General features: G+C 40.1%; 3 protein-coding genes across 3 annotated transcripts in view; 2 read left to right on the top strand and 1 right to left on the bottom strand.

Annotated features, from left to right (window-relative positions):
• Positions 1-25,423: 25,423 nt before the first annotated feature.
• On the top strand, positions 25,424-57,229 carry LOC128353998 (collagen alpha-1(XVIII) chain-like). Its single transcript, XM_053314250.1, has 41 exons — positions 25,424-26,447; positions 38,898-39,439; positions 41,262-41,342; positions 41,428-41,487; positions 42,178-42,241; positions 43,312-43,371; positions 45,264-45,400; positions 45,505-45,522; positions 46,430-46,636; positions 46,715-46,741; positions 46,834-46,896; positions 47,015-47,098; positions 47,180-47,221; positions 47,311-47,451; positions 47,581-47,634; positions 47,741-47,785; positions 47,925-47,987; positions 48,377-48,508; positions 48,789-48,854; positions 48,942-48,968; positions 49,096-49,194; positions 49,378-49,413; positions 49,530-49,616; positions 49,948-49,983; positions 50,076-50,135; positions 51,052-51,129; positions 51,264-51,299; positions 51,396-51,449; positions 52,049-52,117; positions 52,268-52,333; positions 52,591-52,675; positions 52,781-52,815; positions 52,932-53,048; positions 53,180-53,318; positions 53,406-53,461; positions 54,654-54,782; positions 54,881-54,913; positions 55,006-55,707; positions 55,805-56,002; positions 56,289-56,398; positions 56,488-57,229. The coding sequence occupies exons 1-41, from the start codon at positions 25,424-25,426 to the stop codon at positions 56,696-56,698; spliced, it is 5,373 nt and encodes a 1,790-aa protein (XP_053170225.1). The 3' UTR covers positions 56,699-57,229.
• Positions 57,230-63,577: 6,348 nt separating this feature from the next.
• Positions 63,578-71,265, top strand: LOC128354427 (NACHT, LRR and PYD domains-containing protein 12-like). The gene is made up of 16 exons (XM_053314668.1): positions 63,578-63,726; positions 63,832-63,951; positions 64,057-64,170; positions 64,262-64,372; positions 64,479-64,592; positions 64,732-64,804; positions 64,958-65,206; positions 65,263-67,037; positions 67,243-67,410; positions 67,585-67,758; positions 67,879-68,049; positions 68,935-69,108; positions 69,718-69,891; positions 70,136-70,309; positions 70,402-70,448; positions 70,549-71,265. The coding sequence occupies exons 1-16, from the start codon at positions 63,638-63,640 to the stop codon at positions 71,076-71,078; spliced, it is 4,257 nt and encodes a 1,418-aa protein (XP_053170643.1). The 5' UTR covers positions 63,578-63,637; the 3' UTR covers positions 71,079-71,265.
• Positions 71,266-71,757: 492 nt separating this feature from the next.
• LOC128354454 (PI-PLC X domain-containing protein 1-like) overlaps positions 71,758-71,829 on the bottom strand; it is a 3,999-nt gene continuing 3,927 nt past the window's right edge. The window contains exon 7 of the mRNA XM_053314697.1: positions 71,758-71,829. This exon is cut by the window's right edge and continues 684 nt beyond it. The gene's annotated coding sequence lies outside the window, so the exon portion shown is untranslated.

The following is a 71,829-nucleotide window of genomic DNA, read 5'->3' as shown; positions in this document are numbered from 1 at the left end:
AGTTACCCCCGATAGAATTTGTATCCCCTGGCCGCGGGAGCGCGCATACACACTTCGCTTCGGTTTATCAACAATGATTTTATTCCGCTGTATGCTACTACGTGTTAACTTAGTTAAATAGTAATTTATACTATTCAGTGTTCTACATTCACAATGGTGTATCTTTTTCCTCCTATAATCTGACAGTGGTATTTAACCACGTAGGCTAGACGATTACTTAAACTGTGAAGTCAAGATCACATTGACTCGAAATGTAGGCTACATTAAACCACAAAGGTAATAAAAGGCTGGTCTTTTGTCTTTTATTTTGTGAATATTTCAGGTCATGACTAGTGAATATGGAGAAGATACCTCAAGTTACAGGGGGGATACTTATTATTTCAGACGTCATTTCCAGCCTGAAATAATAAGTACCCCCCCTGTAAGTTGGGCTGTGATAGAGTAATCTTCTCCATATTCACCAGTGTTACTAGACATGACCTGAAATACTCACAAAATAAAACACAAGATGATAGTACCTCATCTTCCTAGTGTGGAGGGGGGGGGTACTTATTATTTCAGGCTGGAAATGACGTCTGAAATAATAAGTATCCCCCCTGTAACTTGAGCTGGGATAGAGTTATCTTCTCCATATTCACCAGTGTTACTAGACATGACCTGAAATACTCACAAAATAAAACACAAGATGATAGTGCCTCATCTTCCTAGTGTGGAGGGGGGGGGTACTTATTATTTCAGGCTGGAAATCCGTCCTGAAATAATAAGTATCCCCCCTGTAAGTTGGGCTGTGATAGAGTAATCTTCTCCATATTCACCAGTGTTACTAGACATGACCTGAAATACTCACAAAATAAAACACAAGATGATAGTGCCTCATCTTCCTAGTGTGGAGGGGGGGGTACTTATTATTTCAGGCTGGAAATGACGTCTGAAATAATAAGTATCCCCCCTGTAACTTGAGGTATCTTCTCCATATTCACTAGTCATGACCTGAAATATTCACAAAATAAAAGACAAAAGACCAGCCTTTTATTACCTTTGTGGTTTAATGTAGCCTACATTTCGAGTCAATGTGATCTTGACTTCACAGTTTAAGTAATCGTCTAGCCTACGTGGTTAAATACCACTGTCAGATTATACGAGGAAAAAGATACAACATTGTGAATGTAGAACACTGAATAGTATAAATTTAAGTTAACACGTAGTAGCATACAGCAGAATAAAAACATCGTTGATAAACCGAAGCGAAGAGTGTATGCGCGCTCCCGCGGCCAGGGGATACAAATTCTATCGGGGGTAACTATCTTGGCACGACACCGTCACATGCTTCCATGCCTCCTTTACGTTGGCATGGATGTTAACCAGTACATCCACCAGGGGGCAGCACTGAGTCAAAAGTTTATGACGACAACAAACTCAACAAACAAACATGGCGACTGTGGAGGAGATATTGATAATGTTCCTCTTGCATAAAAGACAAAAACGATATGCTAAAAGTTTCTAACCAACTCGCAAAACCTTTCCTTAAAAAGTTCCTCCAGTTATTTCTTCTTCGTGTCTCACGAGAGCTACGTATCGAGTAGTGACAGCAACACTGCCACCCCGTGGTTTCCGGTGGTACTGCACCGTTTGGTCCGTATTCCTTAAGCTTTATGGAAACGTGCGGAAATACGGACGGACAAAAGGCAAAGAATGAACAGATGCCCAAGTTAGGTTCTTACAGTGTTAAAAATGCATAAGATACAATGCCATAAAATAAAATGCACTTTAAAAGTTTTATATTTTATTTTTTAAGTGGTGATTTTAGTGGAAGTAAAGCATATTCAGTATTTTTAGCAGCCAATATATTAATTTAGACTTTATTACTGAAGAGAATGCTGATTAGTGGAGCTTTTACGCTGAAAATCATACACAGGAAGTTGTTAGGCTACGTGATTTATTGTCTCAGGCTTGAACTGAGCTCGCTTTGGCACACTGCTGTACGTCAAGGTGCACACCCAGCCTGCACAGGTAGACAAGAGGTCGATGTAAACTTCCCTCGCAGTGATTTATTTTTCTCCAAGCTGCTGAAGATGAGCACAACTCCTCCTCCGAGCTTCTGAAAGGGATTTTATTTTATTTTTCCCCCTTTTTTCTTCGTCTCCAAAATATAAATAACCACTTCGAGGATGAGTCGGCGCGACAGGTGGTCGATGCTGGGCTTGCAGACCTGCATCCTCCTGCTGTTGGTGGTCAAACAGATACAATCACAGCGAAGAGGTAAATGCTGCAGAATAACACTAATTTTACACGTTTAACATATCTGTGTTTAATTAGTAGGCTGTTTAAAGGGACATTACACCGCAAAACCGTTAATTGCAATATATTAAATGTTTAGAAAACTGGTGATACTGTTATGAAAATACTTGGTTTGTGCTAATAACTTAACACATGATCTAACCAAACTTTGGTTATAATTTAATAATGCTGCCATTATCAGCTAATTGTGTCTGAGTAATGAGCTGGCATGCTGCTGCTCATGAACTCATGAAAGGTTTTGTTTTTTTTTACAGACTTGGAATGAGGTTGTGTGGTTGATGTGAATGTCTGAACTTGTCTATTTGGGGAAAATTATGAATAGCTGGTAGCATCTCTTCTACTGTCTGTAGGCTACTATACTGTCTGACTGAGCCTTTTTTATTTGGTTTGTAAAAGTTGGTTTAAAACAGCAGGATTTTGTATTTTCAGCTGTTTTCTGCAGTTTTTTAGCAACTTAACTTCACGTTTCCTCACTGAAACCTTTCACTTTTGTCCTATTGTGTTCATGAGAGTGTTTTATTAGCTTTCTTTAGTCTAACATTACAGTCTTTAGGGTTAATATTGAGGTTTAGAGTCAAGATTAGATGTAGGTGTAAGGGTTAAGATTGCTCGCAGGTGATGGATGTATAAGAGTGAGTCAAGGTGTTGCTATTGTGTGTGTGTGTGTGTGTGTGTGTGTGTGTGTGTGTGTATGTGTGTAGGGGGCGGGGGGGGTGATAGGTGGTGATTTTGCGGTTTGCTCAGATTTTCCCTTCTTCAGGGCTCGTCGATTCCTCACAGAGGAAACAGACACACTTCACCTGCATTGTTAAGTTGCTCCTCTCTCTCTCTCTCTCCTGCGCGCACACACACACACACACACACACACACACACACACACACACACACACACACACAGACACACACACACACTCTGCACAAAACACACAAGCATTAAGCTGACATTCAGGCATGCACACAATCATGTACAGACACAGTGAACCTAGAAACTCTGCCTTATACATCGTGTGTGTTTTAATCTTGTTGTTTTTTTAAAAATCAGCTGTTTTAAATGCAGCTTTACAGCGCTCTACAGCGAAGGAGAAGACACCCAGCTAGATATTTAACACCCACAGTAAGAGATTCAGAAGCTCACAATGCAAAGCAGCAACACAATAATATACAGTATGTGACATTTTGAGTCAACTCAGGACACGAAATCCTTTGTTAGTCTCGTCTCTGTCGTCTTCATTCAATCTCTAAACTGACTCAGTTCTTCCATTATGAACAGAAAATGCTTTGTGAGGATGAAAAAGATTAGATCACTCAATCACTTCATCACCATTGTAACAGATTGTAACTCTAAGTTTTATTTAGTTATCTACAGTATAAATTGGAGGTTTACTTTCAGCACACAAGCAGCTATTAATTCATCATTTTGAGACGTTTTTAAAGAAGAAATACCCCAAATTCTCAAGTTTTAGCTTCTTAAAAGTCTATTATTATGTGTATTCTGGTTCTTTTAGTCCTCTATTACTGTAAATTGAAATTTTTAGGCTGCTCCGGGATTAAATAAAACATTTTAAGTAATTGATTACTTTGTGTTTTGTTTTCACTTTGACCCAAACTAGAGGTGTTGTGATATACAGTACCAGTATTGATGATAACTGCAGTATTTCATTTGTATTTTATGCTTTATTATGGACAGTCAAACCAAATCGGGTCAATTTTGACCCAGTAGGACAACAGGTGTTATTATGTGCTAGCATTAAAATATTTCCTTGGACATATATCAGTCTGTGAGAATCCATCAACATGTTTTCCTCTGGTCTTAAATTTAATTCAATAATTCATAATTTTCTGCTTTTTTAACCTTCCTGTTGTCCTACCGGGTCAAATTGACCCTGTCTGTTTTTACTCTTCCTTCCTTCCTTCCTTCTTTCCTCCCTCATTTCCTTCCTTCTTCTTTTCCTTTCCTTCTTCCTTCCTTCCTTCCTTCCCTTCCTTCCTTCCTTGACTCGAGGACAACAGGAGCGTTAAATCAAGCTTTATTTTATCTTAAATCTCAAGAATACACTAAGTTTACAGTGTTTTTGAGTAATTACAATCATCAAAAATCACAATATTATAATAAATAAATAATTTAAATCTGCTGTCAGTCATTCTTTTCACCCATTTTGATTAATTTATGATGTTTTTTGGGATATATGTACACCAATCTTAACATTTGCCACCTTAAAAACAATACATACATGCACCTTATGAGATAAATTAGCACCAAATGAAGTGACTTTATGAATAAAATGGCATATTAGCTGCTATTACAATATATATAAGTACTCTACGTATACACAAACACACAGGAATTTTCCATACTGTAACAAACTATAAAAGCTTATAATGGGCTTCGTGTTCGGACAGGCTGAACCAGTTGTGCAACCAGGAATTAAACTGTAAAAATGATGAGAAATAAAGTGTGAGAGTCTCCTCCTGCTCTTATTATCTCTGTGTTATATTTCCTTTTGCATCCTGAATGAACACTGCCCATGTTACGTGCACAGCTTCTCATTTAATGGCCACGACTGTTTGTCTGCTTTGGTAAAATATAGCATCATATATCATGAAACTGGGTCTGTTTGGCCACCCAAGGGAGAAACGTGTGGTGCTTGAGTTACAGCATACTTGTGTATAATTTAAACACAACTACAGTAAATGTGAGATGTTAAATATAAATCTTGAGGAGTCCAAACTCAGTAAATCACAGCTTTATGAGGCTCGTTGTGAGAAAGTTTCCTTATTTGGTCGACTCACTTTCACTTTAATTTATTTAATCTTCTCCTCTGCTGCCATTACTGTGCTCCTACATTTCCCAGAATGCATTTAAAACCTGCTGCGTTTACAGTGTCATTAATGAATTTAACTATTTCATAAATGCCAAAAGATAAACTTAAACTTGAACTATTTATTATTTATATGGAAGTTTACAGACTGAACTATCACAGATAAATTAACGTGAATATAATCGTTAGTTTTAACCTCTTACAAAAACAAACCAGCTGTTATCACAAGCAGGATCAAAGTTAAATCTCTATTTAATTAGATCAACGTGAAGATATAAAGAGACATTTATTTATATAAAAACATAAAGAAGCTGCTGTGGTGAAAACATCCTGAACCGCTAATTATCTGGATAATGACGTTAAGCCGCAGTGAAGATTGAGTTTAGGAGGAGAGCTCTGTCGGTATGATCAAACATGACATTTAAACAACTTGAACCTCAGCATATATTATATATTAAATCATATAAAGTGACACTGATTACATTCCTCTTCTGGAGATCATTAACATCTCATCTAAACTTATCTTGCCTTTTATTGACTTCTCATCATGGTTTTTTAGCTTAATGTATTTTTAATTATCTTATTTATTTACATTGACTTATCTTATCTTGACTTGTTTTGACACCTCTTGACTTATCATATTGTGACTTATCTTGATTTTATATAGACTTTTTTTAGACTCATCGGCATTTAAGTTGACTTATCTTAACTCATTTAGACTTTAAACTCATTGTATTGTCGATTATCTTGGCTAAATTTAACTTATCTTAATCTATCTTGGCCTATCGACTAATTTAGACTTCTTAACTCATTGTATTGTCACTTATCTTAATTTATCTTGACTTATAGTTGCTTATTTAGATGATTTATCTTGACTTATAGTTGCTTATTTAGATGATTTATCTTGACTTATAGTTGCTTATTTAGATGATCTAGCTTGACTTAGTATTAAAATAATGACAGAAACTACTATAAAAACAGTCAAATGTAACAGAGACACGTGATTTTTACCTTTGACATAAAATCTGACACCTGAGTCAGACCGACTCCCCTCCCTTCCCTTTGTCCCTCGTTAAGATAAAAAGCTTCTTAATTGTATGTCTCGAGCAGCATGATTGGGTGAAATTAATGGGAACGGGACTCTGGACACTTCAGTCACCACCGAAGCATCAAACAGCTTTTTAGTGGACGGGGCGTCGTAGGCGTTAGCTCGCTTTGTTCACAGCCTTGTTGTCAGTCAGTGCTTCCTTTTTACTGAACAACTGCTTCCTGATTGTTGACATTTAATACAATAGTAAGCGAAATGACACCCTGGAACAGGCGGAGACCTTATTTTTAGATGCTTTTAGATGATAAAAACACCTCCTTTATTAAATTTTTCGGTTTCCATGTGTAGAAAAACTACTTAAACTGGCCTCTAAAGTGGGTTTAATGACATTTTTCTATTATATTACACACTATTATTCACATTTGACCCAGTTTAGGCCAATAAAGCATCAAAAAAGCCAGTTTTAGTGTATTTTTTCCAACTTAAGCTCATTATAATCCTCTACTCTTTTTAAACTTGCATTTCATGGCTTGTTAATGATTGTTAATAACTTATGTATCTTTTAAATGTCATATGCACATTGTTTTGTACAAGAAAAACTACATTTTGTCAGGTTTGTCAGACCCCAAACTATAAAATCTTTCACTTATTTACATTGTTGTCTCAGTTTTCATAATCTCCTAATTTCTCTTAAGAAATATTAACAACTTATAACAAAAAACAGGAAAATTGGATCACAAAAACAAGAAAATGAAGGAAAACTCATTTTTTTTAAAGAAGCACACAGAGTTTAAGGTCAGGATTAGTTTCTCTGCTGTTATAATAAAGTTTTGGTTTGTTTTTAATGCACACACAGCTCTTCTTTGTCGTATCATGTAAGATATGTCAGGTATGTACTTCTTGAAAGAACTGAACCTGAACATGTACTACAGTATATACTGCTGAGAATAAAGTCTCATAGCTTAAATAAACAGTAACAATCTCCTTTCCACAAATCTTCTTAAAACAAACTCAACACTCGGCACTCCTTTTTTATTTATTTTCTTTTTTCTCCTCTCCGTATAGCCTCCAGTTATGTTTCTCCACTGTGATTAACTCTTTCTGCTTTTAACCTTTTGTGTTTCTCTGGTTCACTTAAGCCAAGCCCTGTTTGCACTGATTAGACCTGCAGACAGAAACAAATGAAACATCAAAGCCCCTTTTTTTTAACCCTCCTGTCATCCTCGAGTCAAGGAAGAAAGTTAGGAAGAAAAAGGAGGGAGGAAGGGAGGAAGAAGGAAGGAAGGAGGTAGGAGGGAGGGAGGAAAGAAGGAATGAGGGAGGGAAGAAGGAAGGAGGGAGGGAAGGAAGGAGGGAAGGAAAGAAGAACAGAAGGAAAGGAGGGAGGAAGGAGGGTGGGAGGGAGGAAAGAAAGAAGGAAAGAGAGAAGGAGGGAGGGAGGAAAGAAGGACAGAAAAAAGGAAGGAGGGAAGGAAAGAAGAACAGAAGGAAGGAAGGAAGGAAGGAAGGAAGGAAGGGAAGAAAGAAGGAACAGTCAAAACAGACGGGGTCAATTTGACCCGGGAGGACGACACATGGGTTAAACTAAATAATGATGCCTTCCCTATTGAGGACTTTAAAGGCTCCATAAAAGCAGCTGTGGGTGTTTTCTACCTGCTGACAGTCAAACCGCGGAGAGGCGAGAGGATGTTTTTGCTTTCCATCTTCCATCTTTTTCTTTTTTTTCGTCTGCAGCATATCTCTCGTGCAATCTATCTAAACTGGGAAAATGGGGAATGTTTTTGTTTTCCAGGTGCAGAGCCTTGTTGATAACGGCAGCTGTGGGTTTTGCTGCTCACACCTGCTCGGTTCTTTAAGATCCAATCAGCACTTATCCACAAATAGTTTTTTCTTCAGTTTGAAATGTAGGAGCTAAAATTAGACTTCTGCATTGATGTGTTGTCCTGATTGCCTTAGATTTTTTAATTATTTGGGAATAATTGAGTTTACAGAGATGTTTTTCAGCATGAAAATAGTTTTTAACTGCTCTAGAGTGGACTGCCCTTTACATACTGTTCATATTCTGAGTTTCTATCTATCTTATTGAATACTGCCCTCCAGCTGTATGGTACATTGGTAGGTACAGGTCTAAATACATCCTCTATTTCTGTTTTTTTTACTTCATTGAGTCATCCTCAAAGGATTCGATTTCAATGCTGCCGTTAAGTAAATACATTTAAAACTATTTTGAAGCTTTGCCAAACTAAGCTTGATACAAAAGAGCGCAGGTTTGTGCAGGACTAAACTTCAGTCAAAGCCTGGAGGTGTTTCATATAGAAGGGTTTAACGTGTCCTTTTGTGCACTCGAACGCACCAACACAGACCCTCGTACCTCTCGATGTGCCCTCAGAAACATCAGAGATCTGTTTTTGTTCAGTCCAGACATTAACCAGTAGCTTTATTTACTGCTTCACTAATTTCTATAACAGTTTAATGGGTGTGAAGCTGCTTTACAGTGAGATCTCCTTCCTTCTTTCCATTGCTGCATGCAAGACTCGAGCCTGAACTGCCCTCAACCCGACTCTCACGGAGATCCATTATCATCTTTTCCATTTGGGGTAACAACAGTGTTTTGTATGGCACATGGAACCAGGAAACTCCTTTAATCATTTCCACCATGGTGGCCACACACTCCATGCCCCCCCACCCCCCAACCCACCCGACCTGCCCTGTATCATCCAGAGGCGCTGGCTGACCGCCAAAGACGTGGAGGCCATGAACCTCTCGAGACAGATTCACGCTGCTATTAATCAGCCGAGAAGCGGCTTGGACAAAGAGGAAACTCACAGGCTGGTTCTCACAATGTTGAGTTTTACTGTGTGAGGAGATTGACGATCGAATTCCACAAGTGCATGAAGTGAGGTGTTTGTCGCCCCTACGAACCAGATTAGAGTTATGTCTTTATGTGCATGATGAGCATTATTTAGCAAATTAAAGGCTTTATGAGAAGAGGTAGATGATGTGTAATCTTATCATTTTTAACCTTTTGAGACCCAAGCTTTTATTTGGGCTCTGATAAATCCAAAAACTAAACAGTCTTTGAACAGGATGTAGTGTTTTAAAGGCATAATGTCCTCATATGGGGGAAAATTAGTTGATTTCACTATACCTGTGTATAAAACTATTTATTTCCCTACATTTACACCAATGATAAGTCCCAATGTCCTCAAACGTCTTGATTAGCAGTGTCATAGCTTGTTTTCACTAAATTTAGTCAAATTTGTATCAAACTACAAACGTTATTAAGCATAAATAAACTAAATTTTGCCTGCCATCTCATTTTTACACTGATTTTTACACTGTACTGTGCTTTTGTGACCACTAGGTGGCACAAAAACGTGTGTACGAATGAGAACAACAGGTCAAAGTTCAGCAGAATTAAATATAAGATCCAGCAAACCCAACATTTTATGTCCCAATTTGAGGATGTAGGGTCTCAGGAGGTTAAAGAAAGAAGAAAAAAGCCTGTTTCAAGCCACAGATGCAAGGACACATACTGTAGGTAGGATTTGCATCACTTTTCTTTAGGTAAAAGTGTCCATCAAAAGGCACAAAATTAGATAACAAACATTCATATAAGTGGCATTTAAAACACCTTTTAAAAGTAGCTTTTCAAGGAATAATAGACAAGCTGGTATTTTTTAAAGTTATGGCCATGCATTGCAGTCAGGTTGTAAAGAAAACAAATATAATCTTTATTTTTACTACATAACTGGAATTCAACACATATTTTCCTACTCACTCTACTCCACAGTATTTAGCGCCTAATCCTGGGATTTGCTCGCGGCAGTGACGTGTGACATCATGCATGTCATGTCACTCTCCTCCTTTTTAAGCACAGGTGTCAAAACTTGCATGTGGGGAATGTGGGAGGTCAAGCATCCGAAATGTTCAAGAGCTCAGAGGGGCTTGGAGGTCCTGACACCTTTTTTTATGCAAATAACACAAGAGGAAAGTGTTCTCAGGTGAGGCGGCAGGTGTTTTCTGTGACGCTTCTTTTTTTTTCTCATTTATGCCAATTATTGAATAGTTTCAATTCAGACAAGCGGCAACTTAAACACGGCTTAAGGCTGAAGTAAAGGTAGAAGAACCTTTTAAAGTGCACAAAGGATCGACTCATGTTCAAAAAGCCTCAACTTCTGTCTTGATTTCAATATTTTAGAGTTATTCACTAAGTTCAAGCCCTGTAGTGTGCTTGTGGTCATTTTACCAATTATTGCTCCATTTATAAAATTGGAAGACTACGAAGAGGTTTGATGTCTTTTGATTGTTGGCTCACCTTCTGCTCGTAGCTCTTGGACTGAGTTGGACTAATGTTTGTATATTTTGGGATGTTTGATGTTACTTGATTATAACATCTGCCCACAATTTAGCTAAAATAACTTAAGTTTGCATAGTGTTTTCTACACTCCTTATTTGACTCGTTATGCCTCCTACTTTGTATACAGGTTATGATTTCACGTTAAAGGACCAGTGTGCAGGATTTAGTGGCATCTAGTGGTGAAGATGCAGATTGCAACCAATTTAAAACCCAATAGTGTCGGCAAAACTCATGAAAAATCTAAAAAAGGTTCTCTCTAGAGTCAGTGTAGAGTCAAAAAACCTCAACTTCTATCTAAATTTTTAATATTTTTGTTGGGTCAGTCTCTAAATTCAGGCCCTCTAACATTTGTGAATCATTGCTCCGTTAAGATTTGAAGACTACGAAGAGGTTTGATGTCTTTCATTGACAGTTGGCTCACCTTCTGCTTGTGGCTCCTGGACTGAATTGGACTAATGTTTGTATATTTTGGGAAGTTTGATGTTACTTGATTATAAAACCTGCCCATTCCATAGTAGCAGAACATGTTTCTACATCAGTGTGCAGGATTTAGTGACATCTAGTGATAAAGATGCAGATTGCAACCAATTTATTAAAACCCTTCCCTCCCCCTTGTGTGTGCAGGAGAACTTATAGTGACTGCGAAACTCATGAAAAACATGGAAGGTCCTCTCTAGAGCTGTATTTGGTTTGTCCATTGGAAGCAGGCGGGGAGTTTCGGTCCTCTGAAATGAGGCCAACATGGAAGTAACTTAGAGCTGCATTCTATCAAAAGGCCACCAGGGGGCGACCGTCTCAATACAAGCCAATGGAGAATTCACCAACTTCTCACTTGATTTCTAACCTCAGTAAACGTTTTCAAAATGTGTTTATGGTCTCAATCGCTAGTTTAAAGCCTTCTTCAATGCAGTATGATGTTCATTTGTGAAATTTTGGCCTCCCTGATTTTATTTTTGACGATAAAGCAGGGTATGCATTAGGGCGTGGCTACGTCGTGATTGACAGGTTAAATGCAAAGATCCTTATTTTTAATTGGATTATATACTAATTAAAACATACAATTTATCCTGTAGATGCCACTAAACTCCGCACACTGCACCTCTTTGTAATTTAAAAGGGTGTCATCAGAGTTTTTAGCTTTAAAGCATTGGTCCATGGAGACATTCATCTTCCTTTTAAATGGGAAGAAAAGGGTTAACAATCCCACCGAGTTCAGCTTCAGTTTCTTTGTTGGAGTCATGGTTTTATTGATAAAAGTCGAGCCATTGTTCACAGATACAGTAGCAGCTCCGGATGAGGCTCCGCTCTGCGGTTTGGGTCAGAGAGTGCACGGTTTGCCCCCTTTTTTTTTATGACTCACTATGAGTATTAGTCATGCATTTGCCCTCGAGTACAGTATCTCGACTGTAGGAATTTAAAACCTGCAGCACCAAAGGCCTCGAGTTATCAAGTTACAACACCTTTTTTTTTTTCTTCTTCTTCTTCTTGCAGTCGATTTGAATGTCACTCTCATTCAGTATCATGCTGCAAAAATGCACCTTCTGACAGGTGAGGGCAGAAGAAGACACACACGGGGGGGGGGGGGGGGGCACTTATGTTAAACCCACCACTTAAAAAGCTCCAATAATTGCTTTTAATTTTCTTTCTGTCAGTCTCTTTTGTATCATCTCTCCATGGGACACAAAACTTTACTTTTTCTTTTACGACCCCCCACTCTCTCCAACAAATCTCCTCATTCAAGAAGGATCAGGATCAAGGATCGGGATTCTTCGGACAAGGAGTCGACTGTCTTGTCTTCGAGCTCCCGTGTTGCTTTTAATGAATCGTGCATTCAGGGCTCGACACCGCGAACCCATCTCTCACACCCGCTCGTCTGAAAATGCCCAGGCTTTTGTCTGTGCCAAAAAAATCCCACTTCGACATACCACAATGAAGGAGGAGGAGGAGGGTGTTGATTTCTCCTCAGAGTCTGCCAAGATGCCCCATGGGGAACTACTGATTTCTCTCTTTGCTTTGAAGAATTTGAGTTATTTGATGAGCTGGAAAACACAGCAGGCATAGATATATATATGTATGTAAAATAAATTAGGAGTGTCAGGGATTTATTGACTTTACTGTGATGATAGAAAGATTTATAGGCTTTGTAATAATGTGAGAAATGAACCATGTCACTCATTTTTAACATGTCTATTCATGTGATTTGGTTTATTTTTAGATCATTTAAAACAAGCGGTTTCCAGCCTGGAAGGGTTTAAGAGATGATTAGTGGAATAAAAAAAGATAGGGAAGCTAAATTCTGCAACATAAATTTGAGTTATGCTTTGGTTTTTAATTTGTTGTTTTTGTTGCTGATTTAATCAAGATAGAATTTAGAGGTAAAAGCTCCTGTTTTAGAGATTTATTGCATATTTAATGAGATTTTTAGAGGTCAACAGTGAGGGAAAAAAAGGATTGTTAACCAGTGATATAGACTTCAGACAAGAGGTGGCAGCATTTCATCTGTCTTCACTTCACTAAACTTCTTATATATACTTTGTCATCTGTGCAGAAGCCAAGAAATACATGTTTTTATGATTTATCTTAATCAATAGTGCAGCTTTGGGATGTAATAGTTCTTCATTAAGAGCATAAACATGGTGATTAATGTCAGAAAAACAGATTATTTATTAGTATAAATGATATAAACTGTGAACTCAGGATAATCTGCTGATATTTTGGAGGCTTTTAGGAGGCGTTTAGGATTGAATATACATGTAGATTATAGATGTGTAGATAATCTGTGAGCTGTGATTGTAAGAGGCAGAGTGACAGCTGAAAAGATGATGGAAAATTTGTTAAAAAATTGGGTGATTGCACATGTAAAATCAATTAAATCAGACTGCTGCTTGTTCATGGTGGAAATACTGAAAAGATGTTGAGTTTAAGTTGATTTAACAACATTAATGCTTCAGTTTAAATGCTTTTACCTGCAGAACTAAAGGAAAATTAGACAAAATAGAAATTTTAATATCCATATGTTTATACTTTTCCCCTTTTAAACCACAGAAAACTAATAATAAAGACTTGTAGTGAAGTAGGTTTGACCCCTGCAGCCTTTGCACTGCTGCCATCTGCTGGTGAACAAACACATTACACCTTAAACACTGTAAAAGGCTTTGCTATTATCTAAACTATCGTTGCATGCTGTGGCGTTAAGATTTACCTTGATTTAAACTGAGAGGAGTGTAAGATGTTTGTTTGTGTGTAACAGAGAGAGAAAGTGAATAAGTGCAGCTGTGCTTAATTATCAGAGGAGGGTCTAAAAAATCCCCCACGAGGCTTCCGGTTTAGCGCATGGAGTAACCAGTCACACGGTGAGATCGCTCTCCCGGACAATCCGCAATTTACCCCCTAACTAACTTAAAACTCAGTATTGGTTGATAAAACAGATAAATGGATTGGGGAAGAACACTTAGAAGCCAAAAAGCCGACGAAAGAGAGCCTACAAAACAGAAAAACACGACGACAACCAGAGACAGCAGCGGCGGCGGCAAAGTGGACCAGGCCGCCATGGCGCCTGCAGACATAATTAAGGCGATTAATGACCTCAAAACTGATCTGAAAGGCGATAACACCATTCTGCGACAAGAAATCACCCATCTTGGACAAGAAATCAACGGTAAACTGGATACGCTCGGGGCAGAAGTACGCAACTTATCTGACCGGGTGGAAGAAGCAGAGTCCAGGGTGGAGACAGTCGAGAGATGGGCGGCTGAAACGACCGAGGCCCTGAGCTCCTGTTTGAAACAGCAAAAAGCCCTGCAACATAAACTAAACGACCTAGAGTCACGCTCCAGACGCAATAACATCCGCGTCTTTGGAGTAGCAGAAGGAGAGGAGGGAGAAGACTCGGTGCTAGAGTATGTCGAGGCGCTAATTCGGGGCAAGCTACCAATTCCGGACGCCATGGAGTTAAACATACAACGCGCACACAGAACCGGCGCACACAGACCCGCTCCAGACAAACCTCCGAGAGCGTTCATAATCAACTTTCAGGAGTTTTCAACCAAGGAATGGGTTCTAAAAGAGGCATGGAAAAAAACTAATAAGGAAAGGATCCAGCTGAATAACAAGACCCTCTACTTTGACCATGACTACAGTGCAGAGGTGGTCAAGAAACGTAAAGAATACAACGGGATCAAAAAGGCTCTGAAAGTGAAAGGAGTCCGCTTCCAAACACCGTATGTGAACATACGCATCCACTGGGAGACGGGAGCCCGACTCTATACCAGCGCGGAGGACGCGAGAGTGGAGCTGAGGAGACGTGGAATCACGGTGGAAGACGGGACGCCAGCCGAGCGGGAGGCTGACTGGGGAGCGCGCCTGGGAGAGCTGCTGGGGTCATGGCAAAAGGTAGCGGGTCCCCGCGAGGCAGAGGACGGCGTCACCCGGAGAGCGCGGTTCAAACTGCAGAGTTTCCAGAGCGATCACACTGCTCAGAAATGATCCCCAGCGCAACGGAGGTAAAATGAGGATTTAAAAATCATCACAGGCTGGTAAGATAACTGCCACTACGAGACTGAAATGCAAGAATTGAACTGGACTATATAGGCTTCATTGACAATAAATGTCTGGGAGAGACGATCTAGTTTTCATTTTTGTTGGACTCTAGGATGGCAGGGTTAGTTTTCCTAAATGGCCTAGCCACCCTATGCATAGGGCCCTATCTTAGCTATAGGATTTACCCTAGACCCACCAACAGGGTCTCAGTGAGGAGTTTTCTCCTCCCGGTTTGGAGGTCAGTTCTTTATTATGTTCAGTTGACTTTGTTCTTTCTCTGTTCTCGTTTTACTATTTTGTTTGGGGGAAAACACTACTACAAAGCAATTTACCTTTTTCTGTGTTTGAGTAGTAATGTCGCATAATCTGAAAATAGCTTCTCTGAATGTCAACGGTCTGAGTAACCCGGTTAAGAGGAGCAGGGTGCTAGCGAAAATAAGGAAAGATAAGTCCCAAATAATATTTTTACAAGAGACGCACATGTCAAACTCTGAACATGAGAAACTAAAAAAGTTTGGTCACTCCAATACTTATTATAGTTCATGTAAAAATAACAGAAAAAGAGGGGTTGCAATAATGATTTCTAATTCATTGAACTTTGATCTGATTAAAGAAAAAAGAGATGATGAAGGTAGATATGTAATAATTAAGGGCAGGATAGACAATGTCCTGGTCTCATTTGTGAATGTTTATGCTCCTCCAGAGAGTGACAGATCTTTTCTTAAAAAATTATTCGAACTGATTGTATCTGAGAGTGAAGGAATACTGGTCTGCTCTGGAGATTGGAATACAATTTTGAACCACCGACTAGACACAACAAGCTCGAGTAGACATGGATCCCTGAAATCAAAAGACCTAAATGTTCTGATGAGAGAAGCTGGCTTATTTGATGTATGGAGAAGTACCCATACAAGAGATAGGGAATTCACCCACTACTCAGCTACACACAAGGTACACTCTAGGTTGGACTTTTTTCTGATGAATATTACAGATAGACATAGGGTTCATGAGTGTACAATCGGAACAGCAGATATATCTGATCACAACATTGTTTATCTAAAAATTAATTTAAATAACAGACCAAGGAACACACTATGGAGGCTGAATATTGGAATCTTAAACAACAAACTTATGGCGGAAGAAATTAAAAAAGAAATTGGTGAATGTATAAATGACAATAAGGATGACCAGGTCGACCCAACTATTATTTGGGATACGGTTAAAGCAGTTATGAGAGGGAAGCTAATCTCAAGAACAGCTCATTTAAGGAAAATCCAGAGATTAAAATACGACCAATTAGAGAGGGATTTGGAAAAACTTGAAAAACAACGACCCAAAAATGACAATAAAGATACAACTGGGAATCAGATTAAAGATATAAAGAAACAAATAGAAATCTTAATGAAAGACGAAATTGAAAAGAAACTGAGATTCACAAAGCAAACCTTCTATGAATCAGGCCCAAGGGCAACACGAATTTTAGCAAGGTGTCTTCGAAAGCAACAAATAACAAACTCAATTCATAAAATCAGGGACCCTTTAACGAATTCACTAAATTATGACCCAGAAGAAATCCATAGAAGCTTTAAAAACTACTATGAGACGTTATACTCACAGCCTGAGAAGGTTGACGAAGAGAAAATAAAACAATTTCTGACCTCGCTGGACCTCCCCTCTATAGGCTTAGAACAAAATAAATATTTGACCTCCCCTATTACAAAAGACGAATTGGATAAAGCCATAGGTAGACTGGCGACTAATAAGAGTCCTGGGAGCGACGGCTACCCAAATGAATGGTACAAAAAATTCAAAGAAGTCCTTGCCCCGGTACTATTGGAATCATTTAACTGGACACTTGAGAAGGCTATAGCTCCACCATCTTGGAGGGATGCTGTGATATCTGTTATTCCCAAAGAGGGGAAAAATAAAGAGTTCTGCGAGTCATATCGCCCAATTTCGATACTAAATGTAGATTATAAATTGTTCACGTCCATTATTACTAAAAGATTAGAGCGTTTCCTGCCTGACCTGATACACGAAGATCAGACAGGTTTTGTAAAGGGACGCCAAACACAGGATAACATCAGGCGCACCCTTCATATTATAGACCATGTTAATAAACACCACACAAGCGCTGCCCTGATCAGCTTAGATGCTGAAAAAGCGTTTGACAGGGTCAGCTGGGACTTTCTGTATAGAGTACTAGAGCGGATGGGCTTCAACGATAAATTCATTAATTGTATAAAGGCATTGTATACAAACCCATCAGCCAGAGTTAAAATTAATGGCCACCTGTCAGACACCTTTAAACTGTATAGAGGGACGCGACAAGGCTGCTGTGCTAGTCCTGCCCTTTTTGCGATTTTCATAGAGCCACTGGCTCAAATGATTAGACAAGAGGATGGGCTGATAGGAATAACAATTGCAAGTGATGAACACAGGATAGGTCTATTTGCTGACGATATAATCACCTTCCTTCAAAACCCAAATATAACGTTCATTAAATTAGTAAAAATAATGGAAGAATTTGGATTACTGTCAGGTTACAAATTAAATATGTCTAAAACTCAGGTTTTAACCTTTAACTACAAGCCAAATAAAGAAATCAGGAAGAGATATAAATTAAATTGGAATGCTAAGTCGATAAAATATCTAGGAGTGATAATAACTCAGGAATTCGACAGAATTTACAAAACAAACTATGAACTAATGAACGTTAAAATTCAAAAAGATGTGGCACAGTGGTCAACTTTAATAATGGATTTCAGCTCAAGAATAGAGGTAGTCAAGATGAATCTCTTGCCTAGGTTGCTATATCTGTTTTTATCGCTACCAATTAGAGTACCAGTTTCACAATTCTCAGCATGGGACAAGCTAATATCCAGGTTCATCTGGGCAGGGGCCAGGCCTAGGATAAGACTCAAGACCCTTCAGCTAGACAAAGAAAATGGAGGATTGGCTTTGCCAAACTTGAGAGAATACTACTATGCTGCACAGTTAAGATACATAGTATATTGGTGCTCTCCAAACTATCAAGCCAGATGGAAGGACATTGAGATGCGCCTGGGCCAGGCCCCTCCACAATCAAGGTTGAGTGGAAAAGAGTACATGGATCCTAAGGGTGAAAACTCGATCATGAGAGAAACGTTTGAAATATGGTATGATGTGGTTAAAAAATATAAGTTAACAGGAGACTGTAAACTGTTGATATGGCCTGCTCACACTTCTAGGTTCAGACCAGGAATTTTAGATAAGACCTTTGAAAAGTGGAGAGACAAAGGAATAACAGCTACCTGTACACTGGTAGATAAGCAACATTTCAAATCGTTTGGACAACTTAAAAATGAGTTTGGTCTGGAAAATGGAGACTTGTACAGATATCTCCAATTAAGACACTTTTATGAGACAGAAATTAAGAACGAGATCTCACTAGAAGGGAATGATGTGATTGAGGTGTTGACGGGTGCATTTAAGAAAACTCCCTCAAAAATTGTCTCTAAACTATATAAAGGTTTATTGAAACAACAGGGAAGAAATACAGTATATATAAAAGTGAAATGGGAAAGAGAATTCAATGTGGAGTTATCTGAGAATGATTGGCAGTCCATGTTTAAGACCCAACACACATCAACAAGCTCTAGAACATGGAGAGAGTTTGGTTGGAAAAATTTAACACGTTTCTTTATTACACCTAAAATCAAAAATAAACAATTAGGCCAACAACAATATTGCTGGAGAAATTGTGGGCAACTGAACGCCAACCATTCTCACATATTTTGGTCATGTGTGCAAATACAGTCATTTTGGGAGGGGGTTTTAAGAACCATGGGTGAAATCTTTGGATATAATATTCCCAATGACCCTCGGTATGTATATTTAGGACTAATACCTGAAGATGTAGTAGGTAAAAAAGACAAATATCTGTTCAAGATCCTATTACTTGCAGCTAAGAAAGCCATTACAAGGAGTTGGTTGAAAACTGACCCACCTGGACTGAGCCACTGGCTGGACATCGTAGGAGAAATTCGAACAATGGAACAATTGACCTACAGCCTCAGACTCAATACAGAGCTGTGTGCTCTAAGATGGACAAAATGGCATCTTTATGTGACTAAGTAGTGCTCATTCCCCCTTGTCTTTTTGTTTTTGTATTTCTGTATTGATTGGAAAAAAATAAAGTTAAAAAAAAAAAAAAAAAAATCCCCCACGAACCTCAACTAATCACTATGGCAACGATATTTCTCAAGAGCTGGGAGATTGTCAGGAGACTGGAGAGAGATTTTTGATTTGTACATCATCCTGTATTGCTGTGTTTTGCAACTTTTTTTTTTTTTTTTTAACCGCAATTGATTAAATCTCCATATTTGGGATTAAGCTGCTTTCTAAAGGAGGAGTTCATACCTGTCAGCCGCACATACTCAGACAGATGATTTGTTGCGTTTACATTTTTTACAGCTGCTGCACAAACACAGTAATTACACAAACCACCAATTCATGCTTAAAAAAAAGATTCACCATCAAATTATTTCCTTATTAGCCTCATTGAACCTTCTTTTCTTCACTGTTTAGACATCTCATTTTCCATCCTGTATCTAAAGATGGCTATAAATAATGGGGGGGAAATGTTGAAAGTGTGTATGTGTGTGTGTTTATGAAAGTGTATGTGAGTCCCAGCTGGGGTTTCTCAAACTCAGCAGACAGGACAGCTTCATTGTCTCTCTTGTGTTTAATTGGTGTATCATGTTTCTGTCTCACCATCCTTGTTTCTCAGGGGAATATCCCACAAGTTCACACGCTCAGATGTGTGTTTTTTAACCATGAAACACACACACACATGGGACTGTGTTGACCCCACAATAAGTTTTCTGTAACTTTTTCATCAGTATTATTGCTCGAAAGCCACAATTTGAGGCCAACATGGAGCCCAAAATGTAAAATATTTGTAAAATGTTATGCTGTAAAATGGTCGAAGATGCATGAAATTTAAACAATCCTAAAAGAAATCTGAGTTAAATAGTATTAATTCCAGAAATATCTCCAGAACGTCCCAAGTTGCATCTTATATTTGAGCCCCAGATGTCTCTTCTACCTTAGATTAATAGTTCAGTATTTTAGGAATTATGCTGATTTGCTTTCCTGACAAGAAGATTTCTACCATTGTTGTGTTTTTTACAGTAAATATGAGTGTAAAGCCAGCAATTGGAGGTTTGAAACAGGGGAAACCAGCTTACCTCCTATATTAATTTGGCAAGCTGTACTGTTAAAGAGGACATATCATTCTTTTTGTGATTTTCTGTTATGTTTATACTGCTATGATGGTTTAAAACATGACCAGGTCTAAAATTTGGGGTAAAAATGCTCCTTGAAAGTCTGCTCTGGATGCTTTATTGGCAAGATTACGTCTATTTTATCCTCGTGATGATGTTTTTTGCTGTTAAAGTTGTTATTTCGGCTCAAACATGTACAGAGATATATAAGAATTTTCCATTTTTAGTACAGAACTAGAGACAGATATGAAATCCTGCTGCTATGATTACGTTTTCTGAAGCTGAAGAAGGAGTTTTGTAACTGTAACTAATGCAAATATCTTCCAGTTGAGTCCCTGAATACAAAATATGAACCTGGATACGAGCACGATACTTCTACTTTTTAAAAAAAACAATGCATGTTGTTGAGGAGTCGTCCTTGGAGACTTGTAATGGCCCAGAGTCGAATATCCAGGAAACAGTTTTAATAAAATCAACATGTTCAGTCCTCCAACACTGAGGTAGACACACACAGTAGACGAAGCAAAGTCTGGAGAGAGAGAGAGAGAGAAAGTGAAAACATGCAGTAAATGTCATGAACTGATGATATCTAACTATATAAAAGCACCTGTGGGAGGAAATATAGTCAAGAGAGACGTGCAGCTGTAATAAACCACTGGAATGCACGGCGTATAGCTGCATGCATATGTATGTATGTGTTTGGGCTCAAATGGAAAGTGCCAGGTGCCTTCATGAACTCTACATTGGCTGAGTCGCTCAAGCGAGATGCTGTGGTGTGTTTACTTACCCTGCTCGTGGCCCTGTGCAGGTCAGAGCAGCTGACAGCTGATAGGGGGGAGGAGGGAGGGGGGTTAACGTATGTGGGAGAGTCTGCAGGGCATTTATGTTGATATATTGGTTGGTTTGTTTGTGTGAATGTGTCTGGGTTCATCTTGTGTGAAGCAATATGCGAGGTAATTATGTGAAGTCATGTGTTTTAATATTCAAATGGGGAAAAGAAATTAAATAATAGCCAAATTTTTAAGTGAAATTTCTGATGTTGCAGCACATACTTTGGACATCACTTCCTCTTTTTGGCTTTTAACCCTCCTGTTGTCCTCAGTTCAAGGAAGGACAGGAGGAAGGGATGAGGAAGGAAGGAAGGAAAGGAGTAAGGAGTAAGGAGTAAGGAGGGAGGGAGGTAGGTAGGAAGGAAGGAAGGAAGGCAGGAAGGCAAGAAAGGAGGAAAGAAGAATGGAAGGAGGGAGCAAAGAAAGGGAAGGAGGGGAGGAACTAAGGAAAAATTAAAGAAAGATGGGGGAGGGAGGAAGGGAAGGAAGGAAGGAAGGAAGGAAGGAATGAAGGAAAAGTCAAAAGAGATGACAGGAGGGTTAATAGAAGATCTACTTTTAACACAATGTTTTATAAAGGCAAAAAAGAGTAAAATCTAATGTTAAGATCGGCTTTAGTCAAACAAACACAGGAAGTTCACCCCCCCCCCTCTCTCTCTCTCCCACCATATAACAGTCTCTACTGTAATTACTTTTGGTAATTACTACAAGATTTTTTTTTGCTTGTTGCATGTTTCCATTGGGTAAAAAGAGCAAATATAAATTCCACACAGAGTTTGTCTGGGTTTTTATGTTTCATGTTCTTGTAAGAATGCTGTTTTTCATTTAATGTGTTCGTGTTTCAGTAATAAAAGCAGCACAGAAACTGAAGAGATACATATGAAGAGATTTTTGCTGCAAATGATATACTAGAAATCCAATTTACCTCCGTAATATTTTAGTTGTATTCCATTTTTACTCATTTGATCCCATTTAAACCTGCAATAATTGATTTTTTGGCCGCTCGGGGGAAGCAGAAACAAGCTGTAAACATAACACTGACATATTATCACCACTTAAATTGATATTGTATTCATTTGGAGCTGTTTTTCAGACAGGTTCACTCTGTTTTTTACGTGTTTTTTAGACTCCGGCTAAACTGTTAAATCCACTACACCCACTAGCTAGTCTGCTACTTTTATCTGTCTGCTGTTTGATGCTCCTCAGGTTGCATATAATGGATTTTAAAGTCTTCACAACAACTGATGAAAATGTGAAGTTAAAGGCTGGAAAAGATAAAATAAAAATCCTAATTCTACTAAACAGAGTTGCAGATTTGGGTGATAATTCTTCCAATTCCGATTTTTTAACATAAATATGTCAATTATAGTCACTTTAAAATAAGATTCACTGGTATTCTCTGCAGTAAAACAAGCCTTGGTGCATGTATTTCCTGAAATTGTATTGAAACATCTTTGGGATTACAAACAGGAGCAGTTTAATATGTCCAGATTAGGAGATTAATGACTCTTCCATTGATGCTCTGTCACAGATAACAGCGAGATAATCATTTTAACACTTCGCTAAGACGGTGTAAAGTGTAAATCATTCGTTGCATAAGTTAAAAATCCACTCGATCAGACTGTTCTTTGAGGGATAAGAGGATGTACTTGACTGCTAAAAACATTTTGTCACTGTAGATCTCTTGCACAGCTGGCTTTCACACACTGTCCAGCTGTGCGTCTTATTTCCTAACAGATAAATAGCTCCTCTTGTAATTCGGCTCTGTTCAGTGTCTGAGAGACTTTATTTATTATTGCATATGGCTGACAGCAGCAGAAGTGGTGTTGCTGTATGGACTTGTATGTATGAAATGATCAAGATTGTGGCCAAATCTCCAAAATGTCATGCAGCGTGGGTGTGGGAGGTCCGAGGGCTGGAATGTGTAACAGCTGGATGTCCGAGCTTGGCAGATGAGGCGGGTAACGGGATGATGGGGGCACTCAGGGCCGTGAGGAGGAGGAGGAGGAGGAGGAGGAGGAAGAGGGTTGGGACGATGGGGTGCGGGTGTGGTGGGGTGTTGGGGTAACTCCTCGACTTATCGCCCTATCTGTGAGAACCTGGAAGTGGTACATTTTCCAAAGATTTTCTCCGATGAGGCAATGGAGTCGGTCTCCTGGGAAGCAGAGCTTAAGACATCGATCCAATCAGATACACCGACTCTCACCTCCTCCTCCTCCTCCTCCTCCTCTTCCTCCTCTGCCCTCCCTTGCTACCTCACTTTCTCAGCTGCTGTCTTTCATTCATCCTTAATTCTGCTCCTCCTCCTCCTCCTCCTCCTGCTGCTGCTGTTGCTGCTCATCACTCCAGCTGTCTGATGTTCATTTATTCACACTTCTGACAATTTAACATCTTGCTTTTCTGTCTCTACATCAGTTTTTTTGTTCTCGTACAGCACCGTAGTGGCACCCCTCTTCTGTTAGAAACACAGCGATAAATCAGACTGAATATTATGTAACTGAACACCACGTTTTTTCCAAAGCCCCCTCTTTTTCCCTCCTCCTGTTATTGTTTGAAACAGCAAATGAAATCATTCCTCATCTGCTGCTGCAGGTCATTACTTGCCGTCACTCTCGACATCACTTGCTCGTGACTGGCTTCATGCTCTTGAGTTGTTGTTAATTTGCAGAAAATGCACAAAAATGGGAAGAAAAGTCAAAAACATAGATATAATTTAGTATATTTCTACTTCTTAAATTCATCTTGCAAGCTCCTTTTTAAGTCCTGACTCTCAAACTGGCATCCACCACTCCTCTCATTCTGATTATCATTATTTACATATAACATATTTCCTTCTTCTGCATAACATTCCTGGCTTTGTCCATGTGTTAAATGAATGTCTTTGCCACTGAAACTAATTCTCTCAAAGGTCCATAAAAGGCTTCATTCAAACATTACAAGAGAGTTATAGAAAGAGTTGCATCGCTTGCAGGATATTTGACATTTGGTAGAAGAAATGGAGAGATGGAAAGCTGCATCAGTGCTCATTAAACTTACTTTAGTTTAAATTTTGGACAAGAAATGAGCATTAAAGACATTATTTAACATTTTGGGGTATTTACAGAGAGCTGGATTGATACTAATGTTAAATTATAATATCAAACTTAATGCTTTGTGTTGAAACATAAAGCTTAAAGAATAGAAGGAGGGTGCAAACAGCTTATATTACTCTCTCGAAATACCTGTAAAACTTACTAACTAACATGCTGTACCTTGTTTAATTGATCTATACACAAAGAGAAGCATAAACATAACCATTCGCTCTTATGCCCAACTGCATTAACACCCTGTAAAGAAGATATAACTGTTAATTAGTGAGTTTTTAGGCTTATTTTTAACTCTGGCTAATCATCTCTTGGTTCTATACAAGAGAGCAAATGTTGAACTATTCCTTTAAGTGACAAATCTTTCACATTTTAGATAGTGACAGACTTTATTCTTAATTTTTTACACCATTTATCATGTTTAAGACTAGTTAAAGACTTGTTATTATAAAAGATCTTGAAGAAAAAGCCACTCTAGACATTGTGTATGTGCCACTTACTGTTTCTTAAATACTTGCTGATGAGTAAGCAGGTTTCAATTCAGCATTTGTACTAAAGGGCACTTGTTGTTGTCCAGTTTGATGTGCCTCAAAGCTTGGAATTCAGACGCTGGACTGTAATGTGAACGAAACCATTTCATTATGGGCCAAATATATTTTAAAAACTCCATATTTTACTGAGGTTATTTCTGTGCAGGGATGGGTGTGTCACTGTGGTAATGTGACACTTGCCATTTTTCTTACCCACGTTGGAGAAGAAGGTCTATAGGGACTCACTCATCAACTCACATAGAGGAGGAGTTTTTGTGTGTGTGTGTGTGTGTGTGTGTGTAGGAGCAAGATTGAGTAACCAATGACTTCCATCATCTGGTTTAGAAAAGCCTGCCTCCGCTCCTGGGTCTCCCCCTGCCCATGTTCATGTTCATTGTGTTTTCACCAGGGATTTTCTGCAGCAGCCGTGCACCAGGAGCTTGCAAGAGGGGAGGGTCTCTGAGTGCAAGCAGAGTTTTTATGTCTCTGCTTTCACTCAGTGGATGCTCAGTGGCCCTTGAACAGCTTGGATTTAACTGTTGACCGGCTGGCTAACAGGTGGCGCTTGGAGAAACAGTGAGAGGACTTTGTGTGTAGTGCTGCTGCACACTGTGACACTTGGACTGGTTTTGAAGAAGCGGGCATCATCATGTTCAAGGTCCAGACGTGGTTCCTTCTCCTGGTTCTCTGTGCTGGGAGTTTGGAGGCCTGGTTTTGGAGCTCAAATTTAGAAACGGCCACGGAGAACCCGTCAGAAACACCGACAGCAGCCGGGTCAACAGGTGCCACCACCACCACGACACCTGGAGGCACAAAGAAGAAAGAGGAGGAGGAGGAGGACGATGATGACAATTTATCCGGGGTTGGGGAAGAAATCATCAACGTTGCCACCGGAATCCGTAAGTTAGTCGAGGCGTGGGACGAGAGCCCGAGCCCGAGCCCGACTCCGAGCCTGAGCCCGAGCCTGAGCCCGAGCCTGAGCCCGAGTCTGAGCCCGAGTCTGAGCCCAAGCCCGAGCAACGGGACTACTAACGGAAGCCTGACACAGAAGGTGGAGCCCGCTAACCCTAACACAACTGGTAATACAGACCGGGTCGGAGGGGTGAGGGTGGAGGAGGGGTCTGGGGATTATTCTGGGTCAGATCTAGAATCAGTGAAGCTCTTGAAAGGCCTTGACGGTGGCAAAGTCCTGCCTAGCAATTTAACAGAGATTATAGATGATGTCTCTAAAATAAATGGGACTCTTGAGGGCGTTTCGGATTCAACGCCAACCCCCTTTGATAGCCGCATCAATGTTTCCGACCCCACTTGTCTCCCGGTGCCTTCAGATTGGCCCATTTGCTCGGGCAAGCAGCCAAAGTTTTTCACTCTGCCCAACTTTCTCAACCACACATCTGTGGAGGAAGTAGGCGCGGTCCTACAAGAGTGGGCGTGGTTGACGAAGGCGGGGTGTCACCACAGCGTCGAGTGGTTCCTCTGCCTCCTGCTGGCGCCCAGGTGCCCATCACCTGCCGCGCCCACTCACCGGCCCTGTCGCAGCTTCTGCCATGTGCTGCAGGACAGCTGCTGGGCGTCCCTGGAAAACGGGCGGCTCCCGGTGGAGTGTCACCTTCTGCCCGAAAGTGAGCAGGAGCCCGGTTATCCTTCGTGTGTGTCAGTTAGTAACTGGAAAGGTAACCACGGCGGGTTAGAATGTATCCTGTGTGGAGATACATTTTGAATCCGATGTCACGTTGCTTCTCATTGTCGATGTTTGTGTTTGTGCAAGATGCAAGAGTTTGTCGCACGTTGTCGCTTCTTATGGATAGAGTTGCCCATCACCTTGTTCATTGAGAACATTATTTTGCATGTTTTAACCATTTTTAATATGAATCACAACTACTTTTTCCATTTTTTGGAACCATTTCGTAGACTTTTACAAGGCAACTCGTGCTGCTTCTATTTCACAACAGGAAGATAATAAACCTGCAGGGACTTGAGTGAAATCATCCATCACACTGAACATCCTGTCTGCTTTCGTTCTTAGATTGTAGGTGCAGATTTGTTTAGGAACAATAAGGTAACAGACATGGAATAAAAAGAAGACATGATGAGCTGTCTGGTGAAGCACATTTCAAGTCTCTGCAAGTCTTTTAAAAGCGTACTGACATCAGCAAAAAAGCAGAGGATGCCTGGAAGGAAAATCTTCTGCTTTGCTAATAATATGGATATTAAAAAATAAATGGGTTAAAACATGCAAATCACTTGGTACTCTCTTGTACTGGCACTGCAAATGCTTTTTTTAGTTGTTGCAGTTGTCGTTGTTGTTGCTGCTGCTGTTTTTGAAGCATGACTTGCACCTGAGATCACGTCACTGCCCGTCTCTGGCTGCATGGCACGCTCATTTGATTTGTCTTGTGAAGCTGTACAGTGTAGAGCTGCATCTGCAAAAAAAAGCCCGTGTGTGTGTGTGTGTGTGTGTGTGTGTGTGTGTGTGTGTGTGTGTGTGTGTGTGTGTGTGTGTGTGTGTGTGTGTGTGTGTGTGTATGTGTGTGTGAGTCAGCAATGGTCAGCAACAGCAAAGATAAAGGTTCCTTTGAATGTAGTTATTGTGATTTGACGCCTGAATCCTGCAGATGATTCATTTTCCGAATATCTGGATTTAAGTTGTTCTCTAGCAAACTTAAAGCAGTAAAACTCATAATGCATGATGTAAAAAGCTTCTATTAGTTATAAAATCATGCCCAGGAAATATTGTGCATGCATGAACATAGATTAGACATAAAAAACGACTGTTTATAGTGACAAAAGGACTTGTATGTTTACAATGACTCAAGCAAAGGAAATTCCTATTATGTGCACAGTTTTTGGAGTCTTTCCCTGCTAATATACACTGAAAGACAGGAAATGCTCAGAGGCCCTTGTCCAGCCTTTCAGTGGCATCGTAAATTGTGCAGAATGGAGTCGTCATGAGGGAAGGAGGAAAAGAAGGAGGGGGGGGGGGTTGTCGTTGTATAGAGTCTTCTTTTAAAGGGGTGAACTGTATGAACTTTGCTTATTGTATGTTTTCCCCATAGAGACATTCAATGTTAATGTTCTGGGTTTAAGTGGAAGGTTCATTTTCCATGTGACACTTTTACCAAATAGGGATTTTGTTTGGATAACCATTTGAGCTCAGATATAAACCACACTTGAGGGTTAAAAATGTCAGAAAACGTCACCTAATGTGGGATAAAGTATGATGGTGCAAGGATTATTATTATTATCAGGATGTTGTGAAACTCTCTCTGTGACTGCTGTTTCTCGTTAGGCTTTTTTTTTATTGGGTGTGAATTTCCAAACACCTGCTTTGGCTCATTTATTAACCAAAAAAGTGAGGAAAAAGAGAGAGAAGTGGGATGTTTGGGGTCTTGAAAGCTACTCAGGACAAAGTGGATGATGTGTGGATATGTGCATTAGTTTCATGTGTTGCACATAATCAAATGTATGGTTTCCTATATGCAGCATAAGTCAGTGCAGACTATAATCACACCATTGCTCCTCTCACATCATCTTCTCCTACTCTTGCATGCCAGTCACGCATTTCTGTCTTTGGGTTATCTGCTTATCACCATATTTCACAATTTCTGATCAGCTGGCGTTGAGAGATTTTTATTTTTTGTGGATTTAGAGGCAATCCAGAGTGGCAGAGAAGGGGGAAACAATTGGGCCATCTGTGGATATGGAGGGAGGAGGGGAAAGCTGTGTGGACGGATGGCATTTATGATTAGCGGCTGTGGGTGGGAAAATGGTCCGCTGCGAAAAGAAAGAGTGTGGCAGTTGTGTGTCGCCTTTTTTTTTTGTAACAAGAGAGCCTTGTGACTGGGATGAGACAGGGCGGCTCGAAGTCTCTGGCAGGGGTCACAGGGCACGGCCAGTCGCCCACCCTCCGAAACCAGTAACACTTGACGGGTGGTAATTAAGTGCTCGGCCAAGCATCGGATGATGAGCAGACACAGACAGTGGGACAAAGTGTGAGAGAGGCTTTTATGTGAGAGGGGGAATTACCCACTCCTACAAAAAACCCTGCATGATATCACTTTAATCACTTTGAATTGCATTTTTACAATTATATATCATTAGTTGCCTGCAATTAGCTTGTTTTGGAGATATTTAGGACATATTGGAGGACTCTATGTGCTGTTTCCTGGGCAGCCGCAACAACAGCAACAAAGGTAGAAAACAGCAACAGCAAAGCTTAATTATACACCTAAAGGTCATTTTCAAGCTTCAGAGGTAATGATCATCTTGAAAACTCAGCTTGGCCTTGAAAGCCGTTTTTAAAAGAAAGCCTGTGGGCGTTTTTTTTTTTTTAGAGAGGAAGGTCGGCCATGCAGTGAAGGCGGAGCAAAAAAGCAACTGAATCAGAGATAAGATAAGATAGAGAAGATATAATGAAATTGGGATTGCTACTATTGATGGTGCATAACAGATTTTTTTTTAAATCACAAATAAAAAAAATAAGAATAAAAAAAAAAAATAAGAATAGATTTTAAAAAATGAAAATAATATAAAAAATAGTAATAGATAAAAAAAAAATAATTAAGAATAGATAAATTAAAATAGATAGAAAGAATAGAAAAACAATAAGAATATTGTGTAATTGTATAAATGACTGACTGAAGGCAGCATGGTGTTGGTCTTAGCTGAAGGTGACAAACTAGTTGAAAACTGGACAATCACTGCAGGAAGTGGGCATTTTTGGCCAATTGTTGGTTTTGGAAGCTATTTTAGTAACTGATAAATGATTGTAGACATTTTTTAAGCAAAAATACCCAACATTATCTTGTTCCATCTTCTTAAATACAAAAATTTGCCACTACTTTTCTATTTTTATCACTTTTTTGGTGCTTTTGAACTCTTAAATGGAAGAAACCAGACATTTAAAGATGTTATCTCAGGCATTTCTCACTTATTATCTGACATTTTATCGTCTAAGGGTGAAAATAATCATCGGATTAAACAATAATGAAAATAATCAAAGTATATTTTGGCTTCTGCTTCTATTTTTATTTTAATCTGCATTTTGTCCGCCTGCCAACTTCTTATTACATCACTAGAGTTTCCCTTAAATACACAGCTGGCCTGTTTAACAAATGATAGCCATTAATATCTTTCCAAGTGGACAAATTATCCAGATAGCTGCAGAAAATAAGGCAAGATGTTTTATAGGATGATCCCATATTTGGGAAACAATGGGGGGAAATATTCAAAATAAAGTACCAAAAAGGAAATAAACATAACACATAACTATAAATATCTGATATCACTGTCAAACAATGTGATACCTGTTAGAGCTCATACCTTCACACAGTAACACAGCTGTTTATTGGGTGTTTGGATTGGACTGCAGCCAAGAAAAACCAGACGATTTCAAAACTATAAAGAGAAAAGACGAAGTGGGGGAGCTTATGTCATCTGAACTCACAGAGTCGCTTTCTCTCCTCTGATCCCCTCCAGACACACACACACACACACACACACACACAAACACACACACACACACACACACACACACACACATCAGTCAACTTTAATTGCCTCTCAGCTCTCAGTTTATTCAAACACACTGGATTAACGTCGGACTTTTTAGGTTGAACAGAGGGAAGCCGTCACAGCTGCCTCGCCTTCTGATTTGAAGTGTTAACTGATGAGACTTTTCTCAGACGAGTGAAGTCCAGCTGGTTTAAGGGCCCATTTATGCTCAACGGACGTACGAAAATGTATACGTCCGTTTTAAACGATGTTACCGTTACTGCTCACATACTTCCATGCGTCCTTTACGTTGGCATGGACGTGTATTGGGATTAACCAATACATCCACCAGGGGGCAGCACCGAGTCAAACGTTTATGACGACAACAAAATCAAAAACAAACATGGCGACTGTGGAGGAGATATTGATAAGGTTCCTCTCCTGCATAAAAGACAAAAACGATATGTTTAAAGTTTCTAACCAACTCACAAAACCTTTCCTCAAAAAGTTCCTCCAGTGTTATTTCTTCTTCGTGTCTCACTAGAGCTACGTATCGAGTAGTGACAGCAACACTGCCCCCGCGTGGTTTCCGGTGGTACTGCTCCATTTGGTCCCTATCCGTAAGGTTTATGGAAATGTGCAGAAATACCATAGAGAAATACAGACGGACAGAAGGCTCCATCCGTATCCGTATCAGTATTTAACGTTGAGCATAAATGGGCCTTAATCCCACTAGGGGCTAAACTTCCAACTGAGGAGTGTTAATAGTGGCGAATAAGTAGAAGAACACTTACTGTTTTTAAGCAGACTGTACGAACTGATAAATACTTCAGTGCATCATTAGACATTTAAGTTATTGTGTTATTGCAGTGCTTGCATTTCCAAATAAGGCCTGCAGCTCACAGATGGAGGTAAAGTAAAGCTGTTTTAGAGGCATATTTTAATACTGACATAGTGGTGTTTAAAGCTGTGCATGAAAACAACTAAATGAATGTTGTTTTGTGTGTAATTATAGATGACTAAATGAGTAAGTAGGCTGCTGTACTGTAGTTCTCCTGGTTCCTTTTTTTTAGGGAGAACTTTGTAATGAAAGAGGATGCATGATTTCAGCTTTGTCTAGCAGTTGTAAAACATACTTGTGTTGGCTTTTGCTCGAGCTGCAGTTGCCATTTTTAAAAAAGCCAAATGTCAGTTTGGCAGCTTGTAGTGAAGTTTGAACTGCTCATAGTTTCAATCACAAACACATTCTAGACATCCAACTCAATAAATCTGATTTTTTAAGCTTTTAAATCAACATTTTTTTGCGGTTATTGTCTAGTTGTCTAGCTGGATATTGGCACTTAATAAAAAATGACCAGCAGAAGATCCATTGACTTCAAATTTTCCAGAGCTTTCAGTCACATCCAGGAGTTACTATTCAATCTGCTGATGTGGCTGAAATCTTAAGTTAAAAAATATCATCAAACAACTTATATTCTACTTATATTCGTTTGCATGATGTTTTGGCAGCGTTTGCATCAAGTTTGTGGTGTTGAAGCTAAAAAATATAACTTAACAACTCACGATGTGTAGCTAGTCTTCATAGCAGGTGTGGCTATACATGTATCTACATCACGGCTGCAAGAAAATACTCATTCAGTCATGTTTCAAGCAAAAAACAAACATTACATTACATTTCTTTCAATGCAAAATCAAGAAAAGCAGCAAATTCGAACATTTTAGAGCATGGAAGCATCAAATGTTGAAAAACTGCAGCTTTTCTTGGTATTGCATTATAAGAAATGTACTATTTTGGGAGTTTTGGGGATGCTCTTTGCAGAAAACAAGACATTTAATGAGGTCATCTTTTCTCTAGCTTATTGTAATTGAGAGAATAATCAGCTGGTTAGTTGCAGCTCCTATTTACATTATATTTAAGGGCTTATTTAATAGTTTGAATCATGTTTATGATGTCAGACTGGCAGAAAATCATGTAATGAAAGATCAGAGGTACTGCTTTGAATCATCACTCTATTGTATGTTAATATGACGTGATTTTGGCCAAAAAGAAGAGACTCCAAGGCATTTGCATTTATTTTAGCTCTCCTCTCTTTATGTTTCCGAGCCTGCAGGGATCTCATTTTTCTTCCCCACTAGGGAGACACTTTACACTCCTAAAACCTCTGGAGGAGTTCATTAGTTCCACTGTGACGTTTCAGTGTGTTTTAACTGGCATGTTGTATCAGCGCAGGCTTTTGGGACAGATACTGTCTGTGAGCTTCATCCTATTAAGAGTCCCTCATGGTCCACTTTCCCATGGACATCTGACACGCATTTCCTTCCACTGCCTCTGTTTCTCCATCTGTCAGTCCGTCCGTCTGCGCCTCTCCTCACTCCTCACTGGCAGCGTCTTTTTTTCACACAGTAAAGCAGGCGTTGAGTTACTCCGCTGGAAAATACAGACATGGCACTTCAGTAATCCTCTGTAACAGAATATATGAGGTCGGTTTTTTATTTGCCGCAGCTTTCAAGGCGGTGAGACATTGTTGTGTGTTGTTCCTCCGTACAATGAGTCCTGTTAGGATGGAGGGAAAAAGAGACAGAAGCAGGGCGAGATGCCATGAGCAGACATCTGGGTTAGCATGGTTGATGGTTTCCCACGTCCGCATGTCATGCCAGCCTCCAGATGTCCTCTGGAGGACCGCCAAGCTAAAGAAACAGCTGATCGCCGACTTTAACTGAGCTTTTCATGGTCAGTGACGGTTGGAGAAAAGTCACTCGTGTTCATTAGCAGAGAGATGATGAACTACAACATACAATAATACTTCAGTGGTCTTCCAACTTCCTGTTTCAACCATGCACGAAGCTACAGATTCTGCATTATAGACTGTAGTGAGCTTGTTTTAATATTATTGAGGCAGTATCTTAAATGCAGTCTTGGGGATGTAATCTATTGGGATAAAGGAGGTTACATCTGAAGTCAGACCTTTAAGATTTTCCTCATTTTTTAATATTCAACATTTTACTGAATCCATATATTGCTGTTTTTAATTCTTTGAAATCAATATTCTTCTATATATTTAGTAAATAAATCATGATGTGGGCCTTATTTGGAGCACACATGGGCTTTAAATGGAGTCACAGTACCAATTAAACCCACTTTATTTCATTTATTCATTTATATTCCAAAATCTACATGAACTAATGAACATTTTCAAATGATAGAGAAATGTTGGTTTATAAGAAATGATCTCCCTTATAAATCATGGCAGTATCCATGAAAAACAGCTGGACTTAGATTCTGGTGCTTAATGGGAACACTTACCCTAACAGCTGAAACAGAATAAACTTTAATGAGATCGTCACTAGATAAAACAAACTGGGACTTTCATGCTTGTGTTCAGTCTGTAGAGTTTAAGTATGATTTGTCTGATTCTATCAAATAGAAAGTAAAGGACCAAACTTCCCTCCAGACTGTTTTTTGAGCAATTTATTTCCAGACGAGCTTCAACAACAACGACTGTACTTGTGAGGAAACGAAACAATTTACAGGATTTCTCTCTCTTGCATAAATGTGTCCTGTGACCATGTAACTTTAGTAACATTGTCTAGACAGTGCAAACTCTTGAAAAACATCCCATCTAATTAGCCGATTCACGCATGCAAAGAAATAAAACTGCAGCTCTAAAAAGGTGGTCAAAAAAAAGGTCTAATACTGCAAATTCAGTAAAGTAACAGAGTAAATACAGTATATAAACAATACATCCACATATAAGACTTTAAAGGGGTTTAAAGTGGCCTCTTTGTAATATTGCACAGAAAGCATCACATTTCTACACGAGCATATAAGTTGCATGTTCTGGCCATGAAGAAAAAAAAGCGTGTAATGTGTGTTAACATATGCGTCTCCTCAGGTTTAAAGTCTCACGACCCCTCAGATTTATCTTCCGACCCCTCGTTGGGTCCCGACCCCTGGGTTGTCAACCAATATCCTGGCGGTGGTTTCTTTGCATTTTGCTTCACACAGAAAAGAATGCACACATAAATTCAGATCCTGAGAGGTTGAGATTGCAAAACTGTGTTTTGTGACCGTAATGTTGCTGGTTTAAAGGAATATTTGGCTGATATGTTCATGTTAATGGGGGTTCAACTGTTAGTGGGTGATCTGTGGTTGAAATGGACTGCTTCCAGATGTGAATATGCATGAAAAGTGACTCAAAGTTTGGCTTCAGAAAATCCTCATTACACTACTCTTGAGTAAAAGTCAAGAATCAAATTTTTCCCGCTCCCTACATTTGTCATTTATCATTTTAAACATGCCAATTCATACATAATTTGACCCACCAGCTGCAGCAGCTGTGTCACTGTGAGATTAACCAATAGCAGGTGCCCTCAGTGGGAAGTTGACCACCCGGCGGGCCCCGGCTCCAGCTCCAATTGGACAAAATCCCACAGGATACAGGCCTTAAGCTGTAGCGGCTCTGCTGGTCAGGACAGTGACTGCTCTTCGTGTATCAGTGTGTGAGAACATGTGTTTGGGATTAAGACCCGCCAGCGTTGGGTGGATGGGTGCAGATGTGCTGAAAGTTGTCACCATAAATAAGTTTACTTTTCCACCGTAGACTCAACGTGATGTGACTTTACTCTCAGCAGGTAGACGCTGGGAAAAAGACTCCTGAGAGCTCATAAAGCAGGATTAGGAAAATATCATTAAACAGATTAACAGCCAGAAAGTTGAAGGAAACATGCATGATTCAACCATATAGTTTATTGACTGCAAACAGCATAACACTCTTCCTCTAATGAACCTCAAAAATACCTTTTTATAGATTAAGATTTAAAGTTGCTACTTGCTTAATGATCTTTAATGACATTTTCTGTACAAAGTAATAGGACTATAATAAGAAATCCCTGAATTTCTTATTGCCGTATTAAATGAGTATCATAGAAAACATGCAACCACATTTTAAATTTGAGCAGGAACATTGTTTAATTCATAAAATCTGCAATCGATTTTCTTTAATATATGTCTGTTTTTAAGCATTGCTCTTGGGATGACAGTATCGCCAGACTGAAATATCTCAATAATTGTACTTTGGACCATCTTTGAAATCATGTTACGAAGAAGATTAACCCTAAAGCTCCATGTTGATCACCTGAAGTTTCATGTAGCACCACCATCTGGTCAAAATTTCAATTAGTTACATTTGATTCATGACCAAATATCTGCAAAACAACTTAATCTTCAGCTGTATGTTGTGTTTTGTGTTAATTAGCACATCATGGTGACTATTGGGATGCTGATGTTAGCATTGAGCTCAAAACTAGACTATGTTTCATTACAAAATCCTTACATTATATCATCTATCTAAGGTTTGCATAACATTAGTTAACATTAGCTGTTATCTACAGGTCATAACAGAACACTTAAGTCTATAGCACCTGAGTTTATTGAACTGAGTGATGATTTCTGATGGGAGTTTCTTTCCCACCAAAAGTTTAGTCTCACCTTTTTGATGATCTATTACTTGTTCAAGTCATTTTTAAAGCAATAAATGCCAGAAATGGTACTGCTTTCTGTATTTTAACTGCTGTTTGACAAATATGAAGCTTTCCCTCTTGGGCTCTGAGATATTTATGATGTGGTATTTTTCACTATCGCCTCTGAGGCTGCATTTATCGATAATTGTCAACATTTTCTCAATTCAATGAATATTTATGTGGTCTGTCAAGTTCCCGAATCCCCTGATTACTTTTCTAAAATCCAAAGATAATGTTTATTTATCACAGAAGAGTGAAAAATCCAGAAAATATTCACATTTAAGAAGCTGGAACCAATACATTTTTACAATTTCTGCTTAAAAAAAACAGCTGAAATGATAAATCATACATGAATAATGTTTCTGATTAATTTTCTGCCCATCGACTAATCAATTGATTGTTGCAGCTCTAATATTCTGACAGTAGATTAATAAAATATGCATTAGTTTACCATTTTAGGGGCTCATATAACTGTAAATGACGTGAAAGTAGAAGTTTAATCGGTTCAGACTGTCCAATTAGAAGTCTTTGTGGAGAAATGTTTGCAGAGGAAAAGGCTTGTCCGTCTCTTTCATTCGTGACTCACACAGTGATTAAAGCTTGAATTGATGTTCAGAGTGCAACCGCCGTTATGAATGATGACGCTTTTTACAGCTCGGAGGCATTCCTCAGTTAAATCTCATCTGTTTTCTGTCTGAGCTGTGGTTTTCCTTTTTGCTCTCTTTGACTAAACAATTAACAAGCTGAATTTGATGCTTTTTACATAATTTGGGAAATCTTTTTGGGAAACCCCCACAACCACTAACCCCAACCCTCTTAATTCACAGATTGTACGTTTTGGTCAGCTTGTCTCATGAATCTGTGATGACAGGCCGCTCTCAGGAGAAAGTATCTCCCAAGTGCGATGCCGATTTATGAGAATATAACTACGGCTCTCAAGGCTGCTGCTCCTGCTGCTCATTCTCATTTCCCTCCAGGCTATTTTAGTCTATGGGAATTATCAGCAGTTTTTCCATTAACTTGACTGCCCCCCCCCCTGCTTCCCCTCCCACAGTCTCACATAACATAACAGTAGAAAAAAACATCAGTTCAACCACCTAATCAATCACACTGCTGTGGTTTGATCTGAAAGGTCAGTTTACCCAAATTATGAAACCATATTTCCTCCCGAGCGTTATCAGTCCAAGCAGATAACGTTGGTTTTATGTGCTCAGATTTGGAGATTTATTATATTAACCTTCCTGACGTCCTCCCGGGTCAAATTTACCATGTCTGTTTTGACTGTTCCTTCTTTCCTTCATTCCTTCATTCCTTCTTTTCTTCCTTCCATCCTTCCTTCCCTCCTTCCTTTCTTCCTTTCTTCTGTCCTTCTTTCCTCCCTCCCTCCTTCTGTCTTTCCTTCCTTCCTTCCTTCTTCCTTTCCTTCCTTCTTTCTCCGTTCCTTCCTTCCTTCCTTCCTTCCTTCCTTCCTTCCTTCCTTGACAATAGGAGGGTTTAACTGTGTCTCTGGTGAATCTGCATCAGATAGTATCAATGAAAAACCTTGGACACATCTGCATGATTAGACATGAGAAAGCATGTTGTCTCTTATTGTAATTTGGGTGGAACAAACCTTTAAAGGTGCTCTAATCATTGGTTTAAATGAATAATGGGTCAAATGACATCTACGCCCATTGTGACTAATCCAAAGTGAAGCATCCACTGACTTTGCTGTAGGTCTATGGAGCATTTTAGCATCTTTAAGCCCATCTTACAGCTCATAAATTTGTTATTTTAAATCAGCTGCAGCACTCTTGTAGTGTGATTTAGAAAAAAAAAACTCTGATAAAGACAGTCCAAGTTGGTGAAAGTGGATTATTTAGTGACTAGATCTCTCAGTAGGTGGTGGAAACCAAAATAGAGCTAAAAGGAGACAGGAACACAACTCCAAATGAATTTATAAGGTGATAATATGTGAATGTTCAGTAGCTGCAGGTTTAAGCATTATTGCTCTCTGTACACTAATCTCTGAGTGAGGCTTTAAGATATGTGGTTTGCTATTTGACCTGGAGGGTCATTGTGGTTTGTTGTTCCAGACGCTTTTGTCACGGTCGGGTTAGCTGAGCCGGTGACTCATTTAAAGAAGATTTTGAACCTCCTGCGCTTGCACATAGTTTTCATCTTTACATGTCTTAGCACATCCTGACCTTTTATTTTGGTGTTGATCCCTTTTTTTAAATGATCCCTCAACCATAAGAAATGTTTAACCGTATTAATCACAATAATGCTATTTAAAGCTTTTTGGGAAGTTTGTCTTCTAATTGTTATTAAAAGATTAATCATGTTTATTCTGACCAAAGAACTTTGATTTGCTGATCATTTCTGTACTCAAATCATGCTGCCTTCAAGTGCACCTCGTAAGCTTCTACCTCTGACTCATAAATACAACATTTTGCACACATTTTAGTGCTTTATTTGGGTGAAATAGTGAAATACATCCCATATTTAAAGTGATAGCAGATGATTTTGGCAACAAGGCAAACAAATATGTTTATTTTTGTCACGTTTCAGGTCATATATTTGTGATTTCTGTGCATCAATTTGTGTTTTTACATGAGCACTTGAAGGCAGCGTTCACCTGATTTCTTTTAATCTTCGTGTCGTCCTCCCTCCCTCCTTCCTTCTTTCCTTTCCTCCTTCCTTCCTTCCGCCCTCCATTCCTGCCTTCCTTCCTCCCTCCCTCCTCCTTTCCTTCCCTCCTTCATTCCTTCCTTCTTCCTCCCTCCTTTCCTTCCTTCCTTCATTCCTCCCTCCCTCCTTCTTTCCTTCCCTCCCTTATTTCCTTCCTTCCTTCCTTCTTCCTTCCTCCTTTACTTCCTTCCTTCCTTCCCTCCTTTCCTTCCTTCCTTCCTTCCCTGCTTCCTCCTCTCCCTCGTTTCCTTCCTTCTCCCTTCCATCTTCCTTTCCTTCCTTCCTCCCTCCTTTCCATCCATCCTTCCTCCCTCCCATCCTTCCTTGACTCGAGGACAACAGGAGGGTTAAAAATGATATATCCTTCAAGTTCCTGCTTGTAAATCTTAATTTTTGATGTGCCCCCCTCCCCTCCCCCCTCCCCCTTCCCCCCCTTGCAGAGCAGAGTGGTGTCTCTTTGCTCCAGCTAATCGGAGACCCACTACCAGATGAGATCAGCACCACCTACGGCCCAAGGGGGCAGACCTCCTATATCTTCAGTGCTTCGGCGATGTCCGGCCAGCCGGCTCTGGCTCACGTCCCCAACCCTTTCTACCGCCACTTCTCTCTCATCTTCTACATCAAGCCCTACTCCTCCGCTGCCTCGGTCCTCTTCTCCATCACGGACCAATCCCAGAAGATCATGTACATCGGGGTCAAGCTCAGCGAGGTGCAGTCGGGCCGTCAGAAGGTGCAGCTTTACTACACCGAGCCCGATTCAGAGGGCTCGTACGAGGCGGCCAGCTTCAGCATCCCGAGCGTGGTGGACAGCTGGACTCGCTTCTCGCTGTCGGTCTTTGAGGAGCAGGTGACTTTCTACCAAGGCTGCGACTCTGAGCCACAGGTGGTGAAGTTTGAGCGTTCCCCAGATCCAATGGAGCTCGACGCGGGGTCGGGGGTCTTCGTGGGTCAGGCAGGAGGAGCCGATGCTGATAAGTTTGTGGTAAGTCAGCTGTATCTTGTTTATTAGAGTTGGAGAGAATGAATGAAAAACAGAAATGATTCCTGTCCTTCCTTCCTTCCTTCCTTCTCTCTGTCCTTCCTTCCTTCTCTCCTTCCTTCCTTGCTTCCTTCCTCACTCCTTCTTTCCTTCCTTCCTCTCTCCCTCCTTCTTTCCTTCCTCCCTCCATCCTTCTTCCTTCCCTCCTTTCCTTCCTTCCTCCCTCCCTTCTTCTTTCCTTCCTTCCTCCCTCCCTCCCTCCCTCCTTCCCTCCTTTCCCTCCTTCCTTCCCTCCTTTCCTTCCTTCTTCCTCCCTCCTTTCCTCCCTTCCTTCCAGGTACATTTAAGTACCTTTAAACGATCCCCTGAACCACTTAGTAAAGTAAAGCAGTAAAGTTTATATGGATGCTTTAGGACGAGCCTTTAAAATGACACAAAATTTTCCAAACTTTTCAATCTTTGAATGCAGATTTTACGAGATACAACCTCTAAAATCAAACACAGCTATAAATATGATGGGAACGAGACATTCTGTGCACATATTGTACACGAGTTGTTGTTTTTAGACCAACTTCTATGAGAAAAAGTTGATGTCTGCTGGATTTTTAGTGAATAATGGGCTTAATTTCACTCTGCACGGATTTGGAGGGAGAAACCATAAACTCCAGGGTGCCATCAGAGGAAATGCTCAAGTGCTCAAGAGATGTTTGTTCTTCATATTTCTGACAAGAATGAATGAAAAACAGAAATGAATCCTTTTCCAAATGTCACCCAAGGGACTGTGAAAAGTCAGAATAATACATAGCGTGCTAAAAGAGCAGGTGTGTGAACCTCCCCGAGTGTTCGTGGAAATCTGACCTCCTCTGTTGTCTTTTAATATCTCCCTGTTGCACCTCACGGCAGGTTTGCTTGTGGATCACTGGCAACAGGAAGGAGCAGACTTAACCCTTCTCATGCCTGTAAATTTATGACCTGACCCTTCTCACCTTTGACCTCTGACTGTCAGTGGACACATGTATCATAAGCTTTTAAACTGGGAAACTGAAGAGGAGATGACTCATTTTAAAAGTTAAATCTACTAATTTGTCTAAATAATGCTGGATTTTGCAAAAAATATCCATCAGAAATGTTCTTTTAAAGGTAAAAGTTGGTGAGTTTGGTAGAAATATTCTCACATGTCAAGGTTCATAAAGGCCACATGGACTCCAAACTGCCATGTTTAAGAGTGAAAATACGTCTCCTGGTAGAGGTTTTAACCTTCGCGTCGTCCTCTCGGGTCAAATTGACCCCATCTGTTTTGACTGTTCCTTCTTTCCTTCCTTCCTTCCTCCTTCCTTCTTCCTCCCTCCTTTCCTCCCTTCCTTCCGTCTGTCCTTCCTCCCTCCCTCCTCCTCTCTTTGATTCCTTCCTCCCTCCCTCCTTCTCTCCTTCCTTCCTTCCTTCCTTCCTCCCTCCCTCCTTTCTTTCCTTCCTTCCTTCCTTCCTTCCTTCCTTCCTTCCTTCCTTCCTTCCTTTCCTTGCGTCTTCCTCCCTTCCTTCCTCCTTTACTTCCTTCCTTCTTCCTCCCTCCTTTCCTCCCTTCCTTCCTCCTTCCTTCCTCCTTCCTTCCTTCCTTCCTTCCTTCCTCCCTTCCTTCCTTGACTCGAGGACAACAGAAGGGTTAAACAAGGTAATCCAAAAGACAGTGTTGAAGGCAGCTGCCACAGTATTCTCCCCTGCATGAGTCATTTCTCTCAGATTTTCCATCTCTTCGGAGGGTTGCAGAGGAAGCGAAGGTCTCGTCATCATGTTGAAACACTTATTGTATGTTTTGTGTGCTTTTTAGGGTGAGATCGTAGAGTTGAGAGTGGTGGGAGATCCTCGCGCCGCTGAGCGATTGTGTGATGACGAGGACGACTCTGACGCTGTGAGTATCTGTGTGTTTGTTTAACAGATGAGTCTCAGTGTATGAACGATCTTTTCTAACCTCGTCCTCTTTCTGTTGGTTTCAGGCTTCTGGTGATTTTGGAAGCGGAGACGGTGAAAGGAGAGTAACGGGTCACACAGTTAAGGTGAGTGTGATGTTTTGGGGGACTTAATTTAACCCTCCTGTTGTCCTTGAGGGAGGAAGGAAAGAAGGAAGGGAGGAGGAAAGCAAAGAAGGACAGGAGGAAGGAAGAAAGGGGGATGGAGGAAGGAAAGGAGGGAGGAAGAAAGGGAGGAAAGGAAGGAAGGAAAGACAGGAAAGAAGGAAGGTAGGAAGGTAGGAGGGAGGGAGGAAAGAAATAAAGGAAGGAGAGAAGGAAACAAGGACAGAAGGAAGGAAGAAAGGGGGATGGAGGAAGGAAGAAGGAAGGAAAGGAGAGAGGAAGGAAGGAAGGACGGAGAAAGAAGGAAGGAGGGAGGGAGAAAGGAAAAAAGGAAGGGAGGAAAGAAGGACAGAGGAAAGAAGGAAGGTAGGGAGGAAAGAAAGAAAGGAGGGAGGGGGAAGGAAAGAAGGAAAGGAAGGAATTCAGCAAGAAAATACTTTTAAAAAACAGCATAAAACACAAACACTGAACAATTCAATTAGTGTAATCATCAATAACAAGCACCAGATTATTCATAACTGCATGAATTACCTCTTTTAAACATGTTTCAGCTCAGGTTTACCATGTGTGAGTTCACTGTGTGCAGACATAAATCTAATATGAGGCATTAAAGTTTGTGAGTTTAATCTTTGCAATATAAACTCTTTGTATTATATCCTATTCTATCCACAGACCACTCCCCCTTCTTTGAGGCCGGTGCCTGAACCCCCGCTGAAAGGAAGCCGATATGAAACAGGTAAACAAGCTCTTCATTAACATCATTAGGATCACTTATGACTGTGAAACTTTATATAAGGTGATAATTGGAGGGAAAAACACTGTGGGCGAAGTGTAATGGAAGCTTTTAATCACACAGCAGCTACTGCCAGAGAAGTGTCTAGTAGGATGGCTCCAGAGTCTTTAGACTATATTTATTTAGAAATATGTACATCAGGTTGCTTGTCTGTACCTGAGTTTAGCTGCAGGGCTTCTGCACCTTGACTTGATTTTAAAGTCTTTAGCTCCCTCAGGTGGATAATTATACAAGTGTTGGTTTGTGCTGTCACATGAGGATTGCGTAAATGCTTTGAAAGAAAAGATTGATTGAGATTGATTTTTCTCTTTTTAGGATTTTTAATAAACACGTTAAGATATTAAATAATTGTACAGAGTGTTACTCTGAAACTAGATCGAGCTCCTTCTTTCTGTTGTCCTCGAGTCAAGGAAGGAAGGGAGGAAGGAAGGAAGGAAGGAAAGCTGGAAGGGAGGAAAGCTGGAAGGAAGGAAGAGAGGAAAGCTGGAAGGACGGAAGGGAGGGAGGATGGAAGGAAAGATGGAAGGGAGGGAGGAAGGAAGGAAAGGAGGAAGGGAGGATGGAAGGAAGGAAAGGAGGGATGAAGGAGGGACAAAGGAATGAAGGAAGGAAGGAAGGAAGGAAGAAAAGAAAGATGGAAGACAGGAAAGAAGGAAGGAAAGGAGGAAGGAAGGACAGAGGAAAGAAGGAAGGAAGAGAGGAGAGGAAGGAAAGGAAGAAGGAATGTAGGTGGTAGAAAGGAAAAGAGGAAGGGAAGGAAGGAAGGAGGGAAGGAGGGAAGGAAGGAACAGTCAAAAAAAGACGTGGTCAATTTGACCCGGGAGGACGACACAAAGGTTAAACAATCGTACCGAGTGTTGCTCTGAAACTAGGTCGAGCTCCTTCCTCCAAAAAGACATTCAGACAGATATTAACCAGGCACTTGAACGCACCGCTCTGCTCTACAAGCCAACACTCGCAGGCCTCATGCAGCAACCGAGCAGCACGTAAAGTTGTGTTTGTGTCGATTTTAGACGACAGGTATCGAAGGCCATCAGTGGACTACAGCCAGCCTGGAATACCGGGCCCAAGAGGTGGGTCGCTTTGGGGGCAAAAGGACTCGGCAAGACGGGCAGATTGTTGATTAGGATTATGTCCTAATCAACATGCGGTGGCCATTGTATCTCAGTATAAACTCAGCTTTGTTTCTATGGCAACTGCATTTTTCTTTATGTGGAGCTTTATATGGTGATGTGGGCATGTTGGTGGAGGCTTGATGTTGTTCCATTTCTGCTGTTTTTGTCCCCCATTCAAGAGTATGCACAATATAATCTGGATCCTGCTTTTGCTACCTCATCTCATCTTAAATCTAGTTTTAATAGCTTAATTATTTGAGATAATACTGAATGTACAGATGTTGCAATCAACGTGTTTAATTTAATTATTCCACAGCAAATATGAGGCTACTATGTGGGATTAAACCAGGTTATCAGGAGAGGAAGTGATGTCATATTCGTAGCAGTTTTCTTTCTTTGTTTCTTAATTATTGATAATATCCTTTTTATATTTATAGCAAGTCTCCAATACACATTAAAATATAAAATAAGCATTGCAGTTGCACATTAGAATAAGTTCAGTGTTAATTCATGAAGTAGGAAGCATAAATAAAATGAATTAAAAGCCATTGGTTAGTTAATCATTAAGCTCATTTAATTTATTTTGGGGCATCCTTCATTACAAATAATTAAAAAAGAAATACAGAAATGCATTAAAAATCTATTATACCTGATTGTTAAGAGGCAAAGTCAATGTAATTTGGACATTTAGTATACAAGCAGAGGAAATGCATCATATTCAGTATAAACGGAGAGTTGGTATGAATTGTGCAGCAGTGCCACCTACAGGACAGATTGCTCCATTACATCCATTTACCAACATGTATCATAATCTCCACTAGATGGCGCAAGAGACCACTGAGAGAAATACTTCAAACTGTCAGTGCAGCCTCACTTTGAACTTCAAATCATATCTTATCAGTTTCTTTCATCACAGATCTCTTTGATTTATATTTTTTGGGGTATTGCTTCTGCAGTGGTTTATGCTTTTACATAAACTTTCATAAACTTTGCTTCCAGTTATGAGCTTCTTGGTGATGGTGGTGTTGATAGTTGTCATGCATGAAGTCAGGGAATTACCTTTTTGTTTGTATTGTTAGAAATGTGATAACTCTACTTTTATGTTTATTACCTGCTAGATATATTGCTCCTAATAAAGTGGCATTTGAGTGTAAGTCTTTATTCAGGCTATAAGAATTTTATATCCTCTTTGCTTTCATCTAACTGACATAGTTAGAGTCATAAAGCTCATTCAATGCTATAAAATGTCAAATATGGCAGGCATGCAGTATCAGATGTTAATGTTTAACCCTCCTGTCGTCCTCGAGTCAAGGAAGGGAGGGAGGGAGGGAGGGAAGAAGAAGGAAGGGAGGGAGGAGGAAGAAAAGGAAGAAGGAAGGAAAAGAGGGAAGGGAAGGAAGGAAGGACAGAAGGTAGGAGGGAGGGACGAAAGAGAGAAGGTAGGAGGGAGGAACGACAGAAGGAAGGAAGGGAGGAAGGGAGGGAGGAAAGGAGGAACAGTCAAAACAGATCAAAAGAGAAAGAGAGAAGGTAGGAGGGAGGAAGGACAGAAGGAAGGAAGGAAGGAAAAGAGGGAGGGAGGGAGGAAGAAAGGAAGAAGGACGGAAAAGAGGGAAGGGAAGGAAGGAAGGACAGAAGGTAGGAGGGAGGGACGAAAGAGAGAAGGTAGGAGGGAGGAAGGACAGAAGGAAGGAAGGGAGGAAAGGAGGAACAGTCAAAACAAACGGGGTCAATTTGACCCGGGAGGACGATAGGAGGGTTAAGCTTTGGTGTCTCGTCAGTCTTGCTTTAGGTATAAAATGCCAGTTTTGCAAAGTGTTGTGACTTATTTCATGTGATGCCTCGTTCAGGTCCCGATGGTGCTAGAGGTGAGAAGGGTGACAGAGGAGAGAAAGGCTCACAGGGAGACAGAGGTCTCCAGGGGCCGAAGGGAGACTCCGGTTCTTCTTCTGGTTCCAGTTCTTCCTCAGGTGGAGGAGGACAGAAGGTAGAAAGTCACTGTGTGCATGATTGTGCATGATTAATACACACGGATAATTAACACATATGATTACATTAATGTTTCTCTTTTTCCCTTTGTTTTCTTGTCAGGGAGAAAAAGGTGCAAAGGTACGTTAATGATGCAACATGTTTGATGGTTTATTCATTAAAGTCTCCATTTATAGGAAAACTACAAAGTTATTTATTATTATAGCCAACTAGAAGGTTTTACCTAATGGATATATTAATTATGACAAAACAAACAAATGTTAATCTATTTCATCATATGTGTGTCCAAACAAATTACACATGACAGCAAAAAAAAGAAAAGAAAAAGTGTCTTGTCTTCTCATAGACCAGCTTCCTCAAATTTAATCAAGAAGTGCATTAAGTAAACAAGAGTACCGCACATTTACAGCCTATAAATATAAAATTATATAGTGTAATTGTACAAACCTAACCTTTTCCAGCACTTTCTACCATATCTCACAGTCTTCATCACTGGTTGGAGTTTGCTCAGTTGCCATGGAAACTTAGAACAACATCCATTTTTTAACTGTGCAAACTTACATTGTTTTATCATTAATGTTAGCTGTATGGACAGTTCTTAATTATCAGACAACCACAGAGATAGATAAAGTAGATATGAGTGCATATTTAGTCCAAACAGTCTAAAGGTCAAAGGTTAAGTCCTGGTCAATATTGTTGTAGAGTTATTGTTGCTGTTTTTTGAAAAGCTTGAATCTCCCAAATAACATAACGTAACCAAAATCAAAAACTATGTGTGTGGAAATACTTCGTGCTCATACTCATATTAAAGGTCAAAGTTTTACATTTACTTTAAATTCTGTAATCTGGCAGGATTACAATTTACCAAAATACAGTAATTGTAATCGATTCGTATCATTTTTACCAAACCACAACAAAAAAAATACATCTTCTACAAAAAAGAACAAACCGTAGTTACAATTGCAACTTTATTTTTCTGTCCATATCAGACTGAATTAACGCTTTTCTGTCACCTCTTCCTCTCCAGGGTAATTCTGGCTTTGGATACCCCGGTAATAAAGGCGACCGAGGGGCTACAGGACCTCCCGGGCCTCCTGGTCCTGCTGGACCTGCAGCTGAGGTGGTCAGACTTGGGGATGGTGCTGTTGTGCAGCAGACGGCTGGACCTGCCGGACCTCCAGGACCAGCAGGGTCCGATGGGCCTGCAGGACCTCGAGGAACTGATGGAGAGCCTGTGAGTAGAACGTTTTAGAAGAATAATGATTTGTCTTTTAAGTTCATGTTTCTAATCGATTTGTGATTCATCCTTCAGGGCGATCCAGGAGAGGATGGAAAAGCTGTGAGTTTCTTTGTTTTTATTGAATTTGATTTAGATATTTATATAGAAGATAAATTAGCTTTTAAAACTACCAAATTTGCTCCTCGTCCCAGGGTCCTGTTGGGCCGCCAGGAATCCCAGGAAGTCCAGGAAATCCTGGTTCTAGAGGCGAGAAGGTACCGTGCAACGTGGATTAACAAGCATGCAAGAACCATGTCATTTCTTTCATTATAAATTGGTTACTAAACTTTCATTAATTCATGGTGATAATATGTGACGTCTGAATCTTTCCAGGGTGATCGTGGAGAAGGTCATCCTGGACCCAGGGGTCCCCCAGGTCCACCAGGACCTCCCGGGCCTGGCAGCGGTGACCGTCCAGTACGTCCACACGTCTAACACACTTTTCTTTCAGTATTTAAATTTAAAGACACTGAATTTTGTTACTTTATTATTTTGTAGACATTTGTTGACATGGAAGGATCCGGATTCCCAGACTTCCGCGTACGTTGAGCTCAATTTAAAATGTAAAATTATTTTAAAGGAAGAAGTTGAGGAGCTGACAATGACATTATTTTTGATTTGTTATCCAGTCTGTCGGAGGTCTTCCAGGTCCCCCAGGCCCTCCAGGACCCCCAGGCCCTCCTGGTATTTCAGTGGCACAGGGATCCGATGGTCCAGTAGCATTTGGACCACCTGGACCACCTGGGCAGGATGGAGCCCCTGGTCTACCAGTGAGTTTCTATATTCTTATACAAATATAACTTCTTTCTCAGTTGACCGAGACTGAGCACTGAACTGTAATAATTGTGATGAACTATTAAACACTGATTGTTTGTACTTATCCTGTCTACTGCTTTCAGGGGCCTCCCGGTCCCCCTGGTCTACCAGGTCAACCAGGACTCGGAGGACCGAAGGTGAGGAGATTTGAAACCTCACAGTAACAAATGGATGTTGACCTGACTATTAGGAAAAGTTTTAAAAAGTGTGTTTCCATGTTGTCTTGAATCTTTTTTGCTCCAGGGCGACAGTGGTGAGCTCGGTCTTCCAGGAGCAGCCGGGGAAAAGGTGAGTTATGCTTTACTAACCCAAAAATGGATGTATTTCTCTTAAAAAATATATAAATTGAAACTGAAATAAAAATGATTGAAATATTGGTGCCAGGACATCCAGATAGATTCTCTCCTTCATGTTTGCTTTTCTCTAGCAAGACGAGCAAGACAGCAACTTTTTCACCAACATGTTCTCTTACTTTGCTCCATCTGCTACGGTGTGTAATGGGTCGCAGGTACTCTGGTTGCTTTGGTGTTTTCCCCTCTTTTTTCACAAGGTTACCTCAATTTCAATTTCACCACTTGCTTTATTGTCCATGTAACGTAGCTATGAATGATTTCAGCCTTTTATAACCTAAACTGCATCCTTAATAAACCAAGTTTCCTCAACCTTGCAATGACTTGAAGCCACTTTCACCTTTTCAAGCATGACATCTTTCTAGATCTGTCACTAGTTTAAAAAATCACTTCTTCTTCCACCCTGCTTAAACTCTTGCACTCAACTTTTTCAGCACTAACCACTTTTCCTCGCTTCCACCTGCTGCAGTTGCGTTCAATCACCTGCAAGCAATAAGATATCTAACAAATGACTTCCTTCACACTCCAGGGTTCTCGAGGTGACACAGGACAGGCAGGTACAGCAGGGGAGGGTGGGCTGGCAGGACTTCCAGGTCCCATGGGACCAGTTGGACCTCCAGGACCTCCCGGGCCACCAGGACCACCGTACGGCTTTGGCCATGTGAGTAAAGTCAGGTCTATGATCAAACTTGGAATCTAATAAAAAAGCTACTTATGATCTCGATAATTCTCTGCATTGAGATTGCCTCCAATGATGACAAGCCTAGTTTATCCAGTGAGGGAGATGCAGCCCCAATGATTTGCCAAATTTTTCATGGGCGCAACCCACATACTTTTCAAATTTGTTGGCATGTTTGCACCCATAAAAATTACTTTTCAGCCCTCTGGATGGATCTATGGCTCCATGATACTTTTTAAACCATCTACTCCTCTACTTACAGCGTGACCATGAAGGACATGAGGTGATAAATGGCTTGCCTGGACACAGAGGCCTACCTGGACCACAGGTACCTAATCACCCATATGAGAGACTCCCATGTTTCTTTCACTATAGGTGCAATATCTCATGTTTTCTTTTATCTCCCATCTTTCAGGGTCCACCAGGCATTGCAGGCCTTCCAGTAAGTACGACAGAGGATGTGATGTGCTGTTTCAATGCAGTTGAAAGTAATTGTTTCACAGAGAAAACCAAAAAAGATTTATTACTCTAGTTTATTTAGTAGTAAATGTTTTAATTCTGATTTCTAGGGTAGACCAGGTTTACCAGGCACCCATGGAGACAAAGGATCAGAGGGACCGAGAGGACCGCCTGGGATTCCTGGTGTGGACGGATTCCCTGGACAGGCGGTAAGGAGCCGGACGAATTCTGGGTTTTGTTGTTCAATTGTGTATCATATATATATATATAAACAATACACTACTAGACTCTTTAATCGAATTCAGAAACACATACTCCAGTATTACATCTGTTTCTTTTATGGCATTTATAACTCCTGGGTTTTTTTATTGTTTAATGTTTGTTTTTTTCAGGGTGCAAAGGGAGACGGTGGACAGAAAGGAGAAAGCGTAAGTCATGTGTATAATATATAAAACATATACTTTTATTTTTTTTATTATTTTTATTATTTACTTTCCATACTACCTAAAAACAAATTATTCTTTTGCTGATCTTCATGTCATAGGGTCAGCCGGGACGAGATGGCGGCCCACCTGGACCTCCAGGGCCTCCCGGACCTCCAGGACAGATCGTCTACCAGCCGGGCAGCGATGTGAGAGACACACTGATTCTGCACATACTTAAATATCAAACTCATCCTCACATGAAAGCCTGCCACTTAATCACTCATTCACTAAATCACTCAATCAAACTAACGGTCACTGCCTGCTCAATAATTCCTTCACCTCCATACTAACTGACCTAACTTTGTCTTGCTGTAGTATAACGACATATATTGGAACGAAGGGGATCAGGTGAGTACGCACATGCTTTGAACCCCTAACTAATCTCACTATAAACTTCACTTAGCAAGAGTAATTAATTACATACACGTGCACTTAATATTTAATGTTTTTCATGCATTATCATTCTCTCTTCACTAGGGGGGAGCAAGAACTCCAGGTCGAGCAGGATTCCCGGTATGTGTTACTGTACTCAAAGATAAATCTAGAAAGATCCAATCAATTTCAGAAAATGGAAGGAAGTCAATGTATTATGTGTATTGATCTAGGGACCAATGGGACAAAAAGGAGATAAAGGGGACACTGGTCCTGCAGGATATGCACCGAAGGTAGGATGACCCACCTTCTAATTAATTTGTTTTGCATCTCACACACTTAAACAGGCTATAATCAGTATTTTTTTTTTTTTTTATAATGATAATGCATGAAATGACAAGGTGTAATGTCAGGAGCATTGTTCATACAGAGTATTATCAGCGACTCTGCAGCTCCCATCGTCTTTATGGAGCTTTATAGTGAGTTTCAGCTCATTGTTTAGCTGTCTGGCTGTTTTGGTTCAATCTTATCACTCTCATAGCGACATTTTGGGCTCAGCACCAAACAGCACATACACACAGTTAGCTGTAGACTAGCTGGTGAACATAGTGGAGCATTTAGCAGCTAAAGAGCCAGATATTTCCTTCAGGAGTTGGTAGAAAGCAGAAACAGCGCTAAAAGAAAGTGAATATTGGACTTACATTCAGCAGGTGGACATAAACATGACCCCTAATGAACGATAATGTCAGTAACTGCTGGATGTGAAAATGAGCAATTATTTGTTGACAAGTTCAACATATCACAATAGGTCAGTGTTTTCAGGTTTAATAAGAGGAAGCTTGAGCTTTAAGACATGCCGGTTTAAAGATGCATAATTGTATTTCTGCGTAATGAGATTTCTTAGAAATAGCAGTCATGAAGATTTCTTTTTTAATCACAAAAACAACAACTTCTCGGTTATATATTTAGCTGTAATCATATTATCCCATTATGTTTTATTCATGATCACGTCATGCCAGTTAAAGTGAGACACTCAGTCTTAATGAGGGGTTTTTCTAGGAATACCATGATTGTTTTGTTCATGAGACAACACTGTTGACTGTTCGCTGTGTCCATGACCTTTGTTTTTCTTCTGTTCTTTCATTTCACACTGACACCCTTTTCGATCGGTGCTTGTAAACATTTTAATTAAGCTTGTGTTTTGTTCAGGGGGAGAAAGGAGAGCCTGGTGTCATCGTCGGGCCTGATGGACAACCAATGTTTCTGGGTGGCCTGCAAGGAAAGCAGGTAATTACCTCTGTGATATATACAGCATCTACCATTTTTCCTTTCTGTATGTAATGTCATCTGTTCCATTGATTATAAAATATCTCCAAAAATGTTAATAATTGTATAAACTGTCACTGTGCATCTGTTTACAGGGTGACAGTGGACCTCCTGGCCCAGAAGGACCTCCAGTATGTATAATCATATTTCTATTGGCCAGTTTTTGAGTGTTTTCTAGCAGCATCATGTGAACATAACAACTGAACCATATGAATGCTTTTCTCCAGGGTCCATATGGTCCTTCGGGCCCGAAAGGAGAGATTGGGTTTCCAGGTAGACCAGTAAGTGGGTTTCTTGTTGAATTATATTTACTACATTAAAATTATTTTAAACAAGTATGACTGCTAGGAGTTGCAAAACCAACACAAAGGGACTTTAAAGAGGACATATTGTTGTTTTCTGTTATGTTATGACGTTGGATGGCGATGTTAAATAAGTTCCAAAACTTGAGTTTACGTGAGAATGTTTGAAAAGTTACTTCCTCCATGTGATGATATCAGATTGTATGCACATGCCCATAAATGGATGTCCGACCTGCAGTGAAATCCTGCTACTATTGTTTGCTTATGTAGCCTTCAGGATGGGTGTAAGCGTCCAGAAACTAGCCAATCAGAGCAGAGTGGGCTCACTGGGAGGGGGCGCCAGGAGCTAAAACGGCTTGTTACAGACAGAGGCTGAACTGAGGGGCTGCATAAAGGACCAGTAGAAGATAAATAAGGAGTTTTTAACTGTAAACCATGAAAAGATATTCTAGTAGAGCCCCTAAATAAAAATATAGGTGGCGAGTTGATGTTTTCACTGCATTGATGATCTTTAAACCCTAAACTATCAATATTTTATGACAATGGACTTCAATATTATTCTAAATGGTTTATTCTAGGGTCGACCAGGGCTGAATGGCGTCAAAGGAGAGAAGGGAGATTCAAGTGGCGGATCTGGATATTATCCTGTGAGTATTCTTGTTCCTTATGTTTCTGTTCAAGGTAAGGCCTGACTATCCTGTGCATGGTTTATTTAGCAAGCATCTAAACACAATGCCACGTGTACTGTATGATCAATCCGTCAACACACTGTAATCAATATTTGTTGTGTCTCTCAGGGTCCTCCAGGTCCACCGGGCCCACCTGGACCTCCTGGACCTTCTTTTCCCACCGACAGACACACTGTGAGTCAAGACCTAAAATATTTTATATAGTCATGTAGCAGTTGTGTGTCCTGTTAAATTAGGAAGTTGGGCGCTAGATATAAAGAGTGATTACCTTAATTTATGGATTTATCTTAACGTCTGTCCACTTAAATTGAAAAATAAACTGTTTTGCGTAGGTTGAAAGTAACACGTAAGTAAGTACAGTATGTAAAATCATCAAAAAACAAACAATTCAACTGAATGTCCCTTAAACGTCTTTCTTCTTTTGGTTTCAGGGATATGACGATTACTCTAGGTATCACTCAGCTGCTAAAGGGGAGAAAGGTGACCGTGGCGTACCAGGGATACCTGGCATACCAGGTAGTAACACTTCATCTGTGCTCCAAAGGGCAGAAAACGCTTAAAAGTTGAAAAAAATTGTGTTTTCAGTATATAAACAATAGCTTTTTGTTTGTTTGTTTCCAGGCGGCGGATCAAACTTTGATGTATACGCTTTTAGGGTAAGCCTCTACTTTATAGGTTTCCACACAGTCTTAGCTCATGGTTAACATGAACATAACCATTATTGGAACAGTGCACATTTATCTTGAATGTTTCTTGATGATTTCATGTCCAGAATGAGTTGAAGGGTGAACGTGGCAGTGAAGGCTCGAAAGGAGAGAAAGGAGAACCAGGTGGAGGATATTATGACCCCCGCTATGGAGGAACTTCCTCAGGACTGCCAGGACCTCAAGTAAGATCACAATGTCAAAAATCTAATGCTTTACGAAGTCTGTTAAATTATGTCAAGAGCAGATATAAATATGATTTGGTCTTACTTGTATTCTAATAGATTATTGTGTATAAATACTTTTGTTCCATCAGGGCCCCAAAGGTGACTCCATTGTCGGCCCTCATGGTCCACCTGGTCCACCTGGTCCACCAGGAAGAGGCTATGATGGGCCACCTGGACCACCAGGGCCACCTGGACCCCCAGGATCGGGGACCTATAGGGGCACACAGAGTGAGTTATATTCAAAAAGATACCCAAAAATTAAAGATTGTGCCTTCTTGCTTTGAGCTCATGTGATTTCCCCACTTTGAATGACAGCTATCAGTATTCCTGGACCACCAGGACCACCTGGATTACCTGGACACTCTTCAGGGGTGAGACAACATATATATAAAATCAGATATTCATGCCTTACTTGACCTGAAGTGACCCGGCAATAAAATGAAGCAGAGTCTTGATTGTTTAAATAGATTAAAGTCACAATACTAAAACAGTGTGACTTTATTAAGAATGTGGGCCAGAGTATTTATATGATCCAACTGGACTATAGTAAATGACTCATGAGCCTTTGCAGTTTATTAAACAACATAGCCGCAATTAAATTATGATGTCAGATGATGGCTTATTACAACATTTTCCCATGACCATTGAATGAGGAACGACAAAGTTAAAATTGTAATGACACTTGTTCTATTTTCCCAATTTGCTGTAGAGTCTAACGCCAAGACATTCAAGGAAATCTGACACCAAATTTTGTTTACGAGTTCTGGGCCCATATCAGAGCCAACCTAAGAGTAAAAACTTTATTTGCTTAGTGTGAAGAATAGGACTTATTTCACAAGTGACCCACTTTTTGATTGCATCAATTACATGTAAGAACAGAGCAGAAAGGGACATCAAACACCCGTTTTTATCCTTAAAAATTCCTGCAAATTAATATATTATTTTAATTTTGTGTAGCTATTCTTACTGTATGTTAGCAACAGATGGAGAGGAAGGGAGGAATGGCAGGTGGGAGGGAGGAAGAAGGAAGGAATAGAGGGAGGGAGGAAGGAAGGAAGGAAGGAAGGAAGGAAGGAAGGAAAGGAAGGAGGAAAGGAAAGGAAAGAAGGAAGGTAGGAAGGAAGGAAGGGAGGAAAGGAAAGAAGGAAGGAAGGTAGGAGGGAGGGAGGAAAGAAGGAATGAGGGAGGTACTGTAGGGAGGGAGAAAGGAAAAGAGGAAGGAAGGGAGAGAGGAAAGGAGGAAGGAAGGAAGAAATAAATACGTCTCAACCATAAAATTTGATACGGTTTAATACCTGGTCCTCTTTTGTCTGGGGATCAGCCTGGCACCTCATTTTTACACCGATTAATGTATTGTGCTTTTGCTACCACTAGGTGGCACAAAAAAGTGTGCACGAAATGAAGACAATGGGTCAAAGTTAAGCAGAATGAAGTATAAGGTCCAGCAAACCTAAAATGTAATGTCCCGATATGAAGGACATTGTCTGCCAGGATCCCTAATTCAGATCTCAAATCACACCTTTTAAGTTACAAGATGTTTGATGAGTGTTTGCATGTTTGTAGGTGACAGTGATGAGGTCTTACGACGCCATGACAGCCACTGCTAGAAGACAACCCGAAGGCTCTCTGGTCTACATTATAGATCAAACAGATCTCTACTTACGAGTCCGAGATGGAGTTCGTCAAGTCCAGGTGAAATATTTATCTTATACCTAAATATGAATTGGCACAGAGACTCTAAAATATTGTTGTCCGATTGTCAATTCAAACACTTTCCTTTTGTTTTTCAGCTCGGCGGCTACATTCCTTTGCCCAGTCCAGAAGTGAGTGTTATTTTTTAGACATTTGAGGTAGTTTCCACCTTTTTTCTTTTCCAAAACTCTTCTTTAATTCGTATCATGCATGTTATTTGCAGGGTAATGATGTTGCAGCAGTGGAGCCCCCACCAGTCATTCCATACTCCCCAGACCAAAACACCAACACCAACACTGATACCAAACACCACTCCGAAATTCCTCCTGAAAGTCCGCTTGACCCCAGCGTTGGGCATCCTTCACAGCCAGAGCCACATCATCCGACCCACGAGGACCCTCGATACCCTTCCAACCCTGATCCTAGATACCCAACCAACCCTGATCCCAGATACCCAACCAACCCTGATCCTAGATACCCAACCAACCCTGATCCCAGATACCCAACCAACCCTGATCCTAGATACCCTTCCAACCCTGATCCCAGATACCCAAGCAACCCTGATCCTAGATACCCTTCCAACCCTGATCCTAGATACCCAACCAATCCTGATCCTAGATACCCAACACACACCGATCCCAGATACCCAACACATCCCGATCCCAGATACCCAACACACCCTGATCCTAGATACCCAACCCACCCTGATCCCAGATATCAGCCAGATCCGCGGTACCCAACACAGACAGATCCCAGGTTCCCAAGTTACAAAGAGCGCTCGTACCAACCAGACGGTAGGTTTCCTGTTGATTCGGCCCAAGAACGCCCAACATACACGGAGAATCGCCCTGCAGTCACCGCTCAGCGAAGACCACCTCCATCTGTGCCTCAGACTCCGGCCCACCATCATAACAAAGGTGCAGGGGTAAGAGAAACCACTTATTTAAATCACCATACTCACATTTGAAAGCTGCATAAGGCCTTGTTGTAGATGTTGAACATTGCTGCTCGGCTTGTTTCAGCTCCACCTGATCGCCGTGAACAGCCCTCACACCGGCGCCATGCGGGGGATCCGAGGCGCAGATTTCATGTGCTTCTCCCAGGCCCAAGCCATCGGGATGAAAGGAACGTTCCGCGCCTTCCTGTCCGCCAAGCTGCAGGATCTCCACAGCATCGTCCGCAAGATCGACAGGGACCGTGTGCCAATATTCAACCTTAAGGTAGGCTCATACTTTAAAGCAGCTATACAATAATTTATCAAATGACTGCGTGTAATGTGTTTTAGTGTCCAGCATGTATCAGCATGTCAGTGTTGTGGTCACTACTTGTTTCTGCTGCCCACAATTGGCCCAAAGATCACTTAACGCAGGTTTAAGAACAGGAAACTGGAGCCTTGAGCCTTGCAAGAACGGGATAGTACTTGTTAGTTTGATTCATCAATGTCTTGCTCAGTAATATTAATAATTAAGCACTGTACTGGATATTTTGTCCTAATTGTGTTGTTAGGATGAGGTTCTGTTTGACAACTGGGATGCCATCTTCAACGGCGGCAAAATGAAGGACAACGTGTCGCTGTACTCCTTCGATGGCAAAGACGTTCTCAATGACAACACATGGTGAGCCCCTTAATATTCTGAATGATAAGTAGAGGAGAATAAAACACAACAGCAAACATTAAAAACGTTGATATTTCTGTTTATCCCAGGCCAGAGAAGATGATGTGGCACGGGTCGACTGGCATCGGGCAACGACATGTGGACACATTCTGTGAGACGTGGCGTGTGGGTGACCAGACGCTGACTGGCATGGCGTCGTCCCTGCAGACCGGCAATCTCCTCCAGCAGACCCCCAGCAGCTGCTCCAGCTCCTACATCCTGCTGTGCATCGAGAACAGCTATGTCGGCCAAGAGAGATAGATACACACACACACACGTGCGACACTGGACAAAGGGAAATCGTAAAATTCATGCTTATATCCTCTCACACACACACACACACACACACACACACACACACACACACACACACACACACACACACACACACACACACTCTCACTTTTTACCTATCTATGCACCTCATGTGGTGCCTTGTAAATAAATGTTTTTCTAATTAATAATTCGTTTTTGCTTGTAAGCCCCTCATATATGGTGCTATACAGGATTATCCTATATGGTCAAGCTCAGGTGACATACAGTTACACATCCTCTGGCAGCCATACTGGAGGTCCACAACTCTGGGGCAGAAGTGGCCTTAAAAGCTGTTTGTGACGCCAAAGGTGCAGCTTTGTTGTCCTTTCTTTGCTGTTTGTGACTTATCAGCTAGTAGTCGCTATAATGTCGATTTATAAATGTTGAAATGAGCTTATTTGCTGCTAGCTAGCAACCCGGTTTAAAGGGTCAGTTCACCCAAATTGCATTCAAAACATATATTTTCACCAGGGCTGCAGGTAATGGATTAGTTGGTGAAACATGTTGATCACTGTTTCCCAAAGGACCAAGATGCAACCTTAAATGTCTTTTGAGAGTCCAAAACCCAAAGATAGTCAGTTTAAAGGCATAGAAGACAAAATAAAACAGAGCATTGGGAAATTTTTTACTTGAAAATTGACTTAAAACCATTACATGATTATCAGAATAGTTGCTGATTAATTTAATAGTTGGCAACTAATTGAGGAATCATTGCATCTATAGTAAAATAATGGAGGTGAATTGAAGTTTGTCTGTTCATCAATCAACAGCTACTATAATTAATGTCAATAAAAGACATTTTTCAATAATTCGAGCAACATACTCTCTTTGTATTGTGGTGAGATTTTAAAAAATCATACAAATATCTCACTTCTCAGGCAAGCCAAAACTATCTGCAAGTTAGTTGAAATGACCCTTTAAATGTTGGCAAGATTTGTCACACAAGAAAACCTCAAGTTAAAAGATAGGACTAAAGCAACTTTATTTATCTCAGAGAGGGGATATAGCACTGTGATTGGCTGTAGAGGATCACAGCAAATGATTTTTCATGTTTCTGCATCTTCTTGATTATATTTGACCCCAAAAAAACATGAAAACACTTAAATGCCAAGTCTACAACTCCACTGCCTGGACACAGTGTTACTTAAATCAGGTTTACTGCATGTCTGAATTGCTACCTTTGCTTTTTATATACAGTATTTGTCAGTACTTGCAAGGAAAATAGATATTAGGTGACATACTCAGATGATTACCACCAAGCTGTTCATTTCTTAAAAAAGGTGCAATTATGAACATATTTCAGCGTCCGAGAGCAGGATAAAAAATTTTAGTTATTGTATATGAAATATGTTTTTATCTTAACTTCTTTTTCTTTATATTGATTTAATCTGTAACCCATAGCACTTGAGTTATAGCCTTTTCATTTTGTCTTACATGGGAAGATATTTTCAGATCAGATTTTTAGCAATAACAAAGGGATATTTATTTTTTATAAACTGTTTTTTTTTTTTTTTTTTTTTCTTTTTTCAACCATGATGTGTGATGTGAACGCTTTTCACAAAGATTAATGCAATTTGTAATCCAACAAATGTGCAAACCCTACACAGTGATGTCTCATACATACTGAATACCTGAAAAAGGGATGTGGACCAGTATCTATTGATAGAAATCAGAGAAGCACACAAATGAAATGTATGTACAGATATCTGGAAAGGATTCAGCCATTCATGTTTGTCTATGCACTGTTGAGAAGCAATGCTTTTTTTCTTTGCTTTTTATTACAGGACATTTGTATTGAGAACAGTAAATGCACTGCAGCTATAGCTCACTGGCGCCTCCAGTGGAGAGGACACTAACACAAGTGTGAAGTTTGAGTGTCATTCGACGGTTTCTGTGCAACATGGAGGACAGAATGACGTTTGTTATGTACTAACAGAGCCATACCACATGCAGTAAATTTTTTTATTAACTCTTACAGATTGTATTCTGTCTTTTTTGTTATGTGAGCAACATTCTGTATGAAATGCTGCATCTCATCAAATAAACCTGTGTGGAAATTGTGAGTTAAGTTCTCAACTAATGGTCTGATGCTTGTCTTAAATTGTCTTATATGTTGTTCTGTATCAAAACTAAAACATCAAATGATATGCACACTTAAAAATGCAGAATTTAACAGCAGAAAATATGCTTATATCACCAGTCTGATGATGATGATGACAACAATAGCTAAAGCACTCATTTATTACTTTTATTAAAGCAGTTGCTTAAAGTAATGGCTGGAAGTACCATTTAAAAGAGTAATTTCACCCAAATAAGATAACCTGACTACTTTCAACTGAAGAAATACTCTGATATGAAAAGTGACAATGGTGTATTTTTTTTTTAGATTATCCAGACTATTCGGGCTCTTTAATATGCTCTTTAAATTCTAACCTCAGATAAAATTAAAACCATGGTCATTTGAGCCAAGACAATCTGCACTACTATAGTACACTACCACATACCATTACATTTCTGTTTTAAATTTGGTTGAACTAGCCTTTGAAACCCCAAAAATAAGAAGTGAAAATCACTGGTAAAAGCAGTGGTTCCCAACCAACCTCAGGTCAATTTGGTCAAAAACTGGTCAATTTTACTTTTTAAGTCCTTTAAATAAAACAGAAGGAGATATTACACAAGTTGACAGCAGAAATTGCTTAATTTTAAAAGCTGGAAAGGTTGTAAAACACTGACTCATGCTGTTGTGGTTGACTTGGACTGTGTGATAAGACACACGCTCCTTATCACACTCTTTGATGCTCCTGAGTGGACGCTCCTTATATAGTTAGGCCTGAAGGTCACAGTAGAGAGGAAGTGGCCAAAGGTTTTTGAGATGTCAAACTTCACGATAGATACAGTAACCACTCATTCAATTAACTTTAACCACCACAGGAAAATGATCACCTTGATTACACTGAATAATATTAAAGAGAGACATTTCTATCTTTTCTTTTATTGATTTTCACATTAAAAGTATTTTTTTCCATCTTTCTTGTCACTTTCTTCAACCTTAACCCAGTTACTCTTGATGATACTCAGCTGTGAGTGAGTTTCTTTGACCTTTATATCTTCCATGCTTCATGATAAGGAGGTGTGACTCATGAAGCCAAGCTGCTGTGTCAGACAGCTGCTGTTGATGTCATGTGACTTCAAAAAAAAAAAAACCAAGAGCTCAGTTCCAGGAATACACAGCGTCTCCATGGAGGCTGCAAACTCAATTCAAGTCAGTATCTTAGGGCAGTTTTCACAAAGAGCAGGTCTACACTGAACTCTTCAATTAAAAAAAACAACCTAATATTCCCACATGAGCAAGCACTTGGGGGCAGTGGCAAAGAAAAAGTCAAACAGAAGTATGACTAATCACAATGGCAGCAGCGGCAGTCAGTCTGCAGCCGAAGGTCTCCTGCAGAATGAGAAAGCACAAAAACTCAGAGTGGCATGAATACATAGAGATGAAGAGGTCAAGTTCAGGCCTACAGCAGGATAACTAAGGGCTGGTCCAAGACAAGCCTGGGCCGGTTCTAACTATAAACTTGATCAAATAGGAAAGTTTTAAAGCTAGAGAGTGTGTCATGCTGTGCTGCTTATACAGGATGACACAGCAACTCTAGCTTAAAGAGACAGTTCTGTGTTTTTCTTCCTCTGTTTTAGCTCCTGTCATCAGTCACCTGCCTACACATTTCTTCATTGTATAGAATAGAAAGCAGTTTTCTTCATGGATGTGCAGTATGTTGTATTTCCTGTTTTTTACCTGCATGATAGATCCCCCATATGATCTCTATCTACCTGCATGTCTATCACGGATTTACTGTATACATAACATGACAAAGGCAGAGTTTCATGTGAGGCTTTAAGACCACATGGAATACATTTGCTGACCTGTGATGCAGATTCATTTATGTGTTGTTAGGTTTCAAAACCACACAACAATTGCATGTAATGAATTTGTGCATTATAATAGGGATTGTGGGCCATTTAATGAATCAAGGTGTTTAAATGAATGATTGAGGACATATAAGTCATGTTTAGCTCATTTTTTATGGTTCAATATTGATATTATTTAGAAAAAAATATCTTAAACTTTGACTGTTTTTAGGCAATACATCAGAAAAATGCACCGTCAAGTTTTTGTGATGACTTCTCCTTGATTTTGTGACTAAAGCATCTGCATCTGAGATAAGACATGTAGAATTAGTATATAAATGAACATAGATGAAGTATTATCCATCAGTATTAGATACCTGACAGTGCAGAGAAGGCTTTGAAACAACATATTAAAGACAATTAAACACTCATGACATCAATATTTCTGAAATCCTGACTGTAGATTTGGTTAAAAACTGGAAATCCAATTCTCTTTTAAAATAAAAAAATGTTCAGAAAAGAGGAAAAACAATTAAACAATTGAGAAGTTAACTGAATGAATGGTAAATTATATAATTTTAAGTCTTTTTGTGGTGAGTCACTCTCTTATGTTTGTGGGGTTGTACTGGGGAACGTTGGACTCATGATATTAATATTTCTGAAATCCTCAAAATTCAATTATCTTTAAACAAAAACATATTAAGAGTTTTATTAAGTTAAGTTTCAGTTTAATACAGATGTTTTCTTATAATTACCAACTTAAACTCAGGGTAAAAATCAATAATGTGAATGCTTTGATGCACAAGAATCTGAGGAAAGTTAAGATGAATAATATAAAGTTCAATCACTGAATAATCAACCTGATTTCTACCAATACAGTGCCAGTATACACTATGGGTAATATTATGACACAAATCCCATTAACACTACTTTAATTAACCTAAATCACAATATTTGTTCATTCTGTGTGCAATCAATGGGAAATGATGACCAAATATGATGCATGAGGAAAGGTCAGAGGTCACCAACACCATTCAACACCATCATCCTCTTTGTACAAACTGCTTGGGTTAATAAAAGATTGCAAATAACAGGAAGAGGTGGGGATATACAAGAAGTAACTCAGAATTGCTAAATAAGACTTCTTATTTTAGTTTCTCAGCAATAAAAAAAAGCAGAACAGTCCATCCTGAAAGCAGAAACGATCTGTTTGTATGTGTCAAGAAATAACGCTCTTTAAATAAGAGATGGATGCTGTTACTTTCCATTTTCCCCTCCATTTCCTCCACCTACTTCCATTATATCCATGGTTTTATGGTATCTGGTTTCTTTAATGGTCACTAATCTATAAAGTTGTAAAATGCATGTTAATTTTTACGACATACTTCATTCATTTTTCGTGTGTGTGCGTGTGTGGTTTCACCTGGCTTCATTCATATCTCCTCCTACTTTCAAATTAGTACATTTCGCCCTGAGTTTAGCCTGCAGGCATAACAACTATAGGCACAAATCCAGCTTCATACACAATAACTGACAATAATCTTCCAAAATTGGCACCAATATTTCTATATTAAGGCTGTAATTTCTCAGTATGGGTAATATTTTATTTGTAAAGCAGAGTTATAGCAGGACACAGCTGTAGGATACCAGCCTGCAGGCAAAGCACAGGGCAGTAAAACCACATTTCTACTAAAAAACTGTAACACCTGGGTGTGTCGCTGGAGTTTATAGTTTCAATTATAATGACATTGTTTTGTTTGGCAGGTGTACACGTCCTCCACGCCAGCCTTTCTCCTTTGACCCCCCCTCTATTTTCCTTCTCCTGTTGGTTCATGTTGGAGTGTAGTTTCACTTCGGTGTGACGCAGCTCATTTTCACCACATAAAAAGGTACTGTGAGCTTTTCTTATAATCACATTTTTATTGTCTGTTAATTGTACCACAGTCTTAAAAGTAGCTGCTATTAAACAATCTGCTTTCAACACATTAGACAGTGTTACATTGCTTTATAGGGTGCAGTAACGGTACATTGCAGTATTTCCTTGTCTTGAACACTGGGCAGCCTTGCAGTGATGGAAGTATTCAAACACTTTATTTGAGTAAAAGTATCAGTACCACAATATGAAAGTACTCCATTATGAATTAAAGTCTTGCCAATCCAACTTAAGTAACTGTATTATTATATATTTCATTAATGAATTAGTTTTGCTGATGCAACGTTGCAATGCAATGTTGCGCAAGCAGCACTGAAATGTCTCATTGAACTACTTTAAAAAAAATTAATAATAGCATGTTTTGGTAAGATTAGTTTGGTTTGGAAGTAAAATATTAATCTGTCAAATTAGTGGAGTAAAAATAATATAGAAGTATTGCTGTGTAAAAAAAACTGAAGGAGAAGAAAACCTAATAAAATATACAGTTTATCAAAATATACAGGTTCTAATGTATGACAAACAATTGCTTATATTATTAAGTTAGGTTGGTTCAGCCACACTGTCATTGTTTGGTTCGTGGCTCTTGAAGGGAATGGAAATTTGACACTCAATTCAGTCCTTCATAAACCTTCATAAACTGATCAGAGTTGCGCTGTTGGAAGATATGATGTTGAGAATGTGCACCATCTAGTGGATTTAAAGTGTAACTACAGCGGTTGGACGTTTTGTTTTGTTTTTTTCTCTGTTTTCTAGATTTTGACCGAGAAAGTTCAAAAGTCTGGACTGACATCGGAGAATAAACATAATCTTATTTCTCAATGTCTCCTCTACAAATGAAGTTATACAATCTCTGCAACATCATGTGGGTGGTAAGCGTCTTCCAATTTATAACCTTTGAGAAACAATCATTACCAAAACAAGCAATCGTCTGTATTTCTACCATTTTCTTCTTCTGCCACACACCAGGCTCAAAAGTATTATCTGTTTCATTTTTAGCCTGAGTGACATAGCATTATGGATGTGTTTTGTGTAAAGGCGTAATCTCTATAATGGATCTGCCTGAGGGGTTAGATGAGGGTGTCCCTCCCTCCAAAATAACTGCATTTGGAGAACATGACTGCAGGACCAAAGCTCAAAGGTAAAATGAGGATTTCAAACTCTCCATGACTGTCAGACCCTACACACTACCACAGTACCTAATTTTGCCTACATGATTATTAAAAGTAAGAACTCTGTGTTAAAGGCCAGATCAGCAGACACAGGAGAGACCAGCTTCTCCTGTACCGAGCTGTGTGTCCATGAAGAGCAACACGTCAATGGAGCCACCGATTGGTTTGAAAGGACATCATTCTTCTGAAACAGAGTATGTCATCAAGTTTATCATCTTATCACTTGTAAGGAGTTGGTTCATTGTTCCATATACTGTAGTCTTTAATATAAAAAACTAAAATTTGTGTTTGTGTTGAAGTCCAGAGCAGCTGCACAGACCAGTCTCTCCTGTATCCAGCTGTGTGTCCATGAAGAGCAACATGTCAAAAGAACCACCAATTGGTTTGAAAGGACATCATTCCTCTGAGACAGAGTGAGTCAACATTTTACTCTGCACTATGTAAGTGTTCATAAAGCAACTTTTGGCGTGAAACTATCTTTTGTGAATTGTTTGCCTCTGCCAGAACCCAGGAGGAGAGACCAGCTTCTCCTGTATCCAGATGTTTGTCCATGAAGAGCAACATGTCAATAGAGGCACCTCTTGGTCTTGAAGGACAACATTCATCTAAAACAGAGTAAGGCAACAAGTTTATCATCGTATCACCTGAGAAGAGTTGGTCCATTGATCCATATACAGTAGTCTTTAATATAAAAAAGTAAAATAATGTGTTTGTTTTGAAGTCCAGAGCAGCTGCAAAGACCAGTCTCTCCTGTAACCAGCTGTGTGTCCATGAAGAGCAACATGTCAAGAGAACCACCTCTTGGTTTGAAAGGACATCATTCTTCTGAAACAGAGTAAGGCATTGTCTGTTATTTCAGTCTGTCTTGTAACAGACATCTATCCTCTCTTGCAAGTTTTTAAAGTACTGTAATACTGGAAGTCAGCCAGTACCAACATGGATATTCAAATGCTGAGTTGTGTTTTCCTCTACAGACTTCAACAGCAGACATCAGAGGTTCATAGTGGTCAATCTGTCCTGGAGAGTCAAACAGACTCTGTATTTATGGTATACACACACACACACACACACACACACACACACACACACACACACACACACACACACACACACACGTAATCCTAAAGTTCTCCCATGATACATTTAGACAAACAGGCTTCCAGTTTGTAACGGATGGATTTATTGTTGATTGCTTTTCAGCTGCTTGAGGAGAGCATTATCACTTTTGTGAGGAAGGAGCTAAAGAGGATGCGGAAGGTTCTTAGCTCAGAGTGTTTGGATGAAGAGATGATGGATGACAAGGAGGAAGAGGATCTGAGGAACAGCAGAGATGCATTTCTAAAAATCGCACTGCACTTCCTGAGGATAATGAAGCAGGAGAAGCTGGCTGACCGTCTGCAGAGCAGTAAGAAGCCTTTTTACAGCTTTAACATGATGGTCATATTTATTGCAGCATTGACTCGTTTGTTTTTTTTGTTTATGCAGAGACTCCTGCCATGTGCCAGCGGAAACTCAAATGTGGTTTGCAGCAGAAGTTTCAGTGTCTGTTTGAGGGCATCGCTAAAACAGGAAACCCAACACTTCTGAAACAGATCTTCACAGAGCTCTACATCACAGAGGGAGGGACTGCAGAGGTCAATGATGAACATGAGGTCAGACAGATTGAAACAACATTCAGGAAACCAGCCAGACCAGAGACCATAATCATATGCGAACACATCTTTCAACCCTTACCGGGAAGAGATGAACCGATCAGAACAGTGATGACAAAGGGAGTGGCTGGCATTGGGAAAACAGTCTTAACACAGAAGTTCACTCTGGACTGGGCTGAAGACAAAGCCAACCAGGACATACACTTCACATTTCCATTCACTTTCAGACAACTGAATCTGCTGAAAGGGAAAAAGTACAGCTTGGTGAAACTCATTCATCATTTCTTCGGTGAGACCAAAGAAGCAGGAATCTGCAGGTTTGAAGAGTTCCAGGTTGTGTTCATCTTTGACGGTCTGGATGAGTGTCGACTTCCTCTGGACTTCCACAACAATGAGATCCTGACTGATGTTACAGAGTCCACCTCAGTGGATGTGCTGCTGACAAACCTCATCAGGGGAAAACTGCTTCCCTCTGCTCGCCTCTGGATAACCACACGACCTGCAGCAGCCAATCAGATCCCTCCTGAGTTTGTCGGCATGGTGACAGAGGTCAGAGGGTTCACCGACCCACAGAAGGAGGAGTACTTCAGGAAGAGATTCAGAGAAGAGGAGCATGCCAGCACCATCATCTCCCACATCAAGACATCACGAAGCCTCCACATAATGTGCCACATCCCAATCTTCTGCTGGATCACTGCTACAGTTCTGGAGGATGTGTTGAAAAGCAGAGAGGGAGGAGAGCTACCCAAGACCCTGACTGAGATGTACATCCACTTCTTGTTGGTGCAAGCCAAAATGTGGAACGACAAGTATTACGTTGGAGCTGAGACAGATCCACACTGGAACCCAGGGAGCAGGAACATGATTTTGTCTCTGGGAAAACTGGCTTTTGAGCAGCTGCAGAAAGGCAACTTGATCTTCTATGAATCAGACCTGAAAGAGTGTGGCATTGACATCACAGCAGCCTCGGTGTACTCAGGAGTGTTCACACAGATATTCAAAGAGGAGAAAGGGCTGTACCAAGAGAAGGTGTTCTGCTTCGTCCATCTGAGCATTCAGGAGTTTCTGGCTGCTCTTTACGTCTTTCTGACCTTCACCGACTCTGGTATCAATCTCTTGTCCCAGTCGAAACCCTGGTGGTCCAAAATATTAAAAGACAAGCTTAAACTATCATATCTCTTCCAAAGTGCTGTGAACATGGCTTTGCAGAGTCCAAATGGTCACCTGGATCTGTTCCTCCGCTTCCTCCTGGGTCTTTCACTGCAGACCAATCAGACTCTCCTACGCGGCCTGACAACACAGAGAGGAATTAGTTCACAGAGCAACCAGGAAACAGCCCAGTACATCAAGAGTGTGATCAGGACGAATCTCTCTCCGGAGCGAAGCATCAATCTGTTTCACTGTCTGAATGAACTGAATGATCGTTCTCTAGTGGAGGAAATCCAACAGTACCTGAGTTCAGGAGGTCTCAGCACAGATAAACTGTCTCCTGCTCAGTGGTCCGCTCTGGTCTTCATCTTACTGTCATCAGAGAAGGAGCTGGATGTGTTTGACCTGAAGAAATACTCTGCGACTGAGGAGGGTCTTCTGAGGCTGCTGCCAGTGGTCAAAGCCTCCAATAAGTCTCTGTAAGTTCACAGAAAACTGGACGAATTTAATAGAAACTAATTATCACCTCCACAGAAATAGGTACACCAGTAGTTACACATTAATATTTAAACATGGCTTGTTTTATATGTCTTAGTACCTTCAGGCTACAACATAGTATTTATTTAGTCATTTTGGATTAATATTAGTCTTAAAAATACATTCTTGTTGCATGTTTTTCTACAGGCTGAATGGTTGCAACCTGTCAGAAAAAAGCGGTGAAGGTCTGGCATCTGTTCTGAGTTCTGGTAGTCTGAGAGACCTGGATCTGTGTAACAACAACCTGCAGGACTCTGGAGTGACGCTGCTTTCTGCTGGACTCAATAATCCGCAGTGTCGACTGGAAACGCTGAGGTTAGAAGATATGGTAGATTATAATTCATAAATGTCTTCTACTCAAGGCTTTACATGTGTATTTCTCTGATGCTAGGGATGTTTCTTTGCCCAAATGAATAATAAATAAATATGACACACACACAGTAAACTGAAGTATCAGATAAAATAAAATGTTTCTTTTCGTTTTCCTAGGTTGAACCAAAACAATCTCACAGAGAATTGCTGTCAGGAGTTAGCATCAGTTCTCAGCAGCAAGTCGTCCAGTTTGAGAGAGCTGGACATGAGTTACAATGACCTGCAGGACTCTGGAGTGAAGCTACTTTCTGTCGGACTGGAGAGTCCACACTCTACAGTGAAAACACTCAGGTTAGGATTAATTATGTAACATGAAAATCAAATGAATCAGTGGTGGAATACTTAAAGGAAAAGTATATTAAAGAACATGTTTTGTATTTAATAAGTGAACTGACTTCAATTCTTCTTCAGGCTGAATGGCTGTAATCTATCAGAGAGAGGTGACGCTCTGGCCTCAGTCCTGAGCTCCGAGTCATCTAGTCTGAGAGACCTGGACTTGAGTAACAACGATCTGCAGGATTCAGGAGTGAAGCTGTTCTCTCTTGGACTGGAGAGTCAACATTGTAAACTGGAAACTCTGAGGTTAGATCATATTATAACATTTTTTATGTATCATTAAGTTCTAATATTAATAGCTCTAATATTGCATGCTGTTTGGTCTTATTTGTGTAGCATTTGTGGACGTACATTACAAGCTGTTGTATTGTTTGTTAGATAAGCTCCATTCCTATTATTTTGAGAGTGAACAAACTTAGAGAATCAGATTTTTTAGCTCTGTCTACCAATTTTTCTCTAGAAAGCTTGCATAACAAGTGAGACATAACAGCAATTTTTTTCTTCTTTTTATCAGGTTAAACAAAACAAGGCTCACTGAGAAATGCTGCCAGGAGTTTTCATCAGTTCTCAGCAGAAAGTCCTCTACTCTGAAAGTGTTGGACTTGAGTGACAATGACCTGCAGGATTCAGCAATGAAACTGCTCTCTGTTGGATTGACAGATCCATATTGCCCACTCCAAAAACTCAGGTTACATCAGATTTTAGATTACAGAAATCCAAATTGATTTTTGGAGTTATTGTACAGTATACAAGTAAATATGTCTGTCCCTTTTTGTTAGGTTGAATCAAACCAATCTCACAGAGGAGTGCTGCCAGGAGATCTCATCATTTCTCAGCTCTGAGTCTTCCACTCTGAAGGAGCTGGATCTCGGTAACAATGATCTGCGGGATTCAGGAGTGAAGCTGCTGACTGTTGGACTGGGAAGTCAACACTGCTCGCTGGAAAATATCAGGTCAGGTCTTGAGGTTTTCTGCATCTACAGTATGCCTCAGAGAATTGTACAAAAAAGGGAAACAAATGTACAAATAAGCAGCACAAAGCATAAAATATTTAGCCTTTATTTGTCACATTTATTCTCAATTAAATGTTTTTATTTAGTGTGTGTGAATTGACGGATTGAAATCCTTCAGGCTCAGCGGCTGTAAGCTATCAGAAAGAAGCTGCGAAGATCTGTCGTCAGTTCTCAGCTGTCAGTCCTCAAGTCTGAGAGAGCTTGATCTGAGTAACAACAACCTGCAGGACCCAGGAGTAAAGCAGCTCTCTGTTGGACTGAAGAGTTCACACTGCACACTGGAGACTCTCAGGTCAGATGTTATTTAAACACTGCCAGTGTTGTTAGAAATTGTTTAGGTAGGCAGTGATACACAAGTAAGAGAGAGATATATTTGTATTATATTTATTGACAGCGTTTTGTTGTTCAGCTGTTGTGGTTGTCATTAAAAGTAGACCTAGTTACACAGAAAAGGTCAGAAATACCCCTAAACCTGGAGTGTAGAATTTCTACATATAAATGAACATACATTACATTCAAGCCCTTGCAAAATGAGTTCACATAATGCTGATTTAAGCCTATAATCACCAAGTTAATCCCTCGGTATTTCACAATATACCAGAGTTTTGGGTGTGGGGTGACTTTCCAGCACTGGCAGATTGGTAGTGATGCATTTTATGTCAACCAGCCATGATTAGTTTGTGTCTGTTAACCGGGCCAATCAAGCATCAGGGGTCTGTAGCAATGATGAAGACAGTGTTTGTGTAAATGGGAGTCGATGGTTCTGCACTGCAGGTTCAAACTACCTTGCTAAGATAATTTATCTGAAACTTTATCTGTTCACTAACAATAAAACCATGCAGAAAGCTTAAAAACCTAAAATACAACTGATGTACAACTGATGATGATTTCAATTTTTCAGATTGAGTCAAACTACACTCACAGAGAAATGCTGTCAGGAGTTCTCATCAGTTCTCAGCTCCAAGTCTTCTACTCTCAGAGAGCTGGACCTGAGTAACAATGACCTGCAGGACTCAGGAGTGAAGACGCTCTCTGCTGGACTTTGGAGTCAAAACTGTAGACTTGAGACTTTCAGGTCAGCAACTGTCATTCATTTTATTCATCTGTGCTTTTCCTACCATCACAATCCTTAACACCAATTTTGAGCAACGTCTGTAGAGTCTTTTAAGAGGGCTCCACATGTGCTCAAGTTCTCTGACACCGTAACTAATTTCCTAGCAAGGGCTTAAGGAGAAAGCATTACAAGGAAATCACTTTAATTAGGGACACAGCTTGGCTCTTTCTTCAACAAAACACCTCAACTGTGTGTGTTTATGTAGGTTGTCAGGCTGTCTGATCACAGAGGAAGGCTGTGCTTCTCTGGCTTCAGCTCTGAGCTCCAACCCCTCCCATCTGAGAGTGCTGGACCTGAGCTACAATCACCCAGGAGACTCGAGTATAAATCTACTCTCTTCTGGATTAGAGGATCAACGCTGGAGACTGGAATCACTCAGGTATAGAGAAACAATTACTAAAAGAAAGACACAGGGAAAGGTTATTTTTTCTGTATGCATTCTTGTCTGACTTGATTTTTTTTTTCCAACAGTGTGGATCATGGTGGCGTGCAATGGCTGAAATCTGGTCTAAGGAAGTGTAAGTGTGTAAAAAGAAATGTTACCTTTCTGTGCTTAATTTATCAGACATCCATTCAGTCACAAACTGCTGCTACATTTCTTCTTTTTCTCTCCATTAGATTTGTGCGAACTCACATTGGACCCAAACACAACACACAAAAACGTCGTCCTGTCCGACAACAACAGAAAGGTGACGCTGTCGGCAATGAAGCAGCCATATCCCGAACACCTCGACAGATTCGACTGGTGCTATCAGGTGCTGTGCACAACTGGTCTGAGTAGTCGCTGTTACTGGGAGGTGGACTGGGAAACGGGGGTCGACATTGGTGTGACTTACAGAAGCCTCAGAAGGAGAGGGGCTCGAGATGGCAGCAGGCTTGGGTGGAATGAGAAGTCGTGGAGTCTAGAGCTCACTGATAAATGTTACTATGCCTGGCACAATAACATCAGAACAACTCTTCTCACGCCTCCCTCCTCTTGCTCTAACAGAGTTGGAGTATATCTGGACTGGCCTGCTGGCTCTCTGTCCTACTACAGTGTCTCATCTGATTCACTGAGCCACCTGTACACCTTCCACTACGCCTTCACTGAACCCCTCTACCCTGGTTTTGGTTTTCTGTCACTTGATTCATCAGTGTCTTTGTGTTAGGACATGCCAACATCTGCATGCTCACAATGGCAATGCTAACATGCTGATGCTAAGTTAGTATAATGGGAGCAGTTAAGATATTTCAGTCTGGACCGATTGAAACATGGATATTGCCATCCACACAGAGACTTCCCCTAAACAGCCTAGCTTTAGCTGAATGACAATGTGTTTTTGACTTTATCTAAAAACCTGCACCTTTGTGTAATACTTAATGCTTGTATATATCTGTATATTATGTAAAGTAATACTATCAAATATTTCCTAAATGGGTGGCATGTTATCCTACAGGGCTTTGCAGTTTAATGTGTCACATGTACAGTTTGTTTTATTTTTATATCCAACCACTAAATGTGGTATTTGCTCTTGTCAGCTTAAATAAAAATAATTCTGCATTCAGTATTAAATATGAAGCTTAATTTATTGCAAGTCCTAATTCTCAGTACAGTTTGCTGTGTATATCTCACATTTATTAACTCATAAGGTAATAATTTCTTTAGCCAGATTTATCACATCCACCTGTTAATTTCACTGGACTATCTTCCACCTCTGACTTATTACACTAATGTAGCATACCTTTTATATTTAGGACTCAACCTTTCAGCTACTTAAAACATTGCTGAATATGGAAGGAGAAGCAGTTTCAGAAGATTTATCATATTTATTGTCTTAATGCGTTTGTTTGTTCTGTTGGATAATTTGATAGTTTTATACTCTGGTCCTGAAGAAACTTTGTCTCATTTAATCAGTATTT

This window comes from Scomber japonicus, chromosome 24 (assembly GCF_027409825.1).
Source record: "Scomber japonicus isolate fScoJap1 chromosome 24, fScoJap1.pri, whole genome shotgun sequence".
Lineage (NCBI taxonomy): Eukaryota > Metazoa > Chordata > Actinopteri > Scombriformes > Scombridae > Scomber > Scomber japonicus.
The sequence above is the reverse complement of the archived record's forward strand: the minus strand, read 5'-3'. Positions and strand labels throughout refer to the sequence as shown.

What these genes read in the sequence shown, in the direction of transcription:
- LOC128353998 (XM_053314250.1), top strand. Translation starts at nt 25,424, where the DNA reads ATGTTCAAGGTCCAGACGTGGTTCCTTCTCCTGGTTCTCTGTGCTGGG. An exon ending in GAGGCCTACCTGGACCACAG is followed by an intron (nt 48,855 to 48,941) that starts GTACCTAATCAC and finishes CCCATCTTTCAG; the next exon opens with GGTCCACCAGGCATTGCAGG. An exon ending in TTGATGTATACGCTTTTAGG is followed by an intron (nt 52,816 to 52,931) that starts GTAAGCCTCTAC and finishes TTTCATGTCCAG; the next exon opens with AATGAGTTGAAGGGTGAACG.
- LOC128354427 (XM_053314668.1), top strand. Translation starts at nt 63,638, where the DNA reads ATGGATCTGCCTGAGGGGTTAGATGAGGGTGTCCCTCCCTCCAAAATA. An exon ending in CAACATTCATCTAAAACAGA is followed by an intron (nt 64,373 to 64,478) that starts GTAAGGCAACAA and finishes TTTGTTTTGAAG; the next exon opens with TCCAGAGCAGCTGCAAAGAC. An exon ending in TGGAGACTGGAATCACTCAG is followed by an intron (nt 70,310 to 70,401) that starts GTATAGAGAAAC and finishes TTTTTCCAACAG; the next exon opens with TGTGGATCATGGTGGCGTGC.